The sequence below is a fragment of the Symphalangus syndactylus genome, chromosome 3, assembly GCF_028878055.3.
Source record: "Symphalangus syndactylus isolate Jambi chromosome 3, NHGRI_mSymSyn1-v2.1_pri, whole genome shotgun sequence".
Lineage (NCBI taxonomy): Eukaryota > Metazoa > Chordata > Mammalia > Primates > Hylobatidae > Symphalangus > Symphalangus syndactylus.
In genome coordinates, this window is record NC_072425.2 from 41,764,170 (window position 1) to 41,836,258 (window position 72,089).

Consider the following 72,089-nt stretch of genomic DNA (forward strand, 5'->3'; position numbering starts at 1 on the left):
GAAGTTTTCCAACTATTCAAAGGAAATTGAGTGTTGTGCTCTAAGTCTTTGGTCACTGTAGTTTTATCTGCATTAGGGGGCACTCCAAGCTCAGTAATGCTTTGACCTTTGCAGACTTTTAGAGGTATCACCCTGGTGGTTTCACAAAAGACCTGGGAGAATCTATCAAGGGGAAGAGCTAGTAACAATCAAGAGTGTAATCTCTCGTTTATAATTTCTGCACAAACATCAAGAGATTTTTAGGTGAAAGGAAGGGAAAAGAACAAGAGTCTTGCCTGATAATCCAGAGATTTCTCCTGTAACTTGTCCGAGACCATCTAGGCAGTACCTCTCTGAGTCTGCAAGAACCACAGTGTTACTGAGCTTGGGGTGCTCCCTGAAGCAGACACACCTTAGTTCCCAATATTCAAGTTCTTTAGAATATCTGGAAAGCCTTTCCAAGTAGGACAGGTCCAAACAAGCACAGAGGGTGGAGACTACAATAAATACCTAACTCTTCAATGCCCAGACACAGATGAACATCTACAAATATCAACCCCATCCAGGAAAATATGACCTCACCAAATGAACTAAATAAGGCAGCAGGGACCAATCCTGGAAAAAGAGATATGTGAGCTTTTAGACAGACAATTCAAAACAACTATTTCTAGGAAACTAAAAAAAATTTAAAATAACACAGAGAAGGGATTCTGAATTCTATTAGACATACCTGACAAAGAGATTGAAATAATTTAAAAAAATCAAGCAAGAAATTCTGGAGATGAAAAAATGCAATTGGCATACTAAAGAATGCATTAGAGTGCTTTAATAGCAGAATAGATCAAGCCACATAACAAATTTGTGAGCTTGAAGATAGACTATTTGAAAATATACAGTCAGATGAGACAAGAAAAAAATAAAAAGAAATGAAACGCACCTACAGGTTCTAGAAAATAACCTCAAAAGGGCAAATATAAAAGCTATTGGCTTTAAAGAGGAGATAGAGAGATTAGAGTAGAAAGTTTATTCAAAGCGATAATAACAGATAACCTCCTAAACCTAGAGAAAAATATTATTATTCAAGTACAAGGCAATTTTAAAACATCAAGCAGATTTAACCCAAATAAGTCTACCACAAAAAAGTAAATAATCAGACTCCCATATATAAAGGATATAGAATGATTTATGAAAGTTCCAAGAGAAACAAAGTAAGTAATCTACAAAGGACCTCTGATACATCTAGCAGGCTTCTCACTGGAAAGATTGTAGGTCAGGAGAGAGTAGCATTACTTATTTAAAGTGTTAAAGGGCAAAAAAAAGCTTTTATCCCAGAATAGTATATCCATTGAAAATATCTTTCAAACATGAAGGAGAGATAGAAATAGACTTTTCTAGAAAGCAAAAGATGAGAGATTTCATCAACACTCGCTCTGTCCTATAAGAAATGCTAAAGAGAGTTCATTTGAAAGAAAAGGACATTAATGAGCAATAAGACATCCTCTAAAGGTACAAAACACACTGGTAATATTAAGCACACAGACAAACCAGAATGTTATACACAGTAATAGTGGTGGGTAAACTACTCGTGTCTTGAGTAGAAAGACTAAATGTTTAACATATCAAAATAATAACTAAAACAAGTTTTGAAGACATAGACAGTATAATAAGATATACATAGAAATAACAAAAAGTTTAATGGGCAAAAGATCCAAATAGGTATTTCTGAAAGAATACATGCAAATGAGAAACAGGTATATGAAAAGCTGTTTAAGATTGTTAACTATCAGAGAAATGCAAATCAAAACTACAGTGAGATGTCATCTCACCAGTTAAAATGAGTTTTATCCAAAAGACAGGCAATAACAAATGCCAGTGAGGATGTGGAGAAGAGGGAGGCCTCATACACTGTCAGTGGAAATGTAAATTAGTACAGCCACAATGGAGAACACTATGGAAGTTCCTCAAAAAAACTAAAAATAGAACTACCATGTGATCCAGCAGTCCCATGGCTAGGTACCTACCCAAGTAAAGGAAATCAGCATTATCAAAGAGATAACCGAACTCCTATGTTTATTGTAGCACTATTCACAATAGCCTGTGGTGGTGGTGGCCACAGGATGAGGTTCCTCTGCCTTTGGAAATGGGAGGAAAGAATTGAAAGCAACCTAAATGTCTACCAATAGCAGAATAGATAAAGAAAATGTGGTACATATACACAATGGAATACTATTTAGCCAGGAAATAGTATTTGCAACTACATGAATGGCATGTTAGGACATTATGTTAAGTAAAATAAGCCAGGCGCAGAAACACCAGCTTCACATGTCATCACTCAGTTGTGTAAACTAAAATTTAAAACAATCGAACTGATGGAGTTTGAGAGTGGAATGAATGTTTACCAGAGACTAGGAAAGGTAGTGAGTAGGTAAGGGGAAATGGGCATGGTGAATGGGTACAAAAATATAGTTGGATTGAATTAATAAGATTTAATATTTGACAGCACAACAGGGTGACTATAGTGAAAAATAATTTATTGTAGTATTTAAAAATAGTTAAGAGTATAACTGGAATGTGTGTAACACAAAGAAATGTTAAATGGTTGAGGAGATAGGATAGATACCCCATTTACACTGACATGTTTATTACATATTTATGCAATAAATATGTCATATACCCCATAAATGTACACACCTATTATATTTCAATAAAAATTAAATATTAAAAACTTTATTTGAAAAATGATTCTCAAAATATTAAAGTTTCAAACGTTATGACCAACAATGGCACCACGTCCTGATAAATTAGATGTAAAAATCAGAATTTTAACAAACAATATTTAAAATGGAGCCAAAATTGTATTTTTACATGTTTAGAAATGTTGAGCTACATATGCTCTTATAAATGCACCTGGTAAATACTTACAAAGAAGCATTAGTGAATTAAAATACTTGAGAATCCCAAGGTGAAAAATGAATTATCATAGTAACATCTTTTGATTTATAAACATATTTTGGATAATCACTGGAACATATTTTGATTTATAAACATATAAACATATTGTGAATAACCTGAGTAAATTTTTTTTTTTTTTTTGAGATGGAGTCTTTCTCTGTTGCCCAGGCTGAAGTGCAGTGGCACAATCTCGGCTCACTGCAACCTCCACCTCCTGGGTTCAAGTGATTCTCCTGCCTCAGCCTCCTGAGTAGCTGGGATTACAGGCATGCACCACCATGCTCAGCTAATTTTTTGTATTTTTATTAGAGACAGGGTTTCACCATGTTGGTCAATCTAGTCTCGAACTCCCAACATCAGGTGATCTGCTTGCCTCGGCCTCCCAAAGCGCTCGGATTACAGGCGTGAGGCCACCATAACCAGCCCACTACAGAGTAAATCTTCAATGTATCACAATTCATTCTAGTTTATTTTTATCAATATGAATAACATAATATTATATAAAAGTGTTTTCATCTGTTTGGTTTGGGAGGTAATTAGAATATTTAAAATTCTTATATCTCTTTACATATAAACTCGCATGCTTTTTATCAATGACAACAAACAGAATTAAAAGCATTATTGTGATTTAAAAAACCCAAGATTATCTATTAAAGAGATTGCAAAAAGATAGACATTAATTGAGTTCAGCCTCCTCATTGTATGTTCACTTGGGGTTATGGTGGATAATAATTACAATTTTCTGCTTTACTCTAATTTTTCTTGCTGTGAATGGAATCCTATACCATTCTCTTAGCCTCTGTAATGACAATTAACACTTTACAATTCTATTCTTCATCCTGAGAAGACCTGGACATGGTTCTCATGGGTGTTCATTAACAAAAACCTGATAATATCAAAGTTTTCTAATAAATTAGAGTGCTTTGTTTTATCTTTGTCTTATGTAAACAATGTTTAGTTATTAGCGAAAATTAAAATAAAAATTGCACTTAATAATAAAGAAGAAAACACATTACACCACTGTATCACTACAGGATTTGGTTAAAAATGATCTTTTTTATTGTGAGTTTGACATTTGTGAGCTCATGTATCTCACATTAATTGTACTTATTTTTAAAATATCTTCTCAGTTTTTGGTTATACATCATTTACAAAGTGGTCCATCTGTGTTTGTTTCTCTTTACTTCTAGAGGGGCCTTGTTTACCTAATTGGTCTATTTATATAAATTAAATTGATACATTACTTTTGTCTAATTAATGAAGCTAATTTTAAATAGATTCATCAATTGTATTTATATCAAGTACCTCTCTAATAACTTAACAATCAAGACGGTATATGATGGCTCACACCTTTAATCCCAGCCCTTTGGGAGGCCAAGGTGGGAGGATGGCTTGAGCCCAGGAGTTTGATAATAGCTCACTGCAGTGAGCTCTGATCATACCACTGCACCCGAGCCTGGGCAATGGAGCATGACATTGTCTCAAAATATTAATAATAATAATTATTACAACAATTATTCTTTCAATGGTTTCATTTTCTTAGTTGAGTCTTTATATTGTTATCTTTATAGGTTTTCCTTCATAAGTGCTACCAGTTTAGCTGTTCTCTTCTATGGCAGATCCTTACCTCCTCTTAATCTCTAGCCTTTCTCCAAGAGTTTACGAAAATTTAGCTTCAGAGTAAAGCAGGCAAGTAAACTGAATAAAGAGCGAGGACAATGGTACTTTATGAGAATTAATAAGTAACTGGTTTTGAAAAAAAAGGGGAGAACAAAGATACAAGGACGAAGGCTTAGAGAATAAAGAAGCAAAAATCTTAAAAATTGCAACATTGTATACCAAGCCAAGATACAAAGATTGCTCTTATTTTCTAGTTTATCAATTACTAATAGCAATAGTAACAGCAGCAGCAGCATCTGTAGCAACTGTAGTGTTATCAGTATCGATAGTAAGCAAACAAATAGCTTACCATCATTGGATTGTAACTTCTGGATGGGGGGGGACTTCGATAAACTTTTAAATAAATATCATTTAAATCTTGCAACAACCTTATTATATGGATGAAATTATTAATATTTATTTAAGGGGGCTAAAGTTTTGCTAATATAGTAGAAAGAAGCCAACACAATCAAATTTGAATCAGATTATACTGAAAAAAGAAAGAGGCTCAAGTTGTAGACACCTGTGTGAGTCAAGTTTTGGAAATGATTGAAGAATGAAAAAAGATATAAGAACTTAATACTTAACTCTTTCTTGTGTGTTTTATGTCCAGCTACCTTGGATCGTTATACTTCCGTAAGTGTGGAACTGATATAGAATAGATTGCATAATAAATACACTGGACTCTAGCAAACATATCTAAAACTTCAATATTTCCTGACATGTTAAGATGAGACTTCTAATTGGAGGCATGGCTCAAGTAAATGTTTGGTACCAGAAAATGAGTGGAATTAAATTGTCATTAATTCCCATTCTGTTACTAGTATGGAAAGCAGCATTTTATTATCAAATTTCAGGTATTTCTTCAGAAGCTTTTTAATGTCTATACCATTCACTGTCCTCTCCTATATTCTTTATACTTTGTACTCTGAGGGCCGTAACTCATTATACAACATATACTCCACTCACTGATTGAAGGAACCAAGCTTAAGTAAAAACAACTATCTTACCAAAAAATAGATAATACAAATTTCAATAGTGTAGCATTAGAGTAGGAAAAAATATAAATTCTGTCCTAGGGACTACAAGCATTGTCAGAAAATTCTTTGAGGTGAATGTGATGTTTACTCTTCAAGAGGCACAGCTGCACTCTAGGCAAAAGGCAGATACATGAGGACAGGAAGCAGTAACAAAATTTTTACTTTCTCAGCTTTCAATATGTATGATTTTAGCACCCTCTAAATATACTTATTTCTCATTTACATATCTCTAGGACATAGATATGGGAATATGATATTTCTTGATCAATTATAAAATTTAATTATCTACAAAGAAATAAAAATAATACCTTCATATTATTTATCAGAACAAAAAGCCCTATTGACATTTCTTGGCCTCTGTGTTGTCAATGCTGTTTTCCTCTTCCTTGTTCTTCATTCCCCACTTTAAAAATAAATGAATAAATGCATTATATGCAGAAGTAATCAAAGGGCCAAACTACATATACATATTTACTTTGTTACTTCCCAATTATTTCCTTTTACTTGGGTGGCAGCTGCATCCCAAAGTTTTCTGGCTTCTTCTTTTTATTATCATCTTTATCACTGTGCTGATATCTCTCTGTAGTTTTAAATGTGAGAGGAGTCCTATGCTCCTGCTCTTAACAGACTAATGGTTTTGTGAAATTTCTTTATTTTCTTTGTTACACACAACACCTGTACTACAACTTTAAATATGTTTTTTTCTTGAAATTATATTTGCTAACACTGTCACTTCTTATAATCAAGCATCCAGTTTATGCTTCAGAAGGGTGGGGTTAAAATAGGTAACCTTTAAGGTTCCTTTCAATCCCAACAGTATTTAATTCTATATAATTTTCCCTGAAAAGGAGGAACTCAAATAGGAGACAAGGTTTTACACTTAATTCCCTATAATTTTCTCAGGGTAAATGCAATCTCAAAAATGATGATGGAACTAATCTTTATCTTTGTGAAAGTAAAAGAAAATACTGCTTTCAGGCATCAATAAAAATTATGACACACTTTTAAAATGGGTATAATAAAATGTTAAAAGTTAATTACGGTATTTACAAAGTTGCTATCTAAATTTCTTAACTGCATATACATTTTTTTTTCCTCAAGATAGACTAGTGTTAACTACCTATACACTTTCTTAAATGGCATCTAGATAATTTTTAACTTAGGGAAAGTGCAACAATTTAGGATTTGACTTACTTTTAATGTAAAAGTAAACTATTGACTGAGGTTTAGTTTTAGTGTTGGTTTAGTGGCTTCTGAGATCTAAGGAAAGCTTTTTCCTCCTCTTCACACACGTTTTAATCTCCTTATTGCACTAGCTCCCCAGAGGTGGCTTCTAACCAAATTGAAATGGCTGAAATGAGGAATATACAATTCTGAATATAAGTGGCAAGAAGCTCAATGAGATTCAGAAGAAAGTTAAAACTCAATCCAAAGAAGCCAAGAAAATGATTCAACAGTTGAAAACTTACATAGCCATTTTAAGAAGAACTAAGCTGGACTTCTGGAATTGAAAAATTCATTATAGGAATTTCATATTACAGTTGGAAAAATTAATAACAGAAGAGAACAACCTCAGGAAAGAATCTCAGAACATGAATATCAATCCTCTGAATCAACCTAGTCTGACAAAATTATTCTTAAAATTTTAAAAAATGAACAAAACATCTGAGAAATATCAGATTATATGAAGAGACCAACCCTGTAACACATTGACATTCCTGAGAGAAAATAAGACAGGGTGAGCAACTTGGAAAACATACTAGAGTATATAGTCGTGAAGATTTCCTCAATATAACCAGAGAGATTGGCATGCAAATTTAAGCAATTTAGAGGACTTCTGTGAGTTACTATATACAATGACCATCCCCAGGATACACAGTCATCAGATGCTTCAAGTTCAGCATGAAGAAAAATCCTTAAAGGCAGCTAGAGAAAACGATCACTTACAAAGGGACTCCAATCAGGTTAAAAATGACTTTTTAGCAGAAACCTTATAAACCAGAAAAGACTGGAAATCTATTTTCAGCTTCCTTAAAAAAAGAAATTCCAATCAAGAATTTCATATCCTGCCAAACTAAGCTTCATAAGCAAAGAAAAAAATAAAATCATTTTCAGACAAGCAAACACTAAGGGAATTTGTTACCACTAGATGCGCCTTACAAGAGGTCCTTAAAGGAGTTCTAAAGATGAAAATGAATGAATGACACTACCATAAAAACAGTTAAGAACATAGCCCACAGACCCATAGACCTTATGAAGCAACTACACATTAAGTCTACAAAACAATCAGCTAACAACACAAGAACAGCATCAAAACCTCACATATAAATATTGACCTTGAATGTAAATGTTCTAATTGTCCCACTTAAAAGGCACAGAGTGGCAAGTTGAATGAAAAAACAAGACCCAAACACCTGCTGTTTTCAAGAGATCCAACTCGCTTGTAATAACAAACATAGGCTCAAAGTGAAGGGATGAAGAAAGATCTATCATGCAAACAGAAAACAAACAAGAGCAGAGATTGCTACTCTTATAGTATATAAAACAGACTTTAAACCAACAACAGTCAAAAAGGAGAAAGAAGGGTATTAAATAATGGAAAGGGTTCAATTCAACAAGAAGACTTAGCTATCCTAAATATGTATGTACCCAACAGTGAAGCAACCAGATTCATAAATCAAATCTTTCTAGACCTATGAAAAGACTTAAACAGCTGCACAATAATAGTGGGGGACTTTAACACCCCAGTGAAAGAATTAGAAAGATTATCAAGGCAGAAATTCAACAAAGAAACTCTGGAGTCAAACCCAACATGAATAATTGTATTTAATAGACATCTACAGAACATTCCACCAAATAACCAGAGAATATACATTCTTCTATCTGCACACAGAACATAATCTAAGACTGAACAAATCCTCAGAATTCAAATACCAATTCTTTGAAGCAAATCTCTATATATTGAAAAAATAGTGAAATCATACCAACCTCACTCTCAGATCACAGTGGAATAGAAATAGAATAAATACCAAGAAGTTATCCCAAAACTACACAATTACATATAAATTAAATAACATACTCCCGAATGACTTTTGGGTAAACAACAATATTAAAGTAGATATTTAAAAATATTTGTAATTAATGAAAATAGAGACACAACATATCAAAATCTTTGGGATGCAGTGAAAGCAGGGTTAAGTGGAAAGTTTGTAGTACTAAACACCTACATCAAGTAGTTAAATCGATCTCAAATTAACAATGTAACATCACATTTAGAGGAATCAGAAAATCAAGAACTAGCCCCAAAGCTAGCAGAAGAAAAAAATAACTAAAATTAGAGCAGAACTGAATAAAATTTAGATGAAAATATATCTATAGAAAAGATCGGGGAAACGAACAAGAAAAAAGTTTCTTTAAAAGGATTAAAAAGGTTGATAGACCACTAGCTAGATTAACAAAGAAAAAATAAGAGAAGATCCAAATAAGCACAATAAGAAATGACAAAGATGAATTACAACCTATTCCACAGAAAAACAAAAGATTCTCAGATGCTATTGTGAAACATCTATGTGCAAAAACAGGAAAATATAAAGGATATGGCTAAATTCCTAGAAACATACAACCTCCCAAAGTTGAACCAGGAAGAAATGGAAACTCTTAACAGATCAATAACAAGTTTCAAAATCAAATCAGTAATTAAAAGTAAAAAAAAAAAAAAAAAGCACTGGACCAGATAGATTCACAGCTGAATTCTTGCAGACATGAAAAGAAGAGATGATACTAATCTGACTGAAACTATTCAAAAAAATTGAGGAGGGGCTCCTTCCTCACTCATTCTGTGAAGCTAACATCATTCTGATACCAAAACTTGGCAGAGACACAAAGAAAACAGAAAACTACAGGCTAATATCCCTGATCAACATAGATGCAAATATCCTCAACATAATACTGGCAAACCAAACCCAGCAGCATATCACAAATTTCATTCAACATGATCAAGCAGACTTTATTCCTGGGATGCAATTTTGTTTCAACATACAGAAATCAATAAATGTGATTCATTGTATGAACACAATTAAAAACAAAAACCATATAATCATCTCAAAAGATTCAGAAAAAGCTCTTGATAAAATCCAACCTCCTTCATGATAAAAACTCTTAACAAACTAGTTATTAAAGGAACATATCTCAAAATAATAAGAGTTATCTATGACAAATCCACAGCCAACATCATACTTGAATGAGCAAAAGCTGGAAGCATTTCTTTTGAGAGCTACAAGAAGACATAAACGGCTACACTCAGCACTGCTATTTAAAGCAGTACTGAAGTCCTAGCTACAGCAATCATGGACTATATGATTTGATATGTAGAAAACTCTAAAGACTCTGCCAAAATCTCTTAGAACTCATAAATGACTTCAGTCAAGTCCTAGGATACAGAATCAAAGTACAAAAATCAGTAACATTTCTATATACCAAGAATGTTCAAACTAAGAGCCAAATGAAGAATGCAGTCTCACTTACAATAGCCACAAAAAGAATAAAATACCTAGGAATACATCTAACAAAACAGACAAAAGATATCTACAAAGAGAATTACAGAACACTGATGAAAGAAATCAGAGATGACACAAACAAATGGAAAAATATTCTATGCTCATGAATTGGAAGAATCAATTTTGTTAAAATGGCCATATTGCCCAAAGCAATTTGCAAACTCAATGCTGTTTCTATTAAATTACCAATAACATTACTTACAGAATTTAAAAAAATTCTAAAATTTATGTCAAAGTGAAAAAGAACCTGAAAAGCCAAAGCATTCCTAAACAAAACAGAACAAAGCCAGAGGCACCATATTACCCAACATCAAACTATGCTACAAGGCTACAGCTACCAAAACAATATGGGAGCAATGCAAAATAGACACAGACAAATGGAACAATATAGAAAACCCAAAAATAAATATGCTCACCTACAACCATCTGGTCTTTGATAAAGCTGACAAAAATAAACAATGGAAAATGTACTCTCTATTAAATTAATGGTACTGACATAATTGGGTTCCCATATGCAAAAAAATGTAAGTAAAACTCTACCTGTCACCATATACAAAATTTAACTCAAGGTGAATTAAAGACTTAATGGAAGATCTTAAACTCTAAAAATCCTAGAAGAAAACCTAGGAAACATTATCTGTACATGAATATTTTTCTGTAGATTATAGATTTTGTCAGATTCTCAACTTGAAAACCTGTAAATGTTTAAAAACTACTATTTCAGTGAAAAAATATATAAATTTGGAGCCCTGATATTTCTACCTACCTTGCATTAAGCAAAGAAGATATAACTCTTGTGAGAGTCTGTCAGATCTGTAATTTCAATTATGCTTTTCCTCCGTAGTTATATTATTCCCTTTACCAAGGCATCAAAGTTACCTAGAATAATGATTTTTTTTCCCTAGCTTTCTTAATTGTGATTATTTAAAAAAAGGGGAAGTGTTGTATGTAGCATAAAGAAAGTTTCATTAAAGCAAATCATATTGCTGTCTTCCTTTCCTTTTCATTTTTCTCTTAGATACTGACAGGGATATGAATATTAGCTGGAGATTGAACAGGTACCCTAAATCACAGATTGGAAAGTTCTTAATGAGAATCATAGAACAATGAGCTATAAGAAATTGAACATCTGCAGCAAGACAGCAGAATAACAGGTAACTCACTTATATCTCCCCATAACAATAAGAATTTTGGACCCATCCACAAACAAAAGTCTCTCTGTGGGAGCCTTGGAATTCAGGCTGGAGGTTGTGAAACCCTGGAGGAACCCAAGACCAAGGAGACTTGTTTTGAGAGTGCAAATACCCAGGTGGGAGATCTGCTGATTGTGCCATTGGATTCAAGCCTGGAAATGGACCCATTCCCCAAAAGACGTGGCTATAGCAGCATTTGTCCTTGACTCTGCAACCAAAACTGTCTACCAAAGGGGCCAGGTGGAGTTACACTCATTAATGCCTCAGTGCAGAGGCTCCTTAGCCTGGTAGCATTGGTTTTAGCAACAAACCTGAAAGTTGCCCTGTGTTACCTCCAGCTCCCTTCTGCTGAGGTTCCAGCTCAATACACTTGACACGAGGACTCAGAGGCAGACTTACCCATATTTCCCAACCTGTGACTCTGAACCTCCCTGAAAGCCCTCCAGCCTCCAGCTGACATCAGATCCCAAGGAGTGCCAGCCTCAACCCTGGTCTCTCCTGCTGCAGGCACAGACCTATCCTGTGTGCAGAAACCTGAGAAACACATGTCTATCTCAGCCAATGAGACTAGCTCCCACAGCAGATACCAAAGGGGCCCAGACTCAGCTCTAGCCTTTTCTGTGTTACTTAAAATTTGGGGAAGAATTTCTTCTATGAAGAAAACTGATAGGAGACATGTGCCCCTCTGAGACAGTGAGACAGGCTATCCAGCTTCTGTCCTTCAGTAGATTCCAAGGGGGCCTCATCTTAGCTCAGACCTCTCCCACAGCAGTTGGTGAACTATCCTGTCTATGCAGGAACCTGCTGGAAGATGCATATACCTCTGAGCCAAGAAGACAAGCTCTTCTATGTCCATCCTACAGCAGATTCGGAGGGGCCTGGTTTTAGCTCCAGTCTCTTCCACTGCATTTGGGAAACTATCCCATCTGTGCTGGGACCTGCTAAGAGATACCCCTCGTTTTCAATGAGACAGGTTCACCAGCCTTCATCCCATAAAAGATCCTTAGGGGGCTTGTCTCAGTTTCAGCCCTTCCTGCTGCCTTTGAGTAACTATTCCAACTGTACAGGAACCTGCTGGGAGATGCACAGTCATCTTAGCCAATGAAATGAATTTTCCAGCTTTCATCCCACAGCAGATACTGGGTTGGGTGGCAGGGAAGGTCGGGGGTGCTGTCTCAACCCCAGCTCATCTTGCTGCAGTCTAGAATCTATTACACTTGTGCAGAAACCTGTTCAGAAGCATATTTGTGTGACCTCAGGACAGTCTTCTGGGCTCAAATATCTAGCCATCTTTCTCATACAGCCCCAGAACACTTTCTGGGTCTTCCCCAGGTATATCCCATCCTGAAAGTTTTATCAACTGTTGAGACTTATGTGATTCATGGCAAGCCTTATTTCAGAGCTCCCTCTTGCTTAGATGACTGCAGTGGTTGTAGCCTTAGGGAACACAACAATTAATCTGCTTAGAATCTCTGAAAGGCTCTCTGAAGAGCAAACACAAATAAAGCTCTTCTTTGAAAATGGGAATATATACCTTATCCCTCAAGGCATGGGAATTGTCACTTGTCCAAAAGTATTAAGAACATTCAGAGAAATATGACCTTACCAAGCACAAAATGAGGCACTAGACACCAACCCTAACATGATGGAGATATTTTATCTCTCAGACAAATAGTTTAAAATAGCTATTTTCAAGAAGCTCAATGAATTTTAAAAAATGCAAAGAGTCAATTGAAAATTTACAGGAGAAGTTTAACAGAGAGAAAGCAGAAATCTTGAAGGTGAAAACTATAATGAATAAACGGATAGATGCAATAGAAACGTCCAGATACATAATTAACCAAGCAGAAGAAAAAAATCAGTGACTCAGAGATGGGCTATTTGAAATTACACAAAGAAGAATAAAGTAAAAGCAATGAAAAGTAATTAAGAAAGCATATGAAATTTACGTGACAACATCAAAAAAAATTATTTAACTTATAGGAGTTAAAGTCAAAATTTAAAAAGATGAAGAGACTGAAAGATTATTTCAGGAAATAAAAACAGAATCATTTTCCAAACCTACTTAAAGATATAAATACTCAGTATAGGAAGGTGAACAGTCCCCAGTCGGATTCAACTCAAATAAGAACATCCCAAGAATATTATGAATAAACTCTCAAAGGTCAAAGACAAAGAGAAGATGCTGAAAGCAGCAAGAGAAAAGAAACAATATATAAGGGAGATTCAATATGTCTGGCAGCAAAGTTATCAGCAGAAACCTTACAAGCCAGGAGTGAGTAGGATGATATATTCAGAGTGCTGAAAAAAAAACACAAAAGCCTGCCAACCAAGAATACTGTACAGAACAAAGCTATCTTTCAGAAATAAAAGAGAAATGAAGACTTTGCCAAACAAAAACTGAGGGAATTCGTTGCTAGAACATCCTACAAGGAAATGCTAATGAGAGCTCTTCCAATTGAAAGAAAAAGATACTAACATGTTGTTATTTTAGTATACTGATCATGGTATTAAACTACAAATATCTTTAGTATAAACACTAAAAGACAAATTATTAATAACAACAACTATAATACTTGTTCAGAGCTAATGTATTAGTCTGTTTTCCTGCTGCTGATAAAGACATACCTGAGACTGGGAAGAAAAAGAGGTTTAATTGGACTTACATTTCCACATGGCTGGGGAGGCCTCAGAATTATGGTGAGAGGCAAAATGCACTTCTTACATGGTGTGGCAAAAGAAAATGAAGAAGTAAAAACGGAAACCCCTGATAAACTCATCAGATCTCATGAGACTTGTTCATTATCACAAGAATAGCACGGGAAAAACTGACCACCAAGATTCAATTACCTCCCCCTGCGTCCCTCTCACAACACAGGGACATTCTGGGAGATAAAATTCAAGTTGAGATTTGTGTGGGGACAGAGCCAAACCATATCATTCCACACCTGGCCCCTCCACATCTCATGTTGTCAAATTTCAAAACCAATCATACCATCCCAACAGTTCCCCACAGTCTTAACTCATTTCAGCATTAACCCGAAAGTCCACAGTCCAAAGTCTCATCTGAGACAAGGCAAGTCCTTTCAGCCTATAAGCCTGTAAAATCAAAAGCAAGCTAGTTACTTCCTAGATATAATGGGGTTACAGACATTGGGTAAATACAACCATTCCAAATGGGAGAAATTGGGGAAAACAAAGGGGTTACAGGGCTCATGCAAGTCTGAAATCCAGTGGTGTAGTCAAATTTTAAAGCTCCAAAATGTCCAAAATGGTCTCCTTTGACTCCATGTCTCACATCCAGGTCATGCTGATACAAGAGGTGGGTTCCCATGGTCTTGAGCAGCTCTATTCCTGTGGCTTTGCAGGGTACAGCCTCCCTCTCAGCTGCTTTCAAAGGCTGGCATTGAGTATCTGCAGCTTTTTCAGGTGCACAGTGCAAGCTGTCAGTGAATCTGTCATTTTGGGTTCTGGAGGATGGTGGCCCCCTTATCACAGCATAGCTCCACTAGGCAGTTCCCCAGTAGGGACTCTGGGTGGGGGCTCCAACATCATATTTTCCTCATGCACTGCCCTAGCAGAGGTTCTCCATGAGGGCCCTCCCCCTGCAGCAAACTGCCTGGGCATCTAGGCATTTCCATACATCTTCTGAAATCTAGGTGGAGGTTGCCCAACTTAAATTCTTGACTTCTGTGCACCTGCAGGCTCAATACCATGTGGAAGCTGCCAAGGCTTGGGACTTCCACCCTCTGAAGCCAAATCCCAAGCTCTGTGTTGGCCTCTTTCAGCCATGGCTGGAGCAGCTGGGACACAGGGTACCAAGTCCCTAGGCTGCACACAGCATGGAGTCCCTGGGCCAGGCCCATGAAACCGCTCTTTCCTCCTGGGCCTCCAGGCATGTGATGGGAGAGGCTGCCATGAAGGTCTCTGACATGGCCTGGAGAAACTTTCCCCATGGTCTTGGGGATTAAACATTGGGCCCCTTGCTACTTATGCAAATTTCTCCAGCTGGCTTGAATTTCTCCTCAAAAAAATTTTTTTTTCTACTGCATCATCAGGCTGCAAATTTTCTGAGCTTTTGTGCTCTTTTTCCCTTTTAAAATGTAATGATTTTAACAGCACCCAAGTCACCTTTTGAATGCTTTGCTGCTTAGACATTTCTTCTGCCAGATACCCTAAATCATCTCTGTCAACTTCAAAATTCCTCAAATATCTAGGGCAGGAGCAAAATTCTACCAGTCTTTTTGCTAAACATAACAAGAGTCACCTTTGCTCCAGTTTCCAACAAATTTCTCATCTCCATCTGAGACCACTTCTGCCTGGACCTTATTGTTCATATCACTATCAGCATTTTTGTCAAAGCCATTCAACAAGTCTCTATGAAGTTTCATACTTTCCCACATTTTTCCCTCTTCTTCTGAGCCCTCCAAACTTTCCAATCTCTGCCTGTTACCCAGTTCCAAAGTTGCTTCCACATTTTTGAGTATCTTTCAGCAATACCCACTCTCAGTATCAATTTACTGTATTAGTCTGTTTTCACACCGCTGATAAAGACATACCTGAGACTGGGAAGAAAAAGAGTTTTAAGTGGAATTTCAGTTCCACATGGCTGGGGAGAACTCAGAATCCTGGCAGGTGTTGAAAGTCACTTCTTACATGGCTGCAGCAAAAGAAAATGAGGAAGAAACAAAAGTGGAAACTCCTGATAAACCCATCAGATTTCATGAGTCTTATTCACTGTCACAAGAATAGCATGGGAAAAACCAGCCCCATGATTCAATTACCTCCCTCTGGGTCTCTCTCACAACACATGAGAATTCTGAGAGAGAAAATTCCAGTTGAGATTTGGGTGGGGACACAGCCAAACCGTATCAGATAGACAATGTAAAAAATGTAAAGTGTGATATTAAAGGCCTCATATTAACTACAAAGCAAAAACCTATAAATGATACACTAAAAAGAAAAAGAAAAAAACATACTACTAGAGAAAATCACATAACTACAAAGGAAGATTGAAAGAGAAAATGAAAGGAGAAAAGCATTTATAAAACTAGACAACAAATAAGAAAATGGCAGTAGTTAAGCCCTTGTCTGTAAATAATTACCTTGAATATAAATTGATTAAGTCATACAATTAAAAGACATAGAGTGGCTTAAAGAATTAAAAAAACACAACCACACAACTCCACTAAATCCTAGCTACAATAGATTCATTTTAATGTAAGGATACACATAGACTGATAGAGAAGAAATAAGATATTCCATGCAAATGGAAACCAAAAAAGAGCAGGAGTAGCTATATTTATGTCAGATAGAATAAATGTTGAGCCAAAAACTGTAAAAAGAACAAATTAGGCCATTATATAATGATAAAAAGGTCAATACAGCCAGATGATATAACAATTGTAAATATCTATGCAATCAACATAGGAACAACTAAACTTATAAAGCAAATATATGTGTATATAAAATATACAGAAAGAGATTGAATGCAATATAATAATAGTAGATTTTGACAATTCACTGTCAGCAATGAACAGATCATTGAGACAGAAAATCAACAGAGAAACATCAGTTAAACCACACTGTAGACTAAATGCAACTAACAGATATTTTCAGAACATTTCATCAAACAGCTGTAGAATACACATTCTTCTCAACAATATGTGTGACATTCTGCATGACAGATCATATATTAAGCCACAAAATGTCTTAACAAATTTAAAAAGTCAAAATCATATTAAATATCTTTTCTGACCATAATGGAATAAAAACTAAAAATCAATAACAGATGGAATATTGGAAACTGTACAAATACATAGAAATTAAACAACAAGTTTTTGAACAACAAATAGGTCAGTAAATACATTTTTACAAAATTATGAGAAAATAGAAATAAAACTACAAAATATACAAATGTATGGGATACAGCAAAAGTAGGTTTAAAAGAACAATTTATAGTAATAAACACCTACATGAAAAAAGCAGAAATATCTGAAATAGACAACCTAGCATAAGCAACTAGAAAAATGAGCATGATTTCAACCCAAAGTTAGTAGAAAAGAAATAATAAAGATTGCAGCAGAAATAAATCAAATAGAAACAAAAAAATCAATGAAACAAATATTTTTTGAAAAGATAAACAAAATTGACAAAACTTTAGCTAGAGTAAGACAAAGAGAGATGACAAATAAATTAAATCAGAGATTAAAAAGAAGACATTATAACTTGTGCTACAGACATAGAAACCATCATTAAGATTATTATGAACAACTACATACACTCGAATTGGAAAACCTAGAAGAAATTGATAAATTTCTGGACACATACAACTTAGCAAGATTGAAATATAAAGAAATAAAAACCTGAGCAGACTAATAATGAATAATGAAATTGAATTAGTAATAAAACTCTCTCTTCAAAGAAAAGCCTAGAACCAGATGGATTCACCACTGAAATCTATCAAATATTTAAATAATTGATACAAAGTCTTCTCAAATTATTCTAAAATATTCAAATGGAGGGAATTCATCTAAACTCATTCTGTAAGGCCAGTATTACCCTGCTACCAAAACCTTACAAAAACTCAACAAAAATCTTAAACCATAAGACACAACACCTGTGATAAAAATAGAAGTAAAAATCCTCAACGAAATACTACCAAGCTGAATTCAACTGCGTATCAGATGAAATTTGCTCATTCACAATGATCAAGTGGGATTCATCACAGTGATGCAAGGATGGTTCAATATATGCAAATCAATAAACATGATGCATCACATTAACAAAATGCAGGACATAAATCTTATGATCATCTCAATAGACACAGAAAAAACCATTCGGTAAAATTTATCATCACTTTGGGATCAAAACCCTAGACAAATTAGGTATAAAAGGAACTTACAGGCCAGGCACAGTGGCTCATGCCTATTAGCCCAGCACTTTGAGAGCCAAGGTGGGTGGATAATGAGGTCAGAAGTTCGAAACCAGCTTGAACAACATAGTGAAACCTCATCTCTACTAAAAACACAAAAATTAGCTGGGCATGGTGGTGTGTGCCTGTAATCCCAACTACTCAAGAGGCCGAGGCAGGAGAATCACTTGAACCTGGGAGGCAAAGGTTGCAGTGAGCCGAGATTGAGCCAATGCACTCCAGCCTGGCGACAGAGCAAGACTCCATCTCAAAAAAAACAAAAGGAACTTAATACAATAAAAGACACATATGACAGACCTATAGCTAACATCAGACTGAGCAATAAAACGTTCTGTTTTGAAATCATTGAAGTGCTGCTTTTCTTGTGAAGTGATTATATCACCAATGGATCATCAATTATGCATACGGTTAGGAATGGTTTTTGAGTGATGGGTATAGGATTTGGCTGATCCAGCAGGATTTAGTAATCTAGTCTTAAAGTAGTATGGCATACACCTGCCTAAGGGGCAGATGTGTATTACAACCTTATTTTGCAGCCTTAGAACAGATTATAACAGATGGGTCAACACCAGATGAAACCTATCATCTGTGCAGTACTGCTGGTGTCTGATGCCCATTTTACCAACCTCAGCCTCTCAAGTTCCAGCTGTATCCCTTCTCCAACCCCACCTTCAACCTCAGCAAAAATAGGCCTTTTATCACAAATTTCATTACCAGAATTAACTTAATTGGTCAAACTGATATAGCTTTTTCAAAGGCTCAAGCATAAAAACACATTCCTATCAAGCAGAATATTCCGAGGTTTCAGAGGGTATCTTCAAGGAGGCAGACAAAGGCTAGTCCCGATTTTGAATGTTCAAGGTTTGAGCAACCTCAGCCTGCCAAGTTAACCTTTCCTGTACACCTTTGAATATACAAATATACCTGAATTTTCATAATTGGTTCTTTCTTTCCTATGACCCAGAAAAATAGTGCACCTTTTGTTATAATCTAATTCTCCAACTGTATCTTCGCTTGCTTTTGTCTCATCACAGACTTTATTTATTCATGATATCTATTTCTTTGCTAGTTCCTCCAAATCTAAATTTTGAAAAAAAATGCCAATTATAACAAAATGGTATATATATTTTTTATCTAGTTTTATATCCATCTTCTTTTTTGGTCAAATTGAAATGTAATTTTACACTGAGTTTTTATTTTGTAAAATTTCTCATTCATTTCCTACTCACTATTGCTCAACTATATTCTGTATTCTGTAGAAATCACCAGTGACTCCTGTGTTTCTTAATGCAAGAACAAAACAATTTCAGGATTTTTCTTAGGTGAGTAGATTTGAAAGTGTTATCCACTCTCTGTATCAAAGTATTTCCTTGGACTGTGTGATACTAATTACAATAACAATATTTAATCATGCGTTTAGAAAAGCTAATTTAAAACGTATTAACACTATGTGTCAAGTGCTATTCTAGGAAATAAGTACACAATGCCCAACAGACAAGATCTCTATGCTCACGTAGCTCATAACAACCACCATCACCAAGTTTGTATAGCACGAATTATTTTATTCCCTTTAATTCCTACCATGCCCCATTCTCCATTTGTAAAGGAAAGAAAAACTTTAGTTAAAAGAAGTTAATTAACTTGACTAAGGCCTTAACAATTAAGTCTTAAGACTTGAATCATGAGCTATAAAATACCAAAGCCCATGCTCTTAATTGTCTGTAACCAAAGACCTTAGCATAATCACTGAAAGAATTTCTTTTTTTTTTTTTTTTTGGTTTTACTTCCGTTAACTTTATTTTTTTTATTTTTATTTTTTTGCTTTCTTTTTTTTTTATTATACTTTAGGTTTTAGGGTACATGTGCACAATGTGCAGGTTTGTTACATATGTATCCATGTGCCATAATCATAGCCACTATTATATCTCAGAGCCTATCGGAGATAGATGAATGTAATATACACACTATTTAAATTATCTTTAAAAAATCCATTTAAAAATCTGTAAAATTAAGTTTACAAATTTATCAAAGACCACTTTTAAAATACAAAACCAAGTAGAACCACGGTGTTTATTGAACACAACTGTCCCTTATCATATATTCCCTACATCCTTGTAGCTCATTGAAAAGGTAATCACATCTGTATCTTTGTGATGCTTCTTTCGACATTCACACTCATATGATCTGCTTATGCAGCTGTTTCTTATTTATCAATCACAGGAATTGATCATTTATTTGATAGTTGAGAATTTAAAACTCTTAGATAAACATTTATTTTAATTTTGTGACCAATAATATTTCCCCAGGATATTTTTAAATGCTCCCCAGATTTCAGTTTGCTATACTACAAATAAAAACCAATTGCAATGATTATTTTTCCCCTTTTTAAAGTGGGATTAAATTATTTATAGGTACATAATAGATAACCTTTCATGTTGCAGAAATCCACAGGTAATTCATAAAAGGTAGCCACTGTTTCTTTTCTTTTTTTTTTCTGAGACAGTCTCACACTATCGCTCAGGCTGGAGTGCAGTGGCATGATCTCGGCTCACTGCAAGCTCCGCCTCCCAGGTTCACGCCATTCTCCTGCCTCAGCCTCCTGAGTAGCTGGAGCTACAGGCGCCCACCACTGCACATGGCTAATTTTTGGTATTTTTAGTAGAGACGGGGTTTCACCGTGTTAGCCAGGATGGTCTTGATCTCCTGACCTCGTGATCCGCCCGCCTAGGCCTCCCAAAGTGCTGGGATTACAGGAGTGAGCCACCGTGCCCGGACAAGGTAGCCATTTTTTCTAAGATGGATGTGCTCTTTCTCTTTGTTTTCAGTGAAGCAATACAGGCATTCAAGTCTGGGCAAAAGGAATAAGTGGACTACATGCAGAATGAGTATCCCTTATCCAAAATGCTTGAGATTCAAAGTGCGTTTCAGATTTCAGATTTTTTCAAATTTTGGAATATTTGCATTATCCCAGTTGAGCATCCCAAATCTGAAAATGTGAAATCTGAAATTTCCTTTGAGCGTCATGTTAGGATTCAAAAAGTTTCAGATTTGGGAGTGTCAGTTGAGCATCCCAAATCTGAAAATGTGAAATCTGAAATTTCCTTTGAGCGTCATGTTAGGATTCAAAAAGTTTCAGATTTGGGAGTGTTTTGTATTTCAGATTTTCGAATTTGGGATGCTAAACTTGTATTAATAAATGAAATTTCAGTTGTGCAATATCAGACCCCTTCCATTATAGGTGCACACACACTGTAACTTTATAAATAACTTTAAGTATATTTTAAAAAGCCAAAGTATTTTTTTTTTTTTTTTTTTTTTTTTTTTTTTTTTTGAGATGGAGTCTTGCTCTGTCGCCCAGACTGGAGTGCAGTGGCGCGATCTCAGCTCACTGCAATCTCCGCCTCCCGGGTTCATGCCATTCTCCTGCCTCAGCCTCCCAAGTAGCTGGGACTATAGGCGCCCACCACCACACCCGGCTAATTTTTTTTTGTGTTTTTTCAGTAGAGACAGTGTTTCACCGTGTTAGCCAGGATGGTCTTGATCTCCTGACCTCGTGATCCGCCCACCTCGGCCTCCCAAAGTGCTGGGATTACAGGCGTGAGCCACCGCACCTGGCCTAAAAAGCCAAAGATTTAAAACAACTTGGGATCAGGGTTAACCTGCTTGAATTACATTTCTCTTTTAAGTTCCATTTTAGAGAATGTTGGCAATATTTTGTAGCTACTGGGTAACATCCTACATTCATTTTGTTCATTTAAAATAAGTATAATTTAATATTATGACAGTTAATTTACAAGTTGTGAAAAACTTTCAGTTTACTTTCCACCTGTTATCAAAAGAGTGATTTAAGAAGTTTTTAGAGGACTGCCACAGGGGAAATTGCAAACATACATACGGCAAACATACATACATAACAGTCTTTGGAATCAGTCATTGTTTCAAATCCTACCTCTACAATATACCAGCGGTGTCATGAACAAGTTATTGTATTTAATGTCTGTATGCATCACTTTCTTTCCATATAAAATGTGGGTAATAAAAGCTAGTTCATTATGATATTCAATACTCGAAGCAATGTGCATAAAGTAGAAATATCTTGTAACAAATTCTTGAAAAATTATTATTATTAGCACTATTTTTATTAATTTAGTACCATTATTATTAATGTGACAGTTTGCACTTATGCTTTAATGAATGACCTTGGTATTTTACTCTGGCTGATTTAATTCATTTAATACAAAAGCATACTTAGATAATATTCATCAATCAATTGTAAAATTTACACTAAAATGTATGAAGGAAAGCTATCCACTGATTAATTTATATGAATGTTTTTAAAATACAGTTTCACTATCCCAGGGCAGAGTGAGGCTGGAATGTGTATACAACCCAAGCTATCTATGTAGATTTTTTGTTGCTTTTTGAGTTTTTTTTTTTTTTACTTATTCTGATTCTAATTGTACAAATCAATAATAAAAATGTTAAAAATAGACTGTTAAAATATTCATGACTATGCAAATGATTAAAATATAGTTATTTAAAGTTTCTTTCTTTTTTAAATTGGGACAAGGTCTTGCTCTTTAACCCAAGGCTAGGTGGCACAGGTGAAAGAGCAAGACCAAGGCATGACCAAGGCTCACTGCAGCGTTGACCTCCTGATCTCGTTATCCTCCCACTTCAGCCTCCCAAGTAGCTGGGTATAGGCATGCACCACAGTGCCCAGCTAATATTTTAATTTTTTTTTTTGTGGAGACATGGTCTTGCCCAATTGCCCAGGCTGGTCTTGAATTCCTGAGTTCAAGTGATCCTTGCTTCTCAGGTTCCCTAAGTGCTGAGATTACACGTGTGGTTCCCCAGCCAAAAAAATCTTCCTAGGGAAGCCCTCACATTTTCAAGGGTTTTACCTTTGGTACCTCCATAAGTTTGTATCAAGCAACAAAATGTACTGTCAAGCAACAAAAAATATAAAGGGACCTTAAATGCATATTTCTAAGACCAAGAAGCCGGTCTGAAATGGCTACATACTATATAATCCTATATGACTCTTATGTGAAAGATACGACATTCTGAAAAAGGCAGAACAATAGAGTAAAAAGATGAATGGTTGCTTGGGTTTGGTATGCGTGTGTGTTAGGGGGCAGGGTGGCTGGCGAGAGAAATACATAGGTGAAGCACAAGTGATTTTTATGGCACTGCAACTATTCTGCATGATACCATAATAATAATAAATGACGTTTTTCATTTGTCAAAACACATAGAATGTACAAGAGAAAGAGTAGAACTTAATGTAAATTATAAACTGTAGTTACTATTGATATGTAAATATTGGTGTTTTAATTGTATCAAATGCACCACACCAGTGAAAGACGTTAGTAATAGGAGAAATGTGTACCAGCTTGGGAGGTTATATGGCAATTTCTGTACTATCTGCTTTTGTTTTTATTGTAAATTTAAAACTGTGCTAAAATAAAGTTTATTAGTTTAATTTTCAAGAGATTAAGAATGTATGTTTAAATGTAATAATACATATGCAGAGCTTTATGTGTATCCATATACATCAAGCCAAATCTACTTTTGGTGAATTTGTCTCTTTATAAAACACACAGAAATAGGAAGAAAAGTAATTGAGAAATATTTACTATGAAATAACTTTATAAGCTGTAAATTGAAAGTACATACATATATTTTAAAAAGGCATTTATATACTTAAGCAAATTATTTTCCAAATATAGAATATTAGCCAGCCAACAAATAATGTTTAAGAAAGTTTTTAATTTTCTGAGACAATACGTATGATAAAATATTAAGTAAAGAACAACTTTGTTGTAATGTGATATATAACATGACATAAATAAAAAGAAAAAATCTAGATTAATGTGTAATCAATAAGAATTGCCATGAAACATTGTGAAACTGATATTTGAAATTTATTGTTTTAAAGGCCCTTATAACTAATATTCAATTTTTCCATATAATCCTATTAATGTATAAATAAAATCTTCTATTTACCAATTGGATATTAAATCAAAATAATGTAAATTAACATCCACAAATCATAACTTTTCTTAATGTTTACTCTTTAAGAATACATAGTAGTTGCACATATTTAAGGCATACATGTGATATTTTGATATGTGTGTATCATGTGTAATGATCAAATCAGAGTAATTGGGATATCCATCACCTGAAACTTTTATCATAGCTTTAAAGGGCCAAAGCCAGGATTTAACTCTCTTAGATTCCAAAGTCCATGTTCTTAGAAATATTAATTAAAATAATGACAATGTTTGCCTCTGGGTAATGTTATTATGAGAAGTTTAATATTTTTAAAGCAGAAATTGAAATTTTTGTAATAGGAAGATATTTAATAAATATGGAAATGTATAACTGATTTTTTCTCATATGTCATTATTGTTGAAAGAAAATCTTCATATCTTACATAAATATATTCTAGATCATCTGACAGATTTTATAATTTCTAATTATAAATTAAGATTTTTTTATATTATCTTTGGTGGTGAAAAATATGCTCGCCAAACTGACAGGCAAATGTAATGTAATGCTAATTGCTTAATTGATTATTACTAGGAGTCCACAATTTTCAGTGCTTCTCTTCCTATTTCTGTGTATTTTATAAAGAGACAAATTTACCAAAAATCGATTTTGTTTGAAGTATATGGATATACATAAAGCTCTGCATATGTATTATTACATTTAAACATACATTCTTAATCTCTTGGAAATTAAACTAATAAACTTTATTTGAGCACAATTTTAAATATAAAACTTTGACTTCTTTTCTATTTCATTACCGTTTATTCATCAGCCTTCATTTTAATCAGATATCCACCTATCTATATCAAACATTGTGTTGTAAATTTCATGTCTACTTCAACGTTTCCATATATAGGTGCATAATAACAAGTGTTGATAAGAATGCAAAGAAATTGATGGGGGAAATTTAAAATGGTACAGCTACTGTGGAAAATGGTTTGGCAGCTCTTTAAAGTTAAAGGTATCATGTAATCCAGTGATTCACATGTAGGTATATATTCAGATAATTGAAAACATATGTCCTCAGAAAGCATGTTCATTGCAGCATTATCTATAATAGCATAAACATGAAAATAACCAAAATATTTATTATCTGAGGAGTAGACAAGTAGAATATTGTATATTCATAATATTTTTAGACATAAAAGCAGTAAAATACTGAATATGCTAAACGTGAAAAAAAGACAGACACAAAAGGTCACATACAGTTTGATTCAATTTATAGATCTTCAGAATAGGTAAATTCACACAGGCAGAAAGTAGATTAGTGGTCGCCAGGGGATGAGGAAAGGGGGAAATTAAAAATTATGCTTATCAGTACAGAATTTCTTATGAAATTATGAAAACATTCTTAAAGTTTTATATTCTGGTGATGATTTGTACAATCTTGTGAATATACAGTATACTAATATATACTGTATATGTTAAAATAGTGAATGTGACAATGTTATTTATATACCAATGAAATGTTTTAAAATTTCTGCATCAAACTAGTTTTGAAGTATAGACTATTGTGAACTTTACAAGAATGTTGAGTTAAAACTTTCTGTTATCTTCTTTGCTAAAACAAATCTAATTTTTATTGCAAGAAACAGATGACATTATAAATACTGTAAACAAAAATAAATTTGAAAACATACAAAGAATTATTTAAAAATCAATGGAGTAATTATGAAACCAAATTAAACTCTAGGTTTTTCATATGACTCCCAGAACAAACAGAGTCTAAAACATAGGGACACTGCTAATTCCGTAGCCACCACTGGATCTCTTCTGACATATAAATATGTTGTTACCATTTCTGGCCACCAAGAAACACTAGAGCGCATTACCACAACCTTTGAAACCAATGATAAAAGCCAAAATACAGGTAGATTGCCTTTACCTATTTTTTTTCTAAATCTCAAAAGAGTTTATCCATGTAAAAAAATATCTAGAGTATTATTTGCAAGGGAATCTGGGAAATTTAGTTTCTAATTTTCTGAATTCCCAACTAGATTAGAATTTAGAGAGACAATTAAAATATTTAGCTATTAAAAGTATTTTGTATCTTTAAAATTAAAAAGTGAAAATTATTATTGAGATAGGAAAACTTCCCATCGTAATATTATATAATAACTAAAGTTGAAATGTCTCTTTTTATAAAGTCATGCTTGATAGGACAAGATGAAAAGTTGAACCTAATATAAATTACCAAGTTTCAGAAGATTCTTCTTCCCAATTGATTCTGAAATTTCAACTGTGAAAGTTCTTTGATCCTTTCGGTCACCTTATTCTGTGAATCTGTAATAATACAATTTTTATTAAGATTATTGTAAATCCTTCAGATTTATCTACCTGCTTCTGTTTTGTCTCTGCAATCAGTCTTGCAGATTTAATCATTTCCTTCAACTCTCCAAAAATACACAGTGGAAAAAGCCCAAAATACTATTATACACAGCACATATTTTGCTTTATTTGATATAAAACTAATTCTGGTGCATCACATCCTATTGGCTCTTCTTTCTCTGTAAAACTTATGTAGACAGTGCCTAGAATTCTTCCCTAATCACAGGATGAAGTTTTCCACTTCTGAAAGTTTCTTCTGCCTGAAATTTACACCTTCACTTCAGAAATGTTAATCTACACATTTTTTCTGATCAACATAAATATGTGCTTAATTATGAATCCCTCTCTAAGGCTTCTGGAGAGTACATGCCCTCATTTTCTGATTATATGGGACTATTTTAATACAAAATTTCTGAAAAGTATTTAAAGCAATGAAAATATTGTACTTATATTTTTATTTCCAGGTACCAATATTTTACCTGACACACAAGAGATAATCAATAAATTGTTTTAATATAAGTATGTAAACATAAGAACCAATACATTTATATGTAATTGGTGGTCATTTCATGGGTCTATAAATCAACTTACTTCTTAACATTAGACTATAACTCAGTGCCATGGTTTCCATTTGTAAATTTAGGTAAAGTTCAAGCTTCAATTTTTTTGTTTACATTGAGAGCACAGATTATCAGTCCTGCTTTATTTGAATTGGATTCCAACCTAATAAAATAACAATACTACAATCATGGAGTTTCAATTGGAGCTAGGCATATTGGTAGATATGTTAATAAAATAAATTTTCATTGTGAGGTGAAATTACATTCAGAATTATATTATTTAAAATCAATATGTGATGACTGTGAAATGGAAAGAAATTGGTTGACACTGAAGAACATTTTTTCTCATGTGATTTCTCTGACCTGCTACTGGAAATACAAGGTAAAGAAGTACTTCTTATTTAAAGGAGCTTTTCTCTACTAAATCTTAAAAACACACACACACAGACACATATGCACAGGAACTCACTTGGCGGTACTTACTACTTATTTTTAACTTTAGAAATGAGTTTTTATGCCATACATGCCCTTGGTGACTTTATATCATCTTAAATGAGGCCATAAAAAAGAAAGTGGCTGTAGCAGAGGCCTATAAATTAATACCAGTAGGACCTACAGAAGCACTCACTTCAAACATTAAATTAGCAGACTTGGACATCTGTTAAATTGCTAGTTACTATTATTACTAACAACAATTTGAAATTAAAATATTTATATACAACTAAAGGCTTTATCCAAGAAGTCCCATAACAGGAGCACTAAGTTCTAAAAAATATAATTATATACATAGTAAAAATTACTGCAACTAACAACTTATATTACAGGTGGTCAGCTATACTAGTAAGTGGAGTACTCAGAAATAAAGCCCCAATAAGCAATTTAAACTTGATCCTTAAAAAATGATCATCTCTTATTGAATATATTTTGAATGTTTTCCAAATAAGAGCTTTGAAATAGAAAAATAAATAAGCCACATACCTGTGATATGGTTTGGGTGTGTCCCTACCCAAATCTCATCTTGAATTATAGCTTCCATAATCCCCACTTGTTGTAGGAAGGACCTGGTGGGAGGTAATTGAATCATGGGGCAGTTACCCCCATGCTATTCTGGTGATAGTGAATGAGTTCTCATGAGATCTCTGATGGTTTTATAAGGGGCTTTTCCTGCTTGACTGGACACTTCTCTCTCCTGCCACCATGTGAAGAAGGCCATGTTTGCTTCCCCTTCCACCATGATTGTAAGTTTCCTGAGGCCTCCCCAGCTGTGCAAAACTGTGGGTCAATAAAACCTCTTTCCTTTATAAATTACCCAATCTTGGGGAGTTCTTTATATTAGTGTGAGAACAGACTAATAGAGGATGAAATAAATGTGATAAAATTTTAATAGCAAAAATAAAAATATCAAAATATCCATCAATTAGAAAATATTTAAGAAAATTCTACCCACTGGATTATTACACATACACTTTTTAAGTATACTTTTCATAATATATAAAATTATGTATTTTTCTAATATAAAATGAACACATTTCAACTATTTTATTTTACAATTAATAAAGAAAACACAGGTGTTAAAAAACTCATTCAAAAGAAAATTCAAGGAACAGATACATGTAAAGGCAATCACAAATGCTCAAATGAATTTGTTAATACTTACAAAATTGCCTTCTACCATGATGGTTGGGGTAGAATTAAATCAGTTGTACCTGTATCAGAAACAACAACAACAACAATAAAAAAAATTTGCCTCTCCAGTGTTGTACAGGCTTACTAATAGAAAGCAATTTCTAGGCTGCATCAGAGAGATGAAAACCTGGAAAAATCCAATGAACTCTCTCTAAGTTAAGGTAACAAAGCTGAGAATGCAGTGAAGCCATGTAAGTTAGAAAGTTTCTCAGAGAGAAAATTTCACAGAGACTTGCAAGTATTTCTTCTGAGGTTTCAGCCGAGTGTGAATTAGTGGATTTTAAGAAAACTACATGGGGCTGGGAAAAAAAGTAACCAGTATGAACAAAGAGAACAATACCTGAAGCTCAACTAGAGCTGAGAAAATTTTACTCACCAGTAAGAGTGAAACACATTATTTCTCATAGGGCTTTAGGGAGACTAATTCAAATGGTTTTGCCTCAGTAATGAGAGAAAAAGCAAACCAAAAAACTACTGGTGTCATCCCAGAAATGTTAAAGTCAAAACTCCAAAATGATTTCCAAGCAACTTGATTGTATTGCAAAATATAGGTAAAGAATATAAAAACAAAATACATCCAGGTTTCAACAAGATAAAATTCATAAAATGTCAGTATTCCAATAAAAAGTCAGAATGCAAAGATGCAAGAAAATATGACCCATATGAGGAAAAAACCCTGTTAATATTAAGAAACTTTGATCGTAAAGTAACAATAGAGCTAGTAGACAAAAAGAGTAAAACATTTATAATATATTCTATATATTTGCAAAGGTTGAGAAAGGTTGTATACTAAATGGAGATATGGTAGAAAGAAAAAGGTCCAAATCAAACTTCTACAGATGCAAACTACAATGTCTAAGATTAGACATTTCAGGTAAATAGAAGATTAGACATTGCAAATGAAAAGGTCAATTAATTTGAAGACATACAAATAAAAACTATCCAAGTTTAAAAATAAACAAATGACAAACTAGTATTAGTGAGTCATAGGACAATTTCTGATTGCCTATATCAGTGCTATTGGAGTTCCTCAAAAAGAGAGAAGAAAATAGAAATAGTATTTAAATGAATAATATTATTTTTTCTAATTTGATTAAAACCATAAAACTGCGCTTTACAAAGTTCAAATATGTGAACATAATAAACAAAGAAATGTTTAAATTTGTATTTGAAATATGTTTTACATTTTGATGACAATAGTACCTTAGACTTAAAAAGGCTAAAACATTTCAAAAGTAGCAGTCCCTTACCTCTAGAAATGTTAAAGGAAGTCTTTCAGGAAGAAGTATAAAGTTACCACAGGGATATTGGTATTACACAACGAAATGAAGAACAATAAAAATGATAACTATCAGTATAATATATTTTTAAAATTTTGTTTCTTAAAAACATGATTTGAAAGTAACTAGCTATTTAAAGCAAACTCGACAATATATTCTGTGATTTATATTATACATAGAAATAATATTATACATTGAAATAATAGCCCAAAGAACAAGAAGTGGGGATGAGTTTAGGTGTAGAAGTTTAAGTTTTGTATATGACACATAAAATATGACTTGCAGTATGCAAATGTAAGTTAAAGGTGTTACTATTGATTTAAAAAAAAACCTTAAATAAATTAAATTTAATTGAGCAAAGAATGATTCACAAAACAGGCACCCCCTGAACCAGAACAGGTAGAGAGGGGCTCCAGCACAGCCACATGTTGTAAGAAGATTTATGGACAAACAAAGAGAAGTGACACATAGAAAATTGAAGTTAGGTACCAAAACAGCTGGGCTGGTTATATCTCAGCATTTGAATTATTCGATCTAGGTTTGAACAGTTGGCTGCCTTTGGCCGAAACTCAGTGATTGGCACAAAAGTAGGTTACAGTCTGCTTACACATTCAGTTAGGTTACAGTTTACTGTGTACAGAGAACCCTTTAAAATATACAAAGAAGCAGCTTTAGGCTAAACTTAAGACTATAAGCCCTGTAAAAACCCAAATAATGAAATACTAAATAATGAAAAACTAAAAAAGACAGAAATAGCTAACAGACAAAAAAGAAGATAAGGTAGAATTTGAACAATATACAGTTAATTAAAAAAGACAAACAAGAGGAGAAGAAAGCGAGAACACACAAGACAGATAGAAAAACAAACAGCAAATTAGTGAATTTAAAACCAGCTGTATTAATAATGACCTCAAAGGTTAATGGACTAAACATCACAATCCTTCCCAAATTATCAGGTTGGGTAAAAGTGAAAGCAACCAGGGAATGGTGCCTATGGGAAACATATATTAAATGAGAAGAAACAAATGGTATAGGCAAAATAAAAATAAAATATACTGTTTTCTGGAGGTGAAAGATGCAGTGAACCATAATCATGTCACTGCACTCCAGCCTGGGCAACAGAGTGAGACCCTGTCTCAAAAAAACAAACAAATACACACACACACACTTACACATATATACACATATATACATATATACACATATATAAATACATACATATATATATACACATATATGTACATATTGTATATATACTTGTGTATATATATAAATTCATTATATATATATATATACACACACACACACACACACAGACACACACACACACACACACATACCCCTATGTTTTCAGTTGTACAGATCCTTGAGAAAGACATTCTTGGGTTGTGAAAATATTACCTCCCAGCAGGGAGAAATCTAGCTGATGATATTTGCCCAGAGCAAGAGCTCAGTTTGGTCTAGCAGTGGAAGTCAGAGCATTCCACTTCCATCTTTTTAAAAGATTTTTTTAACGTCTTTTAACATCAACCATCTTGTTGATTTTGCTTTAAATAGCTAGTTACTTTAAAAAGATGTTTTTAAGAATATATATATATATATTCTAGTATTAATCAAATGAAAGCTAGAATATGCATATTATCAAGATACAAAGTGTATTTCAGAGAAAGACTGTTACCAAGGTCATTTCTTATTCAAAATGAGTCAATTTATCAAAAACTCATGCAACTCTTAAGCATTTATGTCTCAGCACTTCAACATATTTGTAGCATCCTTTTATCTTTTCCACCTTGTCAGCAGTTAACTTTGAAAGGAAGTTTTTTCCTTTTAGAAGATGTTTAGCTGGGGCAGGAATGTTGGGGAGCATTGTTGATATTGTCTGTAGAGTTTTAACTGTGAGAAAGGATTTGTGAGGCTGATCTTAAACTGTAGCCAATCTGATATGCTTTGTGTGTCTTTCTGTATGGTCCATAGCAAATTTTGCTGCAGGCCACCATCTTGTTTTGCGTCCTTGGGAGTAAGACCTATAACCATGTGGCAATATTTTGTTCTAGCCTCTGGCAGTTTACAATAGTGGCCTGGGATTCAATCCTAGCTTAGGGAATGAGTTCTTTCTGGTTTTTCTTTTCTGGGATCCTGTTTTGCTGGAAAAAGTTTTTTTCTCAGTTGACTGAATTAATTTTCTTGATTTTGCCTTTCCACTTTTAGTGCATGCATGAGAGGGGACAGACCTCTATTTTCCTTTTGGAACCCCATTAATTAAAAGCCCCAAAGGCTATTAATCCAAAAAGGGGATGAACAAATGAAAGTTCTTATGGGGACTGGGTTTTCTTCTGCCTGTGTAGTTATTTATGTGTCGTGTGTGTGATATCTGTAAAAAGAGCTGTAATTAATTGACCTAAAGGTAGATAAACACTTTGATCAAATATTTTTTAGAGAAGATAAAGGATGTGGTACCGTTCCATTCATGTGAATTTAATCCTTGAGAAATAAAAACAGCCTTAAAAATTATTGGTAAAAAGCAGATGTCTTCAAAATATAAATAAGTGGACTAAATTATGCAGGTCAGATACTAGGTTGGCTAAACGTTTTAAGGTTATAAACTACTTTTTGTGTTTTAAGAACTGTTCATCTTAGTAAGGCCTGGAAACATATGGAACTAACCACACCCTTAATTATACAGGAAGGAGTCAAACATTGGCTGCACCTAGAACATAATTAAAACAACTTACCAGGTTTTACATTAAGTTAAAAACTGCTAGGTGTTACCATTAGGACATGTAATTGGGAGTACATGAAAGATGTATAAGGACAGTAAAATGTGTTTTTAGTAAAAGATTGTAAGAAGGCATATAAATGTAAATTGTTGCCTAGGGTTAAAGGATTGTTTCAAATTAGATAAGATAAAAAGCTAAAAGTTCAAACAAGTGGATGAAGGATTGTAAAAATTAATCTTGCAAAAATTCTGTGTGTGAACATATTAACTATATTCTGTATGTGAACATATTGGTTAAATTCAAAAGGATATTAAGTGGTTTTTCTGTATATTGAGCATTAAAATAAAAGCACAACAAGGTTCTCTTAAAGCACTAATCTGCTCTTTAGCAAAATTTGTAAAGGGTCATAACAGGTTTTTGCATTTTTAAGTTTCTGAGTCATCATTTTGGCAAAATAAGTAACATGGTAATTTGGAATTCTATTTCATAACATCAAGTTATGAAGTTAGAGTTATTTTAAACCTCTAACATATTTAACAGACTTCTCAAAATTAAACTTTAGTTTCAAAATTGTTTTTCCTGACACCTGTCTTTTCATATGCTTCACAGGGGTCCCTGGAGTATCCAGAAAAGAGAGGTAAACAGGATTATTTGACATGTTTAGGTACATGTGATTGTCAAAATGGCACTCAAATCTTCTTTAGTCTGTATCTTGGTAAATGATACTAATATATGTTCCAAAATTGTATGGAATTTCTAAAATTCTAATGTCTAAAGTACATGATATCAATCATAATTAAAGTTAGGTTAAGTTATTGTAAACATGGAGATAACCAAACTTGTTTGTCAATTGTGTTTCTAACTGGAACTACCCTGGAAATGTTGTTATTAACAGACAATTATTGTCTGTTTAATACTTTTCAAAAGATGGTTGATAATAAGCTGTAGAACATTGACAGATGCACTCAAATACAGGTTTTTGATAACTTTGGAGGATTGTGACATTAGAATAAATAAAACTGTACAGCACTCATGAAGATGTGAAATGTTCATAAATATCAAGCAAAACAAGAGCTAACTGAATGAACCCAGAAAGCTGAAGCAACCTTTTTGACTTTTGCTTGAAATATTGTTTATTCTTGTTTTGTTTTTCAGAGTCAAGAATTATTTTGAGCTATTTACAGCCTTTAATAATTGAGTAAGTTATTTTCCTGTTAACAAAATTTGGAGCATGTTTATTTCTCTTTGCCTGGTTCCTCCAGAATTTGAAAAATATCTGTAAGTATTCTTAACTGATGGCAATATAGTTGTTTGCACCAGTGCAATAAGAATCCATTTTCTTTCTTTTTTTTTTTTTTTTTGAGATGGAGTCTCACTCTGTCGTCCAGGCTGGAGTGCAGTGGCACAATCTAGGCTCACTGCAAGCTCCGCCTCCTGGGTTCACACCATTCTCCTGCCTCAGCCTCCTGAGTAACTGGGACTACAGGTGCCTGCCACCACACCTGGCTAATCTTTTGTAGTTTTAGTAGAGATGGGGTTTCACAATGTTAGCCATGATGGTCTCGATCTCCTGACCTCATGATCCACCTGCCTCGGCCTCCCAAAATGCTGGGATTACAGGTGTGAGCCACTGCATCCAGCCATAAGAATCCATTTTCTTTTGCAACAGGACACAACTGGAGAAACTCATTGTTTTATCAAGGCTTTGACTGGAAGGGTATGCTTCCCTTTAAGGAGTCAAGCTTGACTTGCAGAGCTGATATAAAGCCCCTTGGGGAAACTGGTCTCATACACTCATCTACACAGTCCCTGTACAGAGTTTGTGACCTGTGGTCAGTAAAGAATGTCGCTTTCTAACAGGCCCAAGAGCTCCAAGCTTATCTTGGAAACTTAAGAGGAGAGGATCACCGAACTCACAGGTATTTAAAAATAAAAATGCATGGCTGGGCTTGGCTTTAAGAGGTCTTATCTGAGATTCCTTGTGAAACAGAGTTCCGACAAAGTCAATCTAAAAGGCCTATGTAGAGATAGTTATTCTTGCTGCACTTTTTATAAATAATCAGGCCAAGTATAAGACTAAAGTCTATTTTGAAAACAACTCTGTCCTATCATTATTTGTTTTTTAACAAAAATGAGGACTGGATAGAGAGAAATTATATTGCAAAACTTATACATTTGTCATTAAATTCTAAATTCATTAGTTGTTTTTACATTTTTGTTTACATTTTTAGATGAACCCTACTTGTTCCTGTGAAGGAACCAGCAATCTCTGGCTGCAGCTCAGAAAGAACAAAAGAGATGGGTAATGTAGAAATCTGGATCAATATTCTAGTTCTGAGCAATTATCATGGAAATCCTCCTAGATAAAGGGAATAAGTAGAGTGCCCATTACCTGGAGGTTTCCTTTTTGAGAAAGTAAGACCAAGGGAACTAACCAAAGCCCAAGCACCATGCACCCAAATCTTAGCAAACATAACTATAGCTACCAGTTATCTGGGCCGGCATGTCACAAGACATTCTTTTCTCTCCCTTGTTGGAGGAGGACTCAATTCCTCAGCTTCACCTTAGCATTTGGCTTATGCTAAGTAGTCCATGCAACCCCCATCTGAGACACGTTTTTGTCCCAAACTCAATTTTAAGCTTCAGGTCATAGCCCTACTAAAGAAAACTGGATCTCGGGGATCCAGAGGCCAACTATAATGAAAGTTAAAAGGCACAGGCACTGTTAAAAGTTAAAACAGAATGTGGCTGTTTCCTGCTCATTAAGCCAAGCTTTCTGTTTCATGGTTTCATGAATGAAGGTCATGCTAGTATCCTTGGCATAAACGAGGTTTAGGTAATTCAAGGCTACCGACAGCAGGGGAGATAGGGCATACATGGGTAAGGGTGGATACTCCCACCCCCAGCCCCTCCTGTTAACATGGGTGAAAGCTGCTTTGACACCCATGGATGGCACCCTGTCGCAGTTACCCAGACTGGGGATACAAGGCGAGAGGAAAGAAGAAGAAATGCCTCACTTTCCCTCCCTCATGTGCCTTAGGTATTTGCTAGCAAGATAAAGGAACCAGCATGCCTGCTCCCTTCTTCCTAAATGAGTACTCATCTTCAGTCTGGACCCTTTTGAATGCATCCTGAACCCCTGGGACTCCTTTGAAAAAAATAATCCTTGTTTTTTCCTTTCTTCTCTTCTATCTCCTCTTCACTGACAGGTAATTGTGTTTCCATACTATAAGACACTCCCCTCAGATGCATCATCCAAACTGAGAAGAATTAATTTCCCAAACTTTAAACTGGTTGGCTTAGGATTGGGCTCAGGGGAAGGGAACCCAGAAGCCCAACATACCAGCAAAAGGGTAAAATTTTTTTTTTACCAGTTGGGCCTTAAGCCCTCCTCTCCCTGTGCAAACTGGTAACAAGCCTTGGGATTTTTGAGCTCTTCTTACCCTATCCCTGTCCTTGTTTCATTTTGATACATGTTTTCTAATAATCCAGTTTGTCTCATCTCACCTTCAGGCCATCAGACTCAAAATGGTCATGCAACTGGAGCCTCAGAAGATGTTCCCTTCTGCTGAGAACCTGTAGATAGGCCTCTGAGGGAGATCTGCCGTTTCCCCCAAAACAGCGCCCCCTGTCAGTAGGAAGCAGTTAAGATTGATCTTTAGCCTTATCTTTATCCTTATTCTAATGGCAGTTGGATGTACTTCTTTAGGGGAGGAAATGAGACATCCAGTAAAAAGGGCTCCCTCCAGAATCTTCAACTGGCCCGCACAGTGGGAGGATGGGGTGGAGCCTAGGGAAGTTCATGCCATTTGCAGAGGAGAGGAGCCTGGCCTCTCCTGATCCTGTGAAGTAACCTGGGATTCAATCTGTGAGATAGGGGCCTGTTAACAGGAACCACTCTCACTTTGCTGTGTTGTTTTTCCTTTTACCTTTTTGCCCATTAGATTCTGTAACCTCCTCACCCTTCAAAGTGTCTGTGAGCCTTATCTTTCCTGGTGGTGTGACAAGAACCGGGTTTTTAGCTGAACTAAAGAGAAAGTCCTGCAAAATATTGATACAATGAAATGCAACTCAGTCACACAAAGAAATAAACTAGTGGTACATAAAACAGTATGAATAAAACTCAAAATAACTGTGCTGAGTAAGATTATTTAGTCAAAACCTATTATATACTGTCTGATTCTATTTTGGGGAAAATCTGGAAAATGAAAAATAATTCCTAGTGACAAAGCAGGTCAGTAGATATCAGAGAATTTTTGATGGGGTAGAAAGAAGGGGAACAGATTGCAAAAGAGCAAATGGAAATTTGATAGGTGATGAATATGTTGTTTGTGGTAATGGTTTCACAGGTTTATGGATATATCAAACCTCATCAAATTACAACTGTTAAATACATAACATTCATTGTATGTCAATCTTAACGAGTCTACAAAAGTGGAACAAAGGAACTGATAAAATTGAAAATCAGGAATGAAAAGACAAATGTGTAAATAAGTGATAACTTTAACTCAACTACTAATTGCTTAGAATACAGCTTTATTCCCCCCAAATTTTTACTTCCTTTATGCTATTTGGCCTTGATTGAATAAACAAACAATTTTTGCCTAGATGTTTGGACACACATTTTAATTAGAATGACCACACAAAGGAATGATTTCCCCAAACATTTTTGAAATAATTAAGAGTAACATTTTTCTGTTCAATAAATTCAGTTATATCTTTCCTAGGAACTTTAATTTAAAGTAGATTAGCATTCATAATCTAGCTGAAGCCATTACAGTTCTTATTTGTTCACTAAGACATTCTATTTTTCTATTAAGATGCAAATATGTTATTTGGGAAAATAAGCACATTAAATCACTAGTAACCACTAGAGATGTGGTTCAATTAGCACAATAGTCTTTCTCTATGAGGCTCAGTTGATGGTCAGGGTGGGTTGCTCCTCAGGACAAAGAAGTAATTGACTTTATAAAATAAGATAATTCCAAGCCCCTGGGTAAACAGCCAGATGGGAGGCATTAGAGAACCTGATTACTAGTATAACTGAACTCAAGCCTGGCTGCTCACCACCTGGGAAGCTGAATATACAAGAGGTGAAGTGTGGTGAAAGGAAAGCAACTTTATTTATCAAATGCCAGTGGCTGAAGAGATGGTCAGGCTAAGGCCTCCAAGACACCATCTCAAATTTTAGGCTAAGTGAGGGGTTTTAAGAAAGAAAACTTTGAATGAAAATGTAGGAGTGGGGCAGGGTGCAGGTTCTATGTGTCTTGTCCTGATGGCTATCTTGAGTTATTGTTAATCTGGAATGCAGACTGGTGCCATCTTAACAATGGCTAGGTTGTAGATTAACCACCTTAAGGTTATCCTAGATGGGGAAGAATTCTGCAGCTGAGTCTCCAGGCCTGGTTTATTTCAGGAATAGCCCCTGCAATCTCCAAGCAAGCATATATTTAGATAAGTTAGCACAGTGCAAGAGAGTGTTTGTTGGGAAGGGAGGGAAAACAAGGTTTAAAAGTACATTTCAAGGCTAAGACCAGAGATAAGAAAAAAAAAATTTTAAATGCATTCTGAAGCTAGGCCAGTTGGTAACACCAGGAAAGAACAAAAGAATGAGGAATTAGTCATAATCATAATCTTAACTAAAGATTACTTGTCCTTGGTCTGAAATTGCTTTTGCTATTTAGACTCATAGGCATACTTAGACATAGAAGTATTTTCATTCTTAGTCCTTTTAAAAGTATACATTTTTTTTAAAGTATGGAATTTTTAGCCATCTAAAAGCGTATTGGTTATTTTAAATCTGCAAAGTTTATATAAGTGACATTAATTTTTGTTCTTTTACCTATGAATACAAATGGTCTTATTGTCAAGCTGGAGAGCAGAAAATATTCTGGCAATTTTATGTTATACAGCTAACAAAATCTTCTCATGACATTTTAGATTTTAGATAATACCATCAATCATTCAGTCAGTCAATATATTTGTGGAAGGCTTATTAAGCTCCAAGCCTAGGTTAATAATGAAGAAACAAATTTATAAGACATATAGATTAGTTTTCAACCATTGTTTGATTTGAAGGTGTTTCATATTGAAATTTTAATCACATGTTAGGCCTGCTCACAAAAAAACATTAAAAATATCTGTCATTGATGTATGAGATATGTTCTATTTTATTTTATATATTAAACTAACGTATTTGATATAGGAAAATATAGTCTCTGACCACCAGGTCTACAAAAAGTGACAGAAGCAGTGAGGAATAAAACCTCTAGCAAAGTAAATACCTGATTCTTAAAGGTAAAGGTAATTGGATAATTGGTCTTGGTTTAGTTTTTCTACCTCGGCCTTCTGCTTTTAACTCTGGAATGGGAAACTGTGTTCTGAAAAGCTTAAAAAATTAGTTTGTGAGAAGTGATTTGCATCTCATTGGTGACGAGCATGTGACTCTCTTGGGCAATATTCCTGCTAAATGTGGATGTATTTTCAGAGAGATATATAAGATGGATAGAAATCTCTGAAACCAATAAGATCATGTGTAAATTTCAGATGATGGTAATATGGGCATTTATTTTAAAGTAAATTAGAAGTTTTAAAAAATTACCAAGTATTGATTTATGATAGTATGTGCTACACTTAATTAGCAGCTTTATTAATATGCAATTGAATAAGCTGAATCACTTAAGGCAGCATATTTTATTTGAATAAAAAAGGAAAATAATTAGATGTCGGCAATGGAAGATAAAGTATAGGATACAGTCCTGATTAATAGGTACCAATTAAGATACTAAAAATATTAAGAATAAAGATTGAAGGGAGACTAGGAAAACAAGCGTGCATTTACATATACACACATGGAAATGCATTTTCATATTATAAGGGAAAATACAAATTAAAACCAGGAGACACTCTCTCTGTTGAAAATAAGGGAAGAGATTCCACTTCCTTTCTCATTCTTAGAGCATTTGCTTTAGAAAACACAAATTTGTGGTCAGGTGCGGTGGCTCACACCTGTAATCCCAGCACTTTGGGAGGCCGAGGCAGGCAGATCACGAGGTCAGGAGATCGAGACCTTCCTGGCTAACACGGTGAAACCCCGTCTCTACTAAACATATGAAAAAATTAGCTGGGCGTGGTGGTGTGCACCTGTAGTCCCAGCTGCTGGGGAGGCTGAGGCAGGAGAATGGCGTGAACCCGGGAGGTGGAGCTTGCAGTGAGCTGAGACCGAGCCACTGCACTCCAGCCTGGGTGACAGAGCAAGACTCCGTCTAAAAACAAACAACAACAACAACAAAAACCAAACCCCCACATGATTTCGTATACTTTCTTCTCTTTCAAATGTACACAATCCCTTTTGGTCACTAAACAGCAGTTTTATCAGATTTATTATCCAGGAATGTATTTCTCAGGAACCTGGGAGACATTTCTTTGAAATATAAACATCAAAGATAATATTATCCTTATCTCCTAATTTTTGTGGGACAGTAGAAACCTAACTTAGGCAGAAACCTTGTTCCAAGTTGCATAACTACCTTTTGTTATAAAGATATGAGAAGTTTGTTTCTCCTCTGGATAAACCCAATTAGCTAACACAGATGGTCACCCCAATTACCACCAAATAAATTTAGATGAACTGTATGTGATAAATGCTGTTGTCAAGTCCTGTTACCTGAGGACTAGTTATTGTTTATGTTGAAAACATGTATGTAATGGGTTTTATCTGATTGGCTATACAAAAAGGTGAGATTTCTTTTGTCTTTTAGCAGGTTGCCTTTGATGCAACACATACTGATTTAATGCTTATTTAATAATGAAAGTGTTTTCGTCACTGCCTTTGTGGAGAGGATTTATGGGTTGACAAAAAAATTTTATGTTTACCCAACAATATGCATATACACATGCATTTACCAACATGTGAGTATATGTACATATATATGTTTATGTATGGGCATATATATGGATATAAGTATGTGCATGTATATTTATGTGTGTGTGTGCGTGATTATCACCCAAATTTTGCTGTCATCACAACTATTTAATACAGATATTTCTATTTCCTAAACATTTAAAGATTCTGGTTAAATTATGAGAATGAATTCTAGCAAAATTTTACTTTTGTCTTACAAAAACTGTGATTAAGAACAAATATTTTTGTATTCCTGAAGCATTATATAAATTACCGAAAACTAAATATGTAGGGTGTGCAATGCTATCTTAAAGTCAGAGATTCTTTCCTCACCTTTGTTCTGTCTAGTGATAAGTTCATCATAGGCATTCTTCATTTCCAGTAGAGTGTTTTTATATATTGCAATTCTTTTTTTTATATTTTCTTAGAATTTTCATCTCTATGCTTACATTACCTTTCTGTTCTTGTATGCTGTCTACTGTATTCCTTACAGACTTTAACGTATTACTCATTGTTATCTTAAAATCTCAAGCGAATAATTCCAACATCCCTATCATATCTGAGTCTAGTTTGATACTTGCTTTGTCTCTTCAAAGTGTATTTTTTGCCTTTTGGTATACCTTGAGAGTCAAAGATGATGTACCAGGTAACAGAAACTGTGATTAACAGTCCCTTAGTATTGTGGTGGTAAGATGTGGTAGGAGGGAACACATTCTACAGTCCTATGATTAGGTCTCATTATTTTAGTGAGTCTTAATCTCTGCATTGTGAATTTTGCAAGTGCTTCTCAGTCCCGTTTCTCCATTCACTCCATTCTTCCTTGGCTGGAGCAGGTTGGCTAGAGTGGGCTGAATTTAGATGTTTCCTTTCCCTTACATGAAAAGTTAAAGCAAGCTTTTAAAGTAGGGTATTGTTCTTCCCCCAAGACAGTAAGGCTCTGATAAAAATCCCCAATAGTTAGGCTCTAGTAAAATAGTTTCTTTTAAGGACAAGAATTGCCAAGAAGAAGAGAATATTGTGGCGTAAATCAAAATGGTTTATTTTCCCCTCCCACTATGGGAAGCATAAGGGCATTTTTCTCCAATATTCACTGCGATAACCTGCTCAAGCTCCTGGAGGTAAGACTCACAAAAGCATGGGGACACCTTATGATTGCCCCTTCCCCCATAGTTCTTAACTCTTAGACTTGTTCATACTGACCTCCAGCAGTTCAGCAATTATAGTTTAGGGATTTTTCAACAGCTTTATTGAGGTATAGTTAACATATAGGCACTAAAATATGCATACTAAAAGTGTCTTAATTGATAAGCTTTGATATTTTATATACCCATGAAGGCATCACGACAGAGTAAGGAACAAAGTCAGCACCGTTTAATGTTTCCTTGTGGCCCTTGGTAATTAGTACATCTCTGCATCTTCAATGCCTAAATGAGTACTGGGAACATGGAATGCTCCATAAATATTTTTGCATGTAAAAATAATGAATGAATGTGCCATTTTGTTAGTAAGCCATACCTGTCTGTTTTTCACATGTCTAGCTATATAATATTCAAAATAGTAAAACTGTAGCTTTGGGCACTTATTCTCTACAGTTGTATAAGTCACATTTACTTAAATATACTTATAAAGATGAAAATAAATTATATTTTTACATAAATTCACTTGCACCATTGTAGCTAAGGCATAGACTTGAAGTAAATGGATATCAAAGTAAAATGACCTGTACTTTATTAATTTGGAAAGGAAACATAAATATATCATGAAAATTTAAAATTAATATTGTGTTTCTTACAACTAATTCTAATATATTTTCACTTATGTTAGAAAATACCAACAATAGGAACTTATTTCCACCAAGAGCATGAATTCTGAGATTCTGTCCACTTTAAATTAAAACTGAAAATATTTCTAAACTAATATTGTTATCGAAATTGATTGCTATTACTAATGTATCTTTTGTAGAGATTCTTGAGATCATAAAATGAAGACAAAATAAAGAATTACGAAAAATTTAAAAAACAAGGCAGAGTACAAAGGACGCTATTATCTTCCACAATATTTAGTTTATAATTTCTTTAAATTAAAAAATTTCCTTAGCCATATCCTTAAATCTCATGGCTTATTCCTAAATCTATCTCTATCCCGTAAATATGTATCTATAAAGCTCTATTTTCTGAAAATCATACCAATACCTGCCACTTCTAATATTCTCCATATACTTGTGTTAATGAGGCTTACTTACTCTTAAAGTTTCAGTAATTTCCTCTATTACTTCCTTTCAAACTATACTAAATATTTTTCTTATTCTAGTTCGAGGTCAGCATACTTTTTTTTTTTTTTTTTTTTTTTTTGGTAAAAGGCCAGATAGTTTACACTCTCTGCCATATAGTAGGCACTAAATCAATAGTTGTTAAAGCAGTTAATGACTGGATGACTTGTACCTCTGCTGTCAGGCACTTAATGTTTCGAATCCTCGACATCTACATTTGAGCAAGGTGAGGATAAAATAAAATTATTTCTAAGATATAATCAAGCAATTCTTTCAATAATTGTATAAATGGTAGAGACATTAGTTCTCTACATGGACAGTTATAAAAAGGCCTTTTAAAAGAATGTCATTGTTGTGTAGAATGAGAGAAAACAACACTTCAAAACAACAATTTTTTTGATTTTCACTAATCTGACGAAAGACTCACCTATTGAACTTTTTCACCTTTCCAATTCGCTTCAGACGCTGAATGACCATAGAATGGTCAACAATGAGTTCTGAGGCAACTTCTTGTGTAATCGTAAGAGGATCAAATTCGATAATTGCTGACAACTGGTTGTTGTCAACTTCCAATGGCAGCCACTACCCTCCTCATCTTCAAGGCTCTCGTCTTCTTTGTAAAACTTCTTGAACCACCACTGCACTATATGTTCATTAGCAGATCCTGGGCCAAATGCATTGTCTGTGTTGTAATTTGTCTCTGCTGCTTTATGACCCATTTTGAACTCAAATCGGAAAATCATTGGAATTTGCTTTTCATCTAACATCATTTTCATAGTCTAAAGTAAATATAAACAGCAAGTAATGAGTGATTCGCAAAAGAACATAAAGTGAGAGCTGCACATTAAAAAGATGTTTAACACAACCACATTTATTTAAGAATGTATTCTAGTATTACATGGCAAATTTCAACAATGCAAAAACCACAATTATGTTTGCACCAACCTAATATTTTGCGTTAATTGAAGTAACTCAATTATCTGAGTTACCACAGGACATACATTTTGGCTGTGTTCCCCACCTAAATCTCATCTTGAATTGTAATAATCCCCACATGTCAAGGGTGAGACCAGGTGGTGATAATTGAATCAAGGGGACGGTTTTCCCCAAGCTGTTTTTGTGATAGTGAGTTCTCGTGAGATCCACTGGTTTTTATCAGGGGCTTCCCCCTTCGCTCAGCACTCATTCGCTTTCCGGCCACCCTGTGAAGAGGTGACTTTTGCCATGACTGTAAGTTCCCCGAGGCCTCTTCAGCCACGAAGAACTGTAAGTCAATTAAGCCTCTTTTCTTTATAAATCACCCAGTCTCGGGTATTTCTTCATAGCAGTGTGAGAACAGACTAACATGCATGCTATCTTAAGAAATGTTACAGATTGATCCCATTTTTACCTAGTTTCACTCACTTGTAATACCTTGCAAAACTATGGGAGAGTATCACAACCTGGATATTGACATTGATACAGTCAAGACACAGAACATTTCAATCAACGTATAAGTCTTCTCTGTTGCTTTTGTGTGTCTCGGGAGTTTTTACACTGACTGATAAATGAGTAATACTTGTTTCATAAAATGAATTTGGAAGTGTCTCTCCTCTTCCATTTTCTGGAAAAGATTGTGTAGAATTGCTATTATTTAAAAAAAGAAATTTGATAGAATTCTGTAGTGAAATAATCTCGGCTCGGAGATTTTCTGTTAGGAGGCTAAATTATAAATTAAAATTCCTTAATACTTATATGACTATTCAAATTATTTCATTTTAGGTAAATTATTGTAGTTTTTTTTTAAAGATTGGTGTTATATCTAAGTGCCAAATTTATTTATGTGGAGTTGTGTCTTGATTTCCTATTTACCTTTTGAGGTTGGTGGTGTCTATGGTTATGTATCTTACACTCATCATATGGGTAATTTATCTTTTCTTTTTTTTCATATTGTTATAGATTTGTCAATGTTATTGATCCTTTCAAATAATCAGTAATATGCTTCAATTATTTTCTCTATTGTTTTACTCTTTTAAATTTTGTTGGTTTCTGCTTTAATCTTTGCTATTTATTTCCTTCTGCTTGTTTTGGGTTTATTGTGTTCCTTTTTGGCTAGGTTTTAATGTGGGAGTTTAGATTATTTGACCTGGAATTTTTGCTTCTCTTTTAATGTGCTTATTTCATGCTATAAATTTACATTTCAGCATTACTTTAACCTTGTCTCACACATTTTGATATGTTAACTTTTCATTTGTTACTTTTGGGGCATTTAAAAATTTTCTTAAAGACTATCTTTTTGATCAATGGAGTATTTAGAAGTATGCCATTTAGTTTCCAAATGTTTGGAAATTTTCAGGCTATATGAGGCTGTATGGTATATAGCCTATTGCTCCTAGGCTACAAACCTTTACAGCATGTTACTATACTGAATACTATAAAGAACCGTAATACAATAATAAGTATGTGTGTATCTAGAGAGATCTAAATGTAGGAAATGTACCATAATAATACAGTATAAAAGATAAAAACTGGTACACCTCTAAAAGGTGTTTACCATAAATGTAACTTACAGGACTGGAAGTTGCTCTGGGTGAGTTGGTGAGTGAGTGGTGAGTGAATGTGAGGGCCTAGGGCATTACTGTACACTAGTGTAGGCTTTATAAACACTCTATACTTAGGCTACACTAAATTTATAAAAAGATTTGTCTTCAGTAATGAATTAACCTTAGTTTACTTTCACTTTTTTACTTTACGAAATTTTTATTTTTAAACTTCATATTTTGTGATAATGCTTAGTTTAAAACACACATTATACAACTGTACAAAAAATTCCTATTTAATATTCTTATTCTATAAGCTTATTTCTGCTTAAAGATAAGTTTATTTTAATTTTTACTCTTTCAGCTTTTTGTTAAAAGCTAAGATGCAAGCACATACGTTAGCCTAGGCCCACAGGGGTTCAGGATCATCAGTATCACCATCTTCTACTCCACATCTTGTCCTACTGGACAGTCTTCAGGGGCAGTAGCATACGTGGAGTTGTCATATCCTATGATAAGAATACCTTCTTCTGGAATGCCTCCTGAATGACAGGCCTAAGGCTATTTAACTTTTCTTTTTTTTAACAAGTAGAAGGAGTACATTCTAAAATAATGATAAACAGAACAGTATAATAAACATGTAAGCCAGTAAGATAGTTATTTCTTATCAGTTTCAAGTATTATGTAGTGTATGTAATTGTATGGGTGATACTTTTATACAACTGGGAGCACAGTAGGTTGTTTATACCAGCATCACTAACGAACGTGTTTAATGCATTGCACTATGATGTTATGATGGCTACAATATCACTAGGCGATAGGAATTTTTAGTTCCATTGTAATCTTATGGGACCACTGTCATTAATGCAGTCCATTGTTAACTGACACGTTTCTATGCAGTGCATGGGTGTACATAATTTGTCATAATCAACTGGTTTGATATTTTCCCAATTTGAATAAAATATACATTGTACAAATATTACCTCCTTTTATGTCCCTCTACTTACCTTATTTATCATATAATTGCCTTAAATATTTTCTTTATATTATAAAATAATAATAAAACATGTGGTGCCACTTCTTTCTGGCCTTCACGGTTTATGATGAGAAATCCAATGTCATTTGAATTTTTTCTAGGTAACATATCATTCCTCTCTCACTGTTTTCAAGCTATTTTATTTGTATTTAGTTTTTACAAGTGTGACTGTAATATGTCTTGCAATGATTTTATTGTGTTTATCTTGTTTAAAATAAAGCTTCTTAAATCTGCAGGTTTCTAATATACTTCCTCTAGGTCCGTGAGGTTCTGTTCATTTCTTTTTGCATCTGTTTTCTGCCTGTTGCTCAGATTGAGTAATTTCTGTTGTCCTATCTTCACTTATTTACTATTTTGTAGCCTCCATTCTGCTGTTCACACCTTTTGTTGAGTGTTTCATTTTGGTTAGTGTCTTTTTCAGTTTTGAAATTTCCATTTGGTTCTTACTGATGTCATATTTCTGTATTGAGACAATGTTTTATTGCTACAAGTTTCTGTTTTTTAATTTGTTTCTAGTATGTGCATATTTGCTTGTTGTAACATTTTTATGATGGCTGCTTGCCATAGTCTTAATGTTTGTGGTCCCCCAAAATTCATGTGTTGAATGGATGGCTGATAGTATTTAGAGGTGGAGCCTTTGGAAGGTGATTAGATCATGAGGTTGGAGTGCACATGATGAGATTTGTGCCATTATAAAAGAGACCCCAGAGAACTGCGTTGCCCATTCTGTTGTGTATGCTGCAGTGCACAGGTGCCATTTATTAGGAATAGAACATCTCCAGACACTGATTCTATCAATGTCATGATCTTGGACTTTGCAGCCTCCAGAATTATTAGAAGTAAATGTTTGTTGGTTAGAAGCCACTATAGCAAACTGAACTGACTACGATACTGCTTTAAAATCTTTGTCAGATAATTCTAACATCTCTTTCTTTCTTTTTTTGAGACAGAGTCTCGCTCTGTCGCCCAGGCTGGAGTGCAGTGGCACGATCTCGGCTCACTGCAAGCTCCACCTCCCGGGTTCACGCTATTCTCCTGCCTCAGCCTCTCCAAGTAGCTGGGACTACAGGTGCCCGCCACCACGCCCGGCTAATTTTTTGTATTTTTAGTAGAGACGGGGTTTCACCATGGTCTCGATCTCCTGACCTCGTGATCCGCCCACCTCGGCCTCCCAAAGTGCTGGGATTACAAGCGTGAGCCACCGCGCCCGGCCTAACATCTCTTTCTTATCTACATTTTGGTATCTTTTTTATTCAACTCACACTTTTCTTCATTTCTAGTATGACAGATAAGTTTTTATTCTGGATATTATGTGATAAAACTCTGCAACATATCCAAAATATTTGGTATTATTTGTTTTTCTCTGACACTGTTGTAGCAAAGGAAGTGGGAGAGTGCCACTTTATTATTGCTAGGTGTGGGATAAAAGTCCAGGTTTCCCACTCAACCTCTGTTGACATCATTGGGGGTAAGGGCTCTTCATTATTCAGTGTCGGAGTGGGAGTTTTGGCTTCCCACTAGACCTCCATGGGTAATATCTTGACTGTGACGGGTAGGATTACCTTGTTACTTCTCTTCATATGGTCTTCTTGAGACCATGGGCATTGTCCTTGTTACAGCTTGATGGTGGAAAGCTCTGACTCTCTACTAGGTCTCCTCTGAAACCCACCTAGCATGAAAGTAGAGGGGCACCTTCTTACTGCCAGATGAGGGTAGAAATCTAGGTTCCCCACATGGTCTTCACTGCATAGCCTTGTTACTGCCCAGTAAAGCTGAAAATTCAAGCTTCCTAATTAGGCCTTCTCCTACCCCTCCCTAATGAGAAAGTAGGCAACCTATAGCCTGGTGAGGGTCCAAGTTCAAGGACGGGTGGGGACACATTTTTCTCTGTGGCATTGGGCAGGGGTATAGAAAATATCTAAAATGTTCCTGTCTTGCTAGATTGCCCCTTCCTTGGTCCTTTAGGGCTTTTGTGGGTTGTTTTGTTTTGTTTTGATGTTTTGGGAATTCTTAAGGTCAGTGTCTGGGCTATATGTGGCAAAATAAAAACCCAGGAAACTCCCTACTGTGTTGTTTCTTAGGTCCCATGGACCTTTGCTGTCAGCCTTCTTCCCAACTTTCAGAGCCTTACGATGTTTGTTTTGTATATAATGTGCAGGGTTTTTGGTTTTACTTAGCATTGATGTTTGAGAAACCTATTTCCACTTTCTTGCAATGGAGGTTGATTGCTTTCTCTTTAAATAAAATGTTACTAGTGTGTAGATGTTTTTATATATGTTCTGAATTATTTAAATGCACTTGCTCTTTACACTGTTAACCTTTTTACTAACTCAGATTCCTTCGTGGGTGTGCAGGTGTGTGTGTGTATGTGGGCATGCTGCTGAGAAATCAAATCCAAATTTCTGACAAAATGATATGCTGCTGTCCAAAGACTGTTGGATTTATTTAAAAAATGTAGTTTATTTTAATTGTAAGTGCATTAACATCTCAACTTTTCAAATAATACTAAAGTGATGATTGGAGAAATGTCTCCTTGGGCAATATTCCTTTCGGACTGTGAGTTGGGATAATCTGAGTAAACTTTTTTCTTTTAAGTTCATTTTCACACTTTTCCTATACTTCTCTTTATGATGTAGAAACTCCATGTAAGGAACTTGTTTACTTGCTAGCTAATTGGATGCATCAGTTGGTACAAGGATATTGTCATTTATCTTTTAAGGAATCAATATATGGCTTGTAGTGTTTTAAGAAGAAAATACACTGAATACTTTTTGTTACAGGTTTGTGATATTTTCAATATTTCATGCTAGAAAATTTCATTGGTTATAGTTTTGACTTGCAATTCTAATTAAAACAAATGTTTCCTCGGTTCTTTTTAAAGTTACTTGGTTAAAAAAACAGACATATGATCAATCTTTGAGTAAAGCTAGTTTTTCAAAGGTGACATGTCTGTGTGATAATTAATGGCCTTATAATTTGATCATTAATTCATTCAAAAAGGCATTTACTGAATAGCAGGTATGCACTCACCATTAAGTTAAATATGAATAATTTATTAGGAATTACAAGTAAGTGTTCCCACTGTTCAAATAAACAAAGTGATCCATGACACCTTAAACAACATGGGAAATAACATCTGCCTAACCACAAGGTGTTAGGTTTTATATATTTATTTAAGTGTGCACCTGAATAGTAGGTAAATGCTTGTTATCATGAAGTTTGATTTCAATTACTTTCTATAAGGTGAAGTTAGATAAAGTTTCTTTTCTCTCTGCCATATTTTTCATTTAAAAGAATGCTGTATTCTGAACTTTACTGTTTACATGATTTTTCAGTGAAACAGTGCTACTGTTGACTTTTTCTCAAAACATGCTTTTACATGTTTAATGATTTTAATGGATAATAAAATATGGTCTGATATTTGTTGGTACTTTTTGTATATCAAACATTTTTCTAAATTCATTGATGTGTTTTCTCACTTAATTCTTGGAACCACTCCATAATATAGAACAATCTTATCTCAGTTTTACAGAAAATACAGCAAGTATCCATAGATTAAGCAAATTTACCAATGATAAACAGTTAATAGCTATTTTGAAATTATAACCGTTGTTTGTTTTATCCCAAAGACTGATTGTTTGATACCATCATATACTGTCCAAGCCTCAGTCTAAAGGATTAACACAGGACTGTGTTAAGGCAGTTTCAAAGTATTCATTCCAAAATGGGAATCAAGTTCTGGGATATTAGACACAGTTATAGTTTGTCCTTCAGCACAGGTTAGAGTCTAATTTACCATGGGTCATGTAAAATAACTAGGAGTAAAAACCAACCTAGAGCTATAAAATAAAAAGTGACCTTTAAAATCCAATATTAGAGAAAAACAACTTTTGCCTCTGGAGGCTGTTGAAGGACAAAATAGGGATAAGAAAGTTCACTCCTATTTCCTGATATACATATCGCTTTTTCTAGCCAGGGTAGCAGCAGTAGAATTAAGGACTTAGAATAAATTTTCTACATTTCTGAGGCTTTGAAATAACCCTTAAACATCTCTGCCTTGAAATAAAAAAATAAACAAATCAACCAAAAACAAAATCTATTACTTTTTAATGCTGGTCACACAACAAAGAGGGTCAATAGTTCCCTAATATCTCCTTTTTAAATTTTTTTCTGCAATCCCTCTACCCTTTGAAACAAAGCAAATGAAAACACTGGGTTTCAAGAATAAAACCCTTAGCATTGTAAGACATCTAATTGGAATAAGATTTATTTTTCAATCTCTGTATGCTCTAAAAGCATACAGAGAAGCTGCTGCCTCTTCTTTAAGTTCTAATCAATTGACAAAATTAATGGGTTTTTCCATGCAACAATTGAAATAATTTAACAGAGGAACCAGGTTATCTCACTGATAGCTTGTACTGTTCAGAACTGTCATCTTGGTGAGTACTTGAAAATTATTGGAAGTACATTGGTTTTGTATCCTGAGACTTTGCTGAAGTTGCTAATCAGCTTAAGGAGATTTTGGGCTGAGACAATGGGGTTTTCTAGATATACAATCATGTCATCTGCAAACAGGGGCAATTTGACTTCCTCTTCTCCTAATTGAATACCCTTTATTTCCTTCTCCTGCCTGATTGCCCTGGCCAGAACTTCCAACACTATGTTGAATAGGAGTGGTGAGAGAGGGCATCCCTGTCTTGTGCCAGTTTTCAAAGGGAATTCTTCCAGTTTTTGCCCATTCAGTATGATATTGGCTGTGGGTTTGTCATAGATAGCTCTTATTATTTTGAGATACGTCCCATCAATACCTAATGTATTGAGAGTTTTTAGCATGAAGCGTTGATGAATTTTGTCAAAGGCCTTTTCAGCATCTATTGAGATAATCATGTGGTTTTTGTCTTTGGTTCTATTTATATGCTGGATTACATTTATTGATTTGCGTATGTTGAACCAGCCTTGCATCCCAGGGATGAAGCCCACTTGATCATGGTGTATAAACTTTTTGATGTGCTGCTGGATTCGGTTTGCCAGTATTTTATTGAGGATTTTTGCATCAATGTTCATCAAGGATATTGGTCTGAAATTCTCTTTTTTGGTTATGTCTCTGCCAGGCTTTGGTATCAGGACGATGCTGGCTTCATAAAATGTGTTAGGGAGGATTCCCTCTTTTTCTATCGATTGGAATAGTTTCAGAAGGAATGGTACCAGTTCCTCCTTGTACCTCTGGTAGAATTTGGCTGTGAATCCATCAGGTCCTGGACTCTTTTTGGTTGGTAAGCTATTGATTATTGCCACAATTTCAGAGCCTGTTATTGGTCTATTCAGAGATTCAACTTCTTCCTGGTTTAGTCTTGGGAGGGTGTATTTGTCGAGGAATTTATCCATTTCTTCTAGATTTTCTAGTTTATTTGTGTAGAGGTGTTTGTAGTATTCTCTGATGGTAGGTTGTATTTCTGTGGGATCGGTGGTGATATCCCCTTTTTCATTTTTTATTGCAACTATTTGATTCTTCTCTCTTTTCTTCTTTATTAGTCTTGCTAGCAGTCTATCAATTTTGTTGATCTTTTCAAAAAACCAGCTCCTGGATTCATTAATTTTTTGAAGGGTTTTTTGTGTCTCTATTTCCTTCAGTTCGGCTCTGATTTTAGTTATTTCTAGCCTTCTGCTAGCTTTTGAACGTGTTTGCTCTTGCTTTTCTAGTTCTTTTAATTGTGATATTAGGGTGTCAATTTTGGATCTTTCCTGCTTTCTCTTGTGGGCATTTAGTGCTATAAATTTCCCTCTACACACTGCTTTGAATGTGTCCCAGAAATTCTGGTATGTTGTGTCTTTGTTCTCGTTGGTTTCACAGAACATCTTTATTTCTGCCTTCATTTCGTTATGTACCCAGTAGTCATTCAGGAGCAGGTTGTTCAATTTCCATGTAGTTGAGCGGTTTTGAGTGAGTTTCTTAATCCTGAGTTCTAGTTTGATTGCACTGTGGTCTGAGAGACAGTTTGTTATAATTTCTGTTCTTTTACATTTGCTGAGGAGAGCTTTACTTCCAACTATGTGGTCAATTTTGGAATAGGTGTGGTGTGGTGCTGAAAAAAATGTATATTCTGTTGATTTGGGGTGGAGAGTTCTGTAGATGTCTATTAGGTCCACTTTGTGCAGAGCTGAGTTCAATTCCTGGATATCCTTGTTAACTTTCTGTCTGGTTGATCTGTCTAATGTTGACAGTGGGGTGTTAAAATCTCCCATTATTATTGTGTGGGAGTTTAAGTCCCTTTGTAGGTCACTCAGGACTTGCTTTATGAATCTGGCTGCTCCTGTGTTGGGTGCATATATATTTAGGATAGTTAGCTCTTGGAAGTATATATTTCAAGGATAAGTCTTGAAAATTTCAGTTTCAGAAATTCTGGGTTGAAGCCTAGGAATGAGCATTTTTAACAAGCACAGCAACAATACAGGTGATAAAGAACTACACTTTGAGAGACATTGCACTAGGTAAGGGAGTAGTCAGATACTTTGACTGGCTAAGCATAGCTATATACATGCAACATTTCAGTTTTTTTTTCAGTTGCAAGAAATTTTATGTTATAGTCATAAAACCACATCAAGAGATGAGCTGTACTGCCTTCACCAAAATGATGTCAAGCTGGTCAAATTATTAAGTGAAATTGGCATAGTCTCATTTGATGTTTCTTATAACTGTGGATATGTCTAGATAGTACAGACAAGAAAAGTGCAAGAAATTACCCTTCCCTTAAAACAGAACGCTGTTATAGAGCTATGCATATATGCTAACAGTATGTTCAGCATCTCTTCTGCTCTGTTACTTGAAGTAGGTGACAATACTAAATCAATATGTTAAGATATTTTACTAAAAGCTGCCACCAGACAGACTGAGAAGTAACAGGAAGAGGCAAGAATTGGGTCCAGATAATATTTGTAAAATACTTGAATATTTTGTAATTCCTTGTAAAGCTCTTGTGTAAAATACCTGAATGTAACACAGGATTTTATCACAATAAATTATATTCTTTGTTTCTTATTGAAATAGTGCCTGTTCATTTACAATCAGAACTGTAACCATGTCTGCTGCGGTGGCTAACGCCTGTAATCCCAGCGCTTTGTGAGGCCAAGGTAGGCGGATCACTTAAAGTCAGGAGTTTGAGACCAGCCTTAACAACATGGTGAAACCTTGTCTCCACTGAAAATACAAAAATTAGCCAGGAGTGGTGGTGCATGCCTGTAGTCCCAGTTACTCAGGAGGCTGAGGCAGGAGAATCACTTGAGCCTGGTAGGTGGTGGTTGCAGTGAGCAGAGATCATGCCATTGCACTCCAACTTGGGCGACAGAGCAAGACTCTGTCTCAAAAAAATAAAGAAACAAACAAAAAAAACCTGTAATCAGTGTTCTCTAGCTATCATCTACTTATCATAGAAATTGTAACTGATTTTATTGCAAAAATATTCTGACATTTTAAAAAATTAGGACAACATTTTAAGAAGTGAAAATCTTTTTTTCCCTAATTCTTCTTCTTTTGTTGTTCTTGTATGTTTTGATTAAATATATTTGTTGGTTATGAAAATATAACACAGAATACTTTGGGGGATTATTCATTGCAATGCATAATTTAAGTAATACATTAGTCTAGTTTTAATTTTATACTGAAGGAAAAGTAACTTTTGACTGCTTTGTGTGATAAGTCAAGGGAAAGTAAATACAGTTTTAATTCCTAGTTTATGACAGTTGCTTTTTATATAATATCTTATTTTTCTCAATAATTCCATGAAGTGGGCATTATTACCATTTTTTAGAAAATGCAATTGGAATTTATACAGAAAAAGTAAATTGCTCAACTAACTAGTTGTCTCACAACTAGTAAATGACAAAACTGAGATTTTATCCTAGGCCTGACTAATTCCTAATTTTATGGAATAGTAAATATTGTTCATATATCAGATTGTTACATAAACACAGTGATGAACAGAATATTTGCATATTTGGTAAGAAAAATAATATAAAATACTACATATAGTATGATTTTTTAAAAGTAGAATGTAGCTTATAAGCGATAACATCACAGTGTTTATTAAATGATATATTAATACAACATCTCATGGAACATGACATTTTATATTAACTGTATTTTAGATTTTAAGAAATTGTAAATCAAACATTTCCATGCTTTATATTTTCTAGTATGTGTCCTATGTTACACACGCTCTCCTTTGGGTTCTAAAATTTGAAAAGAATATCTAGCATGTCATTCATATCAGTGCTTCCAAAAATGTAATGTGCATATGAGTCACATAGGAATTATGACAGAACAAGGATTGTGTAAAACACAGATTCTGATTCAATAGTGTACATCTTGATATTCTTCATTTTTAACCAGCTTCCAAGTGTTCTGATGCTTTTATTCTCTGAATCACACAGGATAATTAGGATTTAGGCCACATGAATATAGTAAAAGATAAAGGGAAATAGCGTTGGCTTGCAATTTTATTGACTTTTTTTGAGTAATGATAACAAACCAAATATTGATAAATTCACACATTTAAATATACATAAACCTCAGACCCTGCAGTGCCACTCCTAGGTATACAGCATGGAGAAACTTATTGTAGCTGCAAAACTTACTGTAGCTGCAAAAGTTTTTAGAGCAATATTGTTTGTATTTGCAAACATCTAGAAATAACTCAAAGTTCATAAACATAGCACCATGTTTCATTAATTAATCAACTAATAATTTTAATTTTTTTATTTTTCAACTTTTAGATTCTGGGGCTGCATATGCAGATATTGGGATATTAGGCCTTGAGAATTGCAAAGGTATATTGTATGATGCTGGGGTTTGAAGTACTATTGAACCTCTCATCAAGGAAGTAAATATAGTAACCAATAGGTAGTTTTTTGAGATTTTTAACCCTCGACCTTCTCCTTCTCTGCCCCCTTTTGGATTCCCCAGTGTGTATTTTTCCTATATTTATGTCCATGTATAACCAATGGTATAAGAGATAATATGTGGTATTTAGTTTTCTGTTTCTGTGTTAGTTTGCTTGGAATAACGGCCTACAGCTACATCCATGTTGTTGCGAAAGAAATATTTTTTATGGTAGTGTAGCATTCCATAGTGTCTATGTATCACATTGTCTTTATTCAATCCACCATTGTTGGGTACCTGGTTTGATTCCATGTCTTTGCTATTGTGAATAGTGCTGTAGTGAACGTAGGTTGTTATGTCTTGTTTTTTTTATTTTTTATTTTTTGAGACAGAATTTCTCTCTGTCACCCAGGCTGGAGTGTGGTGGTAAAAACATGGCTCACTTCAGTGTCAACCTCCTAGGCTCAAGAAATTCTTCTGCCTCAGTCTCCCAAGTAGATGGGACTATAAGCATGTGCCACCAAACCCGGTTATTTTTTAAAATTTTTTGTAGAGATGGGGTCTTGCCATGTTGCCCAGGCTGGTCTCAAACTCCTGGCCTCAAGCAACCATCCTGTCTTAGCTTTCCAAAGTGTTGTGATTATAGGTGTGAGCCACCATGTTTGGCTGCCTGCGTCTTTTGGTAGTACTATATATTTTCCTTTGGGTATATACCCAGTAATTGGAATGCGGGGTTAAATGGCAGTTTAACTTATAATTCTTTAAGAACTCTCCAAAAGACCCTCCACAGTGGCTGAACTAATTTACTTTCCCACCAACAGTGTATTAGCATTCCTTTTCTCTGCGGTCTCACCAACATCTGTATTTTTAACTTTTTAACAAAACCATTCTGACTGGTGTGAGATGGAATTTCATGGTGGCTTTGGTTTACATTTTTCTGATGTTTAGTGGTGAATATTTTTTCATATGTTTCTTGGCCACTTGAATGTCTTGTGAGAAGTGTCTGTTCATGTCCATTGCCCGCTTTTTAATGGGATTGTTTTTTGCTTGTTGATTTATGTTGCTTATAGATTCTGGATATCAGGTCTTTGTCAGATTCATAGTTTCTGAATATTTTTGCCCATTCTGTAGGTTGTCTGTTTACTCCACTGATAGTTTCCCTTGCAGTGCAGAAACTCTTTAGTTTAATTAGGTCCTACTTAGCAATTTTTCTGTTTAGTCGGTGTTTACTTTGTGTTTAGTGTTTAGTATGTGTTTTGTGTTAAGTACATCCTACTTAGCAATTTTTGTGTTTGTTGCACTTGTTTTCGGGGACTCGGCCATCAATTCTTTGCTAAGGCCAATATCGAGAAGGGTATTTCCTAGGTTTTCTTCTGGGATTTTTATAGCTTGATGTCTTACATTTAAGTTTTTAATCCATTTTGAGTTAATTTTTGTATATGGTAATAGGTAGGAGTCCAGTTTCATTCTTCTGTAGCAGTTAATTTAATATACAAAATGTAGTATATTATATCAAAGGTTTATGCAATAGTATTAATGTGTAATAACTTGCATCTTTCAACATTGACACGTCACAAAAATATTTAGCAAACAAGCAAATTACAGAATACATATATTATTAAAAGATAAATATAAAAATAATGATACATTTACAACTGAGCACTATGTTGACTTGTAAATATGTACAGTTGATTGCCATTAATCGTAGTATTTAACATTCTATGAATTTTCCTATAATGAATTGGCAATTAGTGAAACACTGCTCCTAGTGGGCCTATAGGGTTAGGCTCTGTGAACCTCTGGTCACAGCATTTCGTCAACTAATCAATAGATAACCTTGTTTTATGTGTGTTTGATTTAATTGTTTAACATTGAACTCACAGTCAGCAAAACTATAACTCATGCAGGAAGGAAACTTACCTAACACCCATATGCTTAGGAACACTAAACAGCACTTTAACATTATGCTTGGGGCCCTTTTAAACAGCAAAATCACCAATAGTAAAGCCCCACACAAATATGTAAAACTTGGCACGAAATAGGTTGTGAAACGGACACCTGTTTACAGCATGAGAGCCAAAACAAGAATGCAGAACATTTGCTTGTTCAACATCACCTGGGAACATGTGTACCAGGTGACCCAAATTTGTCACTCTCTGTGCGTGTCTGCAATTGACCACAAAAGTGAACTGACATTTGATTTAGAGATTACAAATAAAATTTAGGAATTAGGCAAATTTGCAAATGTGGAATCTGAGGGTAATGAAGATCTGTTATATATGTAGAACTATTAAGGAATGCAAAGGAATAGTTATTAGACAGATAAGTCTTGCCTCTAAGAGACTGCGAGATCTAGAAAGGTATCCAAGGGTCATTGATTCCTGGCAACACACTTTTTATAAAGCTAGGGGGTGTGTTTATTATTTAAACTGTGGGAATATATACAGTCTTCCATACATATGGAAGTGTCATAATAAAAAAACATAAACACTGTATGCAGAAAAAGGCATGATATTTCTCTGCAGTTTCTTTTCATTTCCAAATAGTTAAAATTATCTTCATTATTGAAGTAAAAACCATTTCTAAGGTGGGGCGTGGTGGCTCATGCCTGTAATCCTAGCACTTTGGGAGGCTGAGGCAGGTGGATTGCCTGAGTTCAGGAGTTCGAGACCAGCCTGGGCAACATGGTGAAACCCTGTCTTTACTAAAATACAAAAAATTAGCTGGGAGTGGTGGCGTGCGCCTGTAGTCCCAGCTACTTGGGAGGCTGAGGCAGGAGAATTGTTTGAACCTGGGAGGCGGAGGTTGCAGTGAGCCAAGATTGCACCATTGCACTCCAGCCTGGGTGACAAAGCAAGACTCTCTGTCTTAAATAATAATAATAATAATAATAATAATAATTATATTTCCATTTGTATTTTTGGTCCACTTTATATAAAGATATAAATATATTTTAACTGTCTAATTCATCTGCAGTATAATTTAGATGTTAAGTCTTATTTGCAACCTGACAAGCCCTTCCTCCAACGTGTTCTGTGAAATGCCCCTTCATTTTCCAATTAAATTATAATGCTTCATTTACTAGGCTTAAAATCCTAGTATATGTTCTAGATGTTTTGCTTTTGTGTTCTCTCTGTCTAGCACATATTTACACTTGTTTTAATCTTTCAGGTTTATAGTTTTTAATAAATGGTAATCTTATTCCCACTATTTAGTCTAATTGTTTCTCCTCTAGAAAATATTTTCTAGTTTGCTTTATAACTACATTTCTGTGTCTATGTAAAACTAAGAAAAAAATCTGTCAACTAAACTATGACATTCTGTTGATTGTATAACACAGTCCAATTTTAGAGTTCATAATGTATAAAAAGTTGAACACCATAAAAATATTTTCTATGTGAACTTTAGAATATGTTGAGTTCTGAAATATATTCCATTGAATAATCCTTAGATGTGCATGAAACCTAAAATTTCATTTTAGAAGAACAATATTTTAACATATTTTAGGCTTCCTACTTTGAAATACAGTACATGACTATATATTTTAGTCTTTTATAACTCTCATTAAATTTTCTTAGAAACTCATCTAGATGTAGCATATTTTATTAAGGTTATTCCTGTTGTATACATATATTGGTCTGTCTGTCTGTCTATCTATCTATCTATAGCCCTCACTCAATACTTTCAAGGATTTGTGTATTTTTATTATAGTTTTCAATCCGGTTTTTGTTGGTGGATAAGGATGCTGTTGATTTTCTAATCTTAGCACATTCCAATTGCTTGGACTGATTTTGTAATTCTATTATGCTTCTCTAGATTCTTTGGAGTTTTATAAGTTTATGATGCTATTTTCTACCAATAATGTAATCTCATATCTTTCCTACATTTATGATTTTTATTTTTATTTTGTGGCCTAGTGCATTTATTACCGGATAAATTTATTTAGCCTTATCCCTCTCAGAATGATTAGTTATTTTCAGGTGTTTATCAAATCAAATGCTGGTACATTCTAACATATAGTCATACTTTCACTTACAATTATCAACAAGGAGAGATGGTGTATTTTGAACTAATAGGTTTGCGTTCTCTTGTTCAAGTCTATAATCATAGAAGATATACTTTTGCAAGATATAGACTCATTTTTGGAAATGTATTGCCCAAATTGTTAAAGAGTTGGAAGAATGCCTAAGAAATATTGGCATTATTTTCCAACCACAATTACTAATTTACCATCATCTTTGTTTCTTTAAAATCAAATAATAAGTACCTGCAAAAATTGGATAAAGAATGGTGGCATGGAATCATAAAGTTTTGTGCTTATTTTAGGGACTTGAATCTTATCCATTTGTGACATTTTTACTAGGTGGAAAAAATTTCTCTAATAACCTGATATTAGGTTATTTACATAGCTAAGAATTTTATATTCAAAAGTGGGTTTTGGCCAGGCTTGGTGGCTCACGCATGTAATCCCAGCATTTTGGGAGGCCGAGGCAGGCAAATCACTTGAGGTCAGGAGTTTGAGACCAGCCTGGCTAACATGGTGAAACCCTGTCTCTACTGAAAATACAAAAAATTAGCTGGGCGTGGTGGTGCAACTGTAGTCCAAGCTACTCCGGGGGCTGAAACAAGAGAATCGCTTGAACCTAGGAGGTGGAGATTGCAGCGAGCTGAGATCACACCATTGCACTCCAGCCTGGGAAACAGAGTGAGACTCCATCTCAACAACAAAAAAAAAAAAAAAAAAAAAGAAAAAAAGAAAGGGCGGGGGCGTGTTTCAATAAAAAAAAAAGGAACAGCTAAATAGGCCAAAATTCTGAAGCCAGCTTGGCCTCAACTTTGCTCCAAAATCGGAGCTGGCCCTGGGAGTGAGAAGGGTCCAGGCAGTGCGAACAGGCACTTTGGAGCCAGCAGTGGTGCTTCCCGGACTCGCAAGAGTGCAGTGATACCTGAGTTGACAGCTGTAGCTGTGAGGCTGCAGCTGCGCTAGCAGGGTGGGGTTCCTGCCCCACCAATTAAGAAGGGGGCAGAACTCCCACCTGTTCCCAGCTCCCACTGACTCCATGGAGCACGCAGCACTGGCCACTCTTCCCCCACTGCAGCCGGCATCTTCACAGTGGATGTGCCAGATGGGACGCCGCTGCCATAAAGAGGACATATAATATTACCAGAGCACCAGCCTTATATTCACAAAATTTAGGAAGGACAATCATGTAGCTAGAATCAAATATGACAACTATAGTTGCTTATACATAGAGATCAACTTTCTCACAAAATGGAATTTACCAAGCAAACAGTATTGTCCTATAAAAAACAATATATACTATAAACTAGTTTCACTTTTCATTGGTGGCTTCATAATAATTGGTGCAAAGGTAGAGAAAATAGAAGCTGGGTGCTAGAAGACTTTCTTCTTTTTTAATTTCAGCCAAATGCCTGTCAATGGTGACTAGTTGTCTGGAGTTTATAACCTGTGAAATTAAAAGTAAATTGAGTTTGGGAATTGGGGAACTGAACTGTTTAAAGTTTTAGAAAAATATGCATGCATTATTTTTCTTTATAGCCATTCTACCTGTTAGAAGCAGTTGTACCAGTATGAATTGGACTTTGTCATTGTACCTTAACCAGACTAAGCCCAGCTTTATCAGTTAGCAGAATTGCTTAGCTCTTTTGGGCCTTCATTCTTTGTGTTACTATCTTTCTAGCCTAAAGACAGAGCATCAGGCCATTTGTTCTCTCAAGGACAAATCAAACTCTTTTTTATGTGTTAGTTATAGCATTATTTATTCAATAAAAATGATATACATCCAATGTTTTAAAATAGGAATAGAATAAATACCACATCAATGTAGCTATCAAATGACCTTACTGTATATATTTGAAATATCAGAAAATAAACACATCAAATTGTTTATAGTAGTTATTGTGTAGTAGTGGGATTGGACAGATAGAACCAAGAAAGACTTTCCTTTTCTTTTTTCCTTTATGAATCTGGATCCTGTACATATATCTTAATAAAATACATGCTATTAAATGTGATTGTTTAATTAAAACATTATTAAAATGAAAAAACATAAATGTAAAAGCTCAATTGGAGAAGCTTTATGTCATCTTTATTGTGTTTCCATGGATTTCTGTCCTCAAGACTTTCTTATGGCACCAAAATGATGCATCTGTTAGTCTTTCCAGTCATTTTTCCCTCAAATAAAAATAAAACCACAAACAAGCAAACAGTAAGCACGTGTTTCCATTCATACCTTCATTTTTCATAGCTTTTTTATTCCCTGGCATTCAATTAGCTTCATAATTGTAGAATAAAAGGTTTTTGATTATTTTCCTGCTGCATTTAAAATTTATTGAGAATTATACCTCAAAATGGTTGAGGAATCAAATAAAGTGGAAAGAAGACTCTAGGTATCAGATATTTTACCTATCATGATTGATAACATAAGGGAAGTTTATTAGTAAAAGATTTACCAGTTGAAAGTAATCCCTATCTTAGTGCCCTGTAAAAAATTATAGGCACTGAAATCTTCCTAAATAGAATAAGAATGATTAATATTCAAGAGCTTTTCTCTATATGTGTGGGCAGAGTTTTCTAGGTAGCTTGAAGTGTTAAAGTCTAAGACCAACATGATCAGATTTGCCTATAGGGTCATTGACCAATGTAATAGTAGCCTTGTTCTGACTTAGGACTTTGTCTAAATGAAGTTGATTTATTAGCTTGACAAGTTTTCAGTGGTCTTCAAAATTTATAATTAATCCCACCAGCAGCTACTTGCAGTTATATGTATAAATAATCTCATTCTAAATAGTTCTCTTCTAAGTCCTGGTAGATTTTCTAAGGGTCTGCAGAGATGAGGAAACTTCTTAAGCAAGGAAGAGTCACTGAGAGGGGGAATAGAAACAGAGTGTTAAATAAAAAGATGCATTGGCCTGCTTGATTCTGGCTTATTTTAATCTTACCAAGTCACTAGAAATAAATGAAATTTACTTTAGCACTCCTTAGTAATATTCTCCCCTTCTGCTCCATTCTCTCAAAATTCATCCTAATGAACATGTTCCATTCATCAATCTACAAAGACATTACTCCTTTTTGGAAGCAAAAGTCCAAAGTTATGTAATATATTTTTTCTTAATTTTGTTTAGCACTTGTTAAGGACAAAACTAGTGTGCCCTGAATTAGATGATAGGGAAGAAGTGAGGAGCTAACTTGTACTTGCAAATAATTTAATTTCAAGTCATGATACTAATGACTTTTTGTGGTTGTAGTTTTGCTGGTTTGTTTGACTATCCAATTTTACTTCCTCCTATGACAACATAGCTCTTAAAATCAGGAATTTTAATGATTTGTGGCCTTATATAATTTACTTTCTGGGTAAACAGTTTTCAGATAATTATTTCTAGCTGTGAAAAGAGGAGACTTGATAATTGATTTTTATAAGATTTCTGAAGATTTAAAAGCCCTTTAAAATAATGCTTCTCCAAACACAGGTTTTATAACAAATTTAAAGCTTTACTAAAATGACACTGAATTAGTAGAGAATGACAAAGTAAGAATAATGACCAGGAAGAGCATGTACCACTTTATGGTATTTAAAAATGTTGATAAAAACAGTTATTTAAAAATACCTTTATGGTCATGATTTGACACCTGGTTAATTTACCTTTGAATTATAGGAATGAATGATGATGACTTAACATGGGATATCATTAATCTTTTAACTGAATGGATGTTGCCTTGTAGTTTTAAAAACAATTCTGGATCATTTTCTCTGAAGGGATAGATACAGTTTGAAATTAATGAGTTGTCCAATAGGTAAGTAATATATGATCTATTTGTGGATACCAGGGGAAATGTAAATTTTTGTCCTTAAAGAAGAGCTGATTTTAAAGGGCTGTATTTTAAAATTTGGCATTAGCTGGAGTTGGTTGGCATATACAAAAACTAATCTCAGATAAAAAGTTTAGTATGTATAATTGCTTAAATAATGATATCTGAATGGAAATTTATAGTTTGCAAGGTACTTTCTCATACATTATATTTGATTCTCATTATAACATGGTACAGTGTCAGTAATAACATGTAAATTTAGAGATGAGTAAAATCAGACTCACAAAGGTTAAATGACTTCCAAAACACAGATAGATTGGTCTCAGATAATTAATTCAAACAACTATGATGTGGTTTGGTTCTGTGTCCCCACCCAAATATCACCTTGAATTGTAATAATCCCCATGTGTCATGGGAGGGACCCAGTGGGAGGTAATTGAATCACCAGGTTAGGTTTTTCCCATGCTGTTCTTATGATGGAGAATAAGTCTCATGAGATCTGTTGATTGTGTAAAGGGGAGTTCCCTGCACATGCCCTCTTGCCTGCTGACATGTAAGAAATGACTTTGTTCTTCTTTTGCCTTCTGTCATGATTGTGAGACCTCCCTAGCCATGTGGAACTGTGTGTCCATTAAACCTCTTTCCTTTATAAATTAGTCAGCCTTGGGTATGTCTTTATTAGCAGCATGACAATAGACGAATACAGTAAATTGGTAGTGGTAGAATGGGGTTCTACTGTCAACAAATCTGAAAATATGGAAGCAACTTTGGAACTGGGTAACAGGCAGAGGTTAGAACAGTTTGGAGAGCCCAGAATAAGATAGGAAGATGTGGAGAAGTGTGTAACTTCTTAGAGACTTCTTAAATGGTTTTGGCCAAAATGCTGATAGTGATATGGACAGTGAAGTCCAGGTTGAGGTGTTCTCAGTTGGAGATAAGTAACTTGTTTGGAACTGGAGCAAAGGTGACCCTTGTAATGCTTTAGCAAAGAGACTGGTGGCATTTTGCCCTTGCCCTAGAGATTTGTAGAATTTTGAATTTGAGTGAGATAATTTACATTATCTGGTGGAAGAAATTTCTAAGCAGAAAAACATTCAATAAGTAACTTGGGTACTGTTAAACACATTCAGTTTTATGTATTCACAAACATATGGTTTGGAAGTTATGTTTAAAAGAACAGCAGGACATCAAAGTTAAGAAAATTTTCAGCCTGATGATATGACAGAAAAGAAAAACCCATTTTCTGAGGAGAGATTCAAGCCAGCTACAGAAATTTTTACAGGTAATGAGGAGCCAAATATTAATTGCTAAGACAATGGGGAAAATTTCTCCAGGGCATGTCAGAGACCTTTATGGCAGCCCCTCTCATCACAGGCCCAGAGGCCTAGGAGGAAAAAATGATTTTGTGGAATGGGCACAGGAACTCCCTTCTCTGTGTGGTCTAGAGACTTGGTGCCCTGTTTCCCAGCCACTCCAGCTGTGGCTAAAAGGGGCCAAGGTACAGCTCAGGGTGTGGCTTCCATGGGTACAAGCCTCAAGCACTGGCAGCTTCCACATGGTGTTGGCCTGTAAGTATGTAGAAGTCAAGAGTTGAGGTTTACAAACTTTCGCCTAGATTTCAGAGGATGTGTGAAAACACCTAGATGTCCAGGCAAAAGTTTGCTGCAGGGGCAAAGCCCTCATGTAGAACCTCTGCTAGGGCAGTGTGGAAGGAAAATGTAGGATTCATGCAATAATTCCTAAGACCAAATATCTACAAATCTATATCTATTCCAAGTCACTTGCTCATTCTCTGTTTTCTCTAGGTCCCAAGCTCTGAATCCCATCTAACAATATTGATTGAGCCTCAATAACATCAACAAAGTGATTTTATATTTTGCATTATGTTTTACTATGGTTCACTTTTTTATTGTGATTGGAACACTTAACCTGAGATCAGCTTTCTTAACAAAATTTTAAGTGTGCGATTTGGCATTTTTAATTAACAGTGTTGTATAGCAGGTTTCCATAACTTATTAATCTTGTATAACTGAAACTTTATATCCGTTGAATAGCAACTCCTCATTTCCCTCTATCTTCAGCCTAGCAACTACCATTCTGCTATTTGATTCTATGAGTTGACTATTGTAGATACCTCATGAAAGTCGGATCATACAGTATTTGTCCTGCTGTGACAGCTATTTCACTTAGCATAATGTCTTCAAGATTCATCCATGATGTTGCATTGGCATATGGCAGATTTCCTTTCTTTTTAAAGCTGAATAACAGTCAACTACTTGTCTATACCACATTTTCTTTATCCATTAATCCATCAGTGGACATTTAAGTTGACTTCACATCTTGGCTATTGTGAATAATGATGCAGTGAACATAGGAGTGCAATTATCTCTTCAAGACCTTATTTTATTTTTGTGGATATATGCCTTGAAGTGGGATTGCGGGATAATAGGGTAGTTCTATTTTTAATTATTTGAGGAAATTTGTACTGTTTTCTTTAATGCCAGCACCATTTTATACTCCTAACAATCAATATTCAAGTGTTCTATTTTCTTTATATTCTCACCAACACTTATTATTTTCTGGTTTTGTTTTGTTCTATTCTAGTTTTTGAGGAAGACTCTCCTAACAGGTATGAGATGATATCTCACTATGATTTTGCTTTGTAATTCTCTGATAATCAGTGATGATGAGCAACCTTTCAAATAAATTATTGTCATTTGTTGCCTTCTTTTGAGAAATGTCTCTTCAAGTCCTTTGCAGATTTTTTTTTTTGCAGTCAAAATCCTTGCTCTGTCACCCAGGCTGGAGTGCAGTGGCATGATCACAGCCCACTGCATTCTTTTTTTCTTTTTTCTTCTGTAGAGAGCAGGTCTCACTATGTTTCTCAGGCTCATTTCCAACTCTTGGGCTCAAGTGATTCTCCTGCCGCAGCCTCCCAAAAGGCTGGAATTACAGACAGGAGTCACTGTGCCTGGCCCTTTGTAGATTTTATAATCAGGTTTTTTTTTTTCTTATTGTAAAAGTTCGTTACATATTTTGGATATTAATACCAGACTATCAGATAGATTGCAAATTTCCCCTCCCATTCTGTAGGTTGTCTCTTCACTCTGTAGATTTTTAAATTTGCTGTATAGAAGCTTTTTTGTTTGATACAGCTCTATTTGTTTATTTTTCCTTTTGTTGTGTGTGATTTTAGTATCATAGCAAATAAATCATTGCCTAGACCAATGTCAGAAAGCTATTTACCTTGTGTTTTCTCTAATAATTTACATTACCAGGTTGTACATTTAAATCTTTAATTCTTTGAGTTGACTTTTGTGTGTGGTGTGTTAAGTTTCCAATTTCACTCTTTTGCATGCAGATATTCAACTTTATTCTGGTGACACCAATATATAATACATTAGTCCCTTTTACTTCAAAATCAAAATAACTCCAGTCTTGCTGGAATTTCTTCAGCTACCTTCTTCCTACATCTTTGTTATTCTCTTTTATCATCTGAGTTTCAGAAGGCTCAGAACAGGTGGGGAAAGCAGGCCTTTTCACAAATTCAAGTTGATAGCCTGTGCTAGCTTCTCTTGCTGACTGCTGTCCTGAAAGCCTGCCCTAACTTCTCTTGCTGACTTCCTGCATTGTAGGACAAGGTTTTGTACTTTAAAAGCCCCAGCAATGTACTCATTGAATGAAATCATTGAATTCAGGATTATTCTGATCTACAGGTCATCTAAAGATCTATGTATTACATACATATGTATATATGTTATATATATATATATAAATATGTGTATCATGTATGTATAGTATGTATGTGTGTATATATATAGAGGGGGGATGTAAGGAGAGATAAAGAGCAGAAACTATATATGTATGAAGAAGCTGTACAATACATAAGGCTATACTATCTATCTATAAGTAAAGTTTGTGGCTAGACATAGTTTAGCCAAAAAATCCAAAAAAGTCAATGTCTATGATTGACTGGAAATTAAGACAGGAGACACAAGGCTCCTAGCAGGAGACTTTCCAGAAGAACTCTTTCATACATCATATTATGAAAGTCCTTATTTCTAAAAAGTAGGTTATTCTTCAATGTTGGTAATTTTTCTTTGTACATCGATAGTTTATATTTTGATTGTTATCACCAATATAATATGTCTCAATGTGAATAATTAACAATCGACTTACTCCATATAACCAATTCAGAATTAATAGTATAATACATATACTTCTATATAATTTTTATACTAATACACAGACCTATATATTTGTATTACTATTTTATACAATACTCAAAAGCTTGTATCACTTATATATGTATCACCTGAGTTTTTTATGCTAATAACTATGAAACTATTTGTTTTCTTAATTCATATGTAATATTCCATAATATGCATATTATGTAATTTATTCTACTATACTTCCTGATTAGCATTTAAATTGTTGTCAGATTTTTCATCCTCCCACAACAAACAGTGCTATAATTTAGAGATGTTAGAATTTTCAGGCTTTAAAAGACTGATTCAAATTTGAGGGATTGGATTAAGTAATATACTAAATTATAAAATTATTATTCAAATACATTTCAAGCTAACTTCTGTAAGTTCTATAAATAATTTCACTTCTACAATTAAAGTCAGGGTTTGTGTTTCCTCATAGTATTATTAGCATTGAATTTATTTTTATTTTGTATTTTGCCTATCTGATGAGAGAAAATATTGCCCTGTCATTGACTTAAGTTTTACTAAATACATATTTTGTTGTAGATTAGCTATTTCTATTTCCTCTTCTACTGAAATTCTTGATTCATTTTTCTAGTGCATTAAAACTATTCATGATTCATAAAACCTATTTTTCTCACAAATGCAGCTTAAAATTGTTCCTCAAAATTAAAAATATGTATATTCGTTAAGTCACCGAATATGATATTTTTTCTATTTTGCATCCTATGTTATCTTCTGAATCGGGGTTATTTATTTTTTTAATAGTGATTCTGGTACCTTCTATGTGTCGGGCATTATTTTAGAATTTAACTCAACTAATTCTCATATAAATTCATAGATATTTGTTATAATTATCTGCATGTTGCAGATGAGAACAATGAGGCATGTAAAAATAAATACATTTTTCAGGCTCACACAGCTACTAACTAGACAAATTAGAATAAAAAATACATCTAGTTTACAGTTTCCTAAATTTAATAACTTTGCGATGTGAGTAGAATACACGATTTAATTTGTCTTTTTTATACATTTTCTCATCTTTGTTCTTAGTTTTTAAAAAATATGTTATTCTTAGAAAATCTGCAAAAATTATTTATTATCTTACACATTTCTGACAGAAATAAATCCTACTTTGTTATATGAACTTCTCATATATATTTGTATTATTTTTGAGATTGTTATGGTTTACTAGTAATCAATCATAGTATAATGTGACTTTCTTAAAATTACTTCCGGATATGTATAAAATGAGGTAAAGCAAATTTTCCCCTAGGATTATTTTTCATTTGCAGAATGGTGTTGGCTAGTCTTCAATGAGAAGACAATACCATGATTTCTCTTTGGAAATGAATTAACCAGTATCATTTATACTAGTAAGCTATATACTCGTATTACTTAGAAATTATTAAAGCATAATGTTGTTAAAGTAAATAAGAAAAGTATATCTATATGTTGGAAGACAAATATACTGATAACTTTATTTCTTAATGTATTTTATTAGTTAAACTTTTATAATAAATTTTACTAACAGTAATTTAGTTGACTCATTTGACAATCATCATTTGAATATTTATCAATTGTTAATCAAGTCATCTTACATTTGACTTTCTGAATATTTTGATATAATAGTAACATTTTCAGGTTGTTCTCTGAAATCAGTTTTAGTTCACTGTCATGTATTTTGGAATGTTATGTATATAATTTTCTTAGATGATTTGCAAATCTGATTTAATTTCTTCCCTGAAATAGACATCAAATTTTTTATAATGCCTGTGACCTGAATTTTCAATTAATTGGGCTTCATGTGAGAATAAATTTATAATTTTTAAAAAATGGATGACTTGTAGGTGGGTTTCTTAAAATTAAAAGGTGATCTGAAAATCTTTATTTAAAATATGTAACAAAGAATACAGAAAATATTGTGTATACCTTTCATTGGGTTATGAAAGAAATATTTCCTCTGTTAATAGAATTTTTAACTGTGTATGTTCTGAGTTTATATACAACAGTAGAGCTAGATATATATGAGTAGGTATGTTGATATTTGCTGCTGATTCTATTAAATTCATCTGTACTAATTTTTCACATCTTGATATGCCAAATTATGAAAAAGTATGTTGAATTACAATAATTACATATATACTTAAAACACTATTTTCTGTTATTTTAAATTTTCTTACTGTATTACTTAGCCATTGCATAATTTGGCTTGAATTGTAATGCTGCTATGTTTTTACTGTATTACAGATTATTTACCTATAATATCCCTTTATCATCAGAAATAATGCTTTTGATCATAAACTTTACCTAATCTAATATTAATATAGTGACAATTTGGGACTTGAATATAGGTGCATATATTTTACATTTTTCGCCTGACTACTTTCAACTGACTATTGTCTCTTAGATGTGATTCTTGTAAAGATCATATGAGTAGATTTTGTTATAATTCAAGTTGAAAGAGACTTTTTTTTTCTTGAGACATGGTTGTGCTCTGTGGTTCAGTCTGGAGTGCAGTGATGCAATCATGGCTCACTGCAGCCTCAACTTTCCAGGCTTAAGTGATACTCCCACCTTGGAAGGATCCCAGAGTGCTAGGATTAGAGGAAATTTACTTCAACCATTTGCATATTAATGATTATTGCTATTTATAATTCAGAAAATCTTATTCTTTGGTAATCGATTTTCTGAATTTCTTTGATAATGAGATTGTGTACAGGACCACCAAATTAAACAAAACATAAAAATGCTCAGTATAAATGACCTTTCCGGCATCTCTATATAGTAACAATTAATTCTATCCCTTCCTAGGGGAGTAATGTCCTCATAGTACAGTTCTCTTTTATTCATATTTAGTGTCATTATACAAATATAATGTAAAGCTCTTGAACAATACAATTTAAATCTGCTGAAAAATAGGGAAACAATATAAGAATAATATTACTAAAAATGTATCTAGAGGAAATTGAACAAAAGCCATTAAACATTGTTTGAAAAAAAATCGTAATAGACTCCTGTCATATAAATTTGATGAAAAGCTAATGTCAAATGATTGATATAATCTATTCTGTGCTTTTTGTAATTAGTCCATAATTGCTCTTATGACTACATTTTTTAATAAATGAGAACTAAAGTAAATATTTCTGTAACTCATAGAATTTTGTTTTACTCTTTAAACACTTAATTTTGAAATATATTGATTGTAAAATAGAAGAGATGAACAGTATTTTACTAATAACGATAAATTAAAAAGTTACTCACTACCCAGATTAAGAAATTATCAACATCTTTGGAACTACATTTGTGCCCTACAATTTTATTTTTGTCTGTCCCTTGCCAGACTTAATCATTATTCTCACATTTGTGCTATATATTGTATTATTTACTCTGTAGAAATTTTACTAAAAATGTATTTTTTAGTTCTTTATATTTGAAAAAATATATCACTAGATGTATGCTTCTGTTCTCTGACTCACTTGTTTGGTTCAATTGTTTTTAGGGATTTATCCATATTAAAACACATTTTTGTATTTCCTTTTATGAATTATGACAATATATATTTTCTTCTGGAAATGGTCATATAGAGTGTTCTCAGACATTAAGCTGTTAAGATGAATGCTACTCTGAATATTTATGTACCTGCCATCCTGAACATGTGAACAGGAACTCATTCGATGAATAAAACTAGGTGTGCCATTTTTGGTTAATGGGATATTTGAATATTCAGTTTCCTAAGATGACTCCAAATTATTTTCCAATGTAGTTGTATCAGTTTACATTCCAACATGGGAACTTTTTGGTTGGCCATATCTTCAACAACTGGTAACATCAGGTTATTTTTTATCATGATGATGAGTAAGCAAAAGTAACTTACAATGGTTTAGAGGTACGGTGGCTCACGCCTGTAATCCCAACACTTTGGGAGGCCGAGGTGGGCGGATATCAAGTTCAGGAGTTCGAGACCAGCCTGGCCAATATGGTGAAACCCTGTCTCTGCTAAAAATATAAAAATTTGCTGGACATGATGGCGGGCACCTGTAGTCCCAGCTACTTGGGAGGCTGAAGCAGGAGAATTGGTTGAACTAGGGTGCAGAGGTTGCAGTGAGCCGAGATTGTGCCACTGCACTCCAGCCTGGGGCGACAGAGCAAGACTCCACTTCAAAAAAAAAAAAAAAAAAAAAACCAAAAACGTGAGTTTGAACACTTATTTTCACACTTACAATGATTTTCTCGGTAAAATACTGCTTTTTGTCTTTTGCATATTTTCTGTTGCATTGTTTGCATTTCACTTTCTGATTCCTAATGTTTTGTATATTTGGATTACAAATTTTTATTGTTTACATGTTGTGCAAATATTTCTCATTTTTGAATTTTCTTTTCAGTTTCCTTTTAAAAATAATTATATGGCAGTTTTGTTTCCTTGCAATAAACTGCACTTATTTTTACAGCTCAATTCCATGAGTTTTAACAAATGAATTCATGAGTATAATCACCATCACAATCA

The 72,089-nt window shown here is 34.3% G+C and overlaps 2 long non-coding RNA genes across 3 annotated transcripts; one reads left to right on the plus strand and one right to left on the minus strand.

Moving 5' to 3' along the window:
* Nucleotides 1–5,640: 5,640 nt before the first annotated feature.
* On the minus strand, nucleotides 5,641–29,138 carry LOC129479086 (uncharacterized). Of its 2 annotated transcripts, none has more exons than XR_008656550.2 (5): nucleotides 28,913–29,138; nucleotides 26,562–26,650; nucleotides 15,939–16,039; nucleotides 6,825–6,981; nucleotides 5,641–6,033 (listed from the first exon to the last, which is right to left on the minus strand). It is a non-coding gene; the product is annotated as an uncharacterized lncRNA (long non-coding RNA). The 2 variants fall into 2 exon arrangements; XR_008656549.2 differs by having other exon boundaries at nucleotides 14,008–16,039.
* A 5,409-nt stretch (nucleotides 29,139–34,547) lies between these two features.
* Nucleotides 34,548–36,382, plus strand: LOC129478308 (uncharacterized). Its single transcript, XR_008656389.2, has 3 exons — nucleotides 34,548–34,857; nucleotides 35,170–35,240; nucleotides 35,979–36,382. It is a non-coding gene; the product is annotated as an uncharacterized lncRNA (long non-coding RNA).
* Nucleotides 36,383–72,089: the final 35,707 nt, after the last annotated feature.